Genomic DNA, 72089 nt, shown 5'->3' with positions numbered 1-72089 from the left:
CTGTTTGCAGAATGAAAACAAACAAACCTACTGATTGCATTCACTGGGCTGGTGTCTGTTCCAAGCACAGGATGACCAAATCAGCATTAACAATTTCCATCCCTATTTCTATATTCATAGGAATTATCCAACATCCATCCCCCATCTTGAGTGAAAATATGTCTGTAGTACAAATTTAACCCAAGCATGTTAACAAGCATGTTGAACTGTCATGGTTCACGATAAAGTATTGTAGGGGGTATGACTTTCTAAAGAGAAATAGTAGCTGCCATATGTAAGGTCATACTATTTGTCTCTGTAGACCAAGCTTCCTCAACCTCAGCCCTCCAGATGTTTTTGGCCTACAACTCCCATGATCCCTAGCTAGCAGAACCAGTGGTCAGGGATGATGGGAATTTTAGTCTCAAAACATCTGGAGAGCCGAGGTTGAGGAAGCCTGCTCTAGACTAAGATTGGGGAACCTCTGGCTCAAGAGTTATTAGTCCCAGTCCTGAGAGTGGGAAGGATCTCTCTCTCTCTCTCTCTCTCTCTCTCTCTCTCTCTCTCTCTCTCTCTCTCTGCACCTGGTGGAATAACTGTAGATGGAGGCAATTCTGTGTGTGACTAGCCCAAGGTCACCCAGCAGCTGCATGTGGAGGAGCAGGGATGCGAACCCGGTTTCCCAGATTATGAGACTACCGCTCTTAACCACTACACCACACTGGCGGAACATGTTGGCAGTTGGTCCCAGTTCAGCCACTGCAGGGGAACTTACTGTCTCGCCTCTCTTGGATGTAGCCAGGTGGAGATGCCAGAGAATTTTTTAAAAAACAGGGCTCACAATTGCCGACCTTTGCTCATTCATCCTATGTCTGTGATAGAAACCAATCCAGCAAATATGATCAGTATTCTCTGTTGTTGATTTTGGTCCACAAAGAATATGCAACTGATTGCATTCCCCTCTTCCCCATTTGCATTGTGTTTCCTGTGCATCGAAATGGATAGGGTAGAATAATGTAAAGGTGACATAAGTTACACCACAAGTAGACGCCAAGATGAATAACAGCAGAGGAATGGAAACAGTGCTGCATGCAACAACGGCAGGGTGGAATGTTAAAGCAGTGCCGCCTTCCATCACTAATGGATGCTGAGATAGATGTGGGGGGAGCATTAGCAAGTGACAGCAATAATTGCAGTCCAGTCCTTTCTGTTGATCAGTTCCTCTTCATACTTCTGGGAATCTCCACATATACAGGAATTCAGAAAAATATATTATTCCTAGTGTTGGCAGTGACAAAGATAAAAGGAGCATCTGCAGCCTATATTGAGATAAACTGCTAATAATAAATACCTGTTTTCATATCTCCTGTGGCTTTTAATATCATCAGGACTTTTAAAAACCAAGCAAATGATGCATTCGCTAAGACTGATGGCACATTCATATATGCAAGGAGTTATTCATTTTCATGAGGAATCGTGCACATAGGAACTTGATCATGCAAAGAGACATGAGAATGTAAAGCTTTCTAGGTTATTGGAATTTGCTCTCAAAGCAGCTCCAGCAGCTTTGTATAGAGTGCCATCAACATCTGTACACACAGTTTGGTTCAGCTGCACTCATTACTGTCAGGCTTCAGGAAGTGTCAGACTTCAGGAAAAGTTGAGTTCCAAGTAGGTATGGGGGGAACTTGCTTCAGTTCACATTTAAATGCAAACTTGCCTGTGTTGTACTTCCTGCAACAATAGGGAAATGCTCGTTCACAGTTATCTGAATTTTGCAATGCTCTTCTCATGCCAAGCAACATGGACAAAAATGCACACACCGGAGTCAACTGTACATAAGAATGCATATATTGGTGAGAATAAAATGAAAAAAAAATACATTATATTAGGGAACGTTGTTTTGCCAAAATGAATATATCAGGCAAAGTTGCATAGAAATGTTTACATATTAGTAGAATTTTGCACTCAAATGCTGATGAATGTTTGCGAGGACTTTTAAAAAACAAACCTTCTCAAATTCATGTGGAAATTGGAAGAAATGAACTTAAGATCAGAAAAATAAGGAACTGAGAGAAATTTAGATTGACATATTTAACCACCCCGAGTTCTTCGGCTCAGAAGCAGCTGGTTCTGATTCAAGGGGAGCAAAAAGAGCAGGTGTGTGGTCCAAAATAGGCAGAGTTGACTTTGAGGTTTGAGGAGATCCTGAGCACAGTGTCAAATCCAGGGCTGTCTTTAGCATATACGATGCTGGGGTGCAAAAAACTGCCCAGCGCCCCCATTTGGGAAGGGGCAGGCCAAAGTTGTTAAGCTTTTTTAGGGAGGGCAGCTCAGAGTTGTTGAGCTTTTGGGGGGCACACAATTCTCTCCCATGCTGCTGCGAGTAGAGGGAGGAGAGCAATCCATGCAGGGGTTTAGGAGAGAAACTGTGCACCTTGTGTGAGCAGCGTGTGTGTGCTGGGCAGGCGTCTCGATGGCCCGCCAATCCCAGGTGCGCAGGAAGGCAGAACCGGCTGGCTGCCTCAGCACTTGCAGCAGAAAAGCCGGCGGGATTCCGATGGGCTCTGCTCTGCTCAATAGCAGCTATTGGTTGGCCCAGCTCTTCAATCCCCGGACTCCAAATCTCAGCCCTGGACTCTCGGCCTGGCGTCCCTGAGAGCCCGGCACCCGGGTGCCCCGCACCCCTAGCATCTATGGGTAAGCCGGCCCTGGTTATTTTTGTTGATATCAAGCCATATCTTCAGAGGAATTTGGCCACTCTCCAGGTGCCCGGCTTGATTCCATGTTGACCCCCCCGTCAACGACTCCCGGCAAGACAAGGCGAGGTCTTTATCGGCCGATCCTTCTTCAAACGTGAAAGAAGAACTCAGCCACTCCTCCTCCCTCACTCCCTGCCATCCCCAGGGAGGGGAAAGAGACAGACAGAAATGTATTTACATGCCTTTATTTCTGTCTTTCCTCAGTGCAGAGAACAACATGTCTGTACCCTCTGATACCCAGCTGCAGAGTGAGAATAAACTCCACCCATGTACTTCCAGTACAGGGTCATGTGACACTCTGAGCTAACATCCGGTGCTCAGAGCACATAATAGACTGTCCCTGGTTCCCACGGTACAGTCCCATAACATAAACATCCTGTTTGGCTTTCCAGCCATCTGGAGCACTCAGCAGCATTGCTCCTTTTTCGTAACAACCTCCCCCAAAAGAATCAATGCATGTTGCGGCAAGCAAAGCGTGATCCAGAGAAGAAAACAAACAGTTGTTATACACATAACACTCCCCTGTTGTTTCAGTTCCACCCTTGGAACTACCCGCCACTGGTTTCCCCAGTGTACCTCTCTGGTTGTCTGGCTTCCAAGGAATGAGTGCATCTGCATTACCTTGGCTAGCAACTCTCTGTTGTGTCTTTGTCTCTGACTTAGACACAGCTCCAACCTGTCCTCGGTTGTGTACTACAGCAACACATGCAACAGCTAAATTAGCATACTCTTCTGAGTACCTTTTGGGTGGTTCACCCTTTGTGACTCTCACAGACCTGCGTATGAGGTGCTGATCCTCTCTGCTCACTGGTTCTGTCTCAGGACTCTTAGGAGAACCAGTTCCAACAGCAAACAGTGGTTCATCCTTCACCTGTGAAGGTCTATCCATTGTGTGAGATTTCCTCTCAACGACTGTGACAACTGAGCTCTCCGAGCTATCAGTGTCATCACTCTCAGTACCACTGTACTCTGTGAAATCATCATCATCATAATCGTCCTCTGTGGGAAATGTGTGTGCTATCACTCTCTCCTTTTCAGGAGCACTCTCTAGAAATTTTGTGAGAATCACCTGACCAGATTCAGACAAAATTACTCTGTAGAGACCCTTTTCATATCCCACAAAAATGCCTCTGGCATTCTTTACTCCACCTGGAGCTTCTGTCCTCACATGAGACCCAAAAACCTTGAAATGGGCAACAGAAGGTTTTCTCTGGAACAGTTTCTCAAAAGGAGAACTTCCCAACTCTCTTGAAACCTTTCTCACCCACGCATGACAAAACGACATGAGTGACTCCGCCCAGAACTCATGTGGCAGATGTGAACTAAGCAATTGCGCTTTCATCCCCTTTTGCAATTCTTTGTTCACTTTTACACAGACACCCCTGTTCCACGCTTCCGCTGAAACAGCAATCTTGTGTTTGATCCCCTTCTTCTGCAGGAACCTCTGGAAATCCTGTAAAAGAAAAATCTGCTTCTCATCTGTCAAAAGACAATCAATGTTAGCATCATGCATGTCTTTAACCTTGTCACAAAACTCTTGAAACCTTTCCAAGGCTTCCTGTGGTTTCTTTAACACATAAACCCAGACAAAGTTAGAGAAATGATCCACACACACAAGATAAAATCTTGCATTGCCTCTAGATGGTTCTAGAGGACCAATCACATCAGCATACACCCGCTGAAACGCTCTGTCGACCCTGGCCACCTTCTTGGCGCTCGTTTTGGTCACACCTGCAAGAGAAATCATGTTAGACTCAGAATTACATTCCATGTAATCACTTTGGTCAAAGTCCAACAAATACAGTCCACCTTTCTGTCTGGCAGAAAGATATAACTCTCCATCTTTGAAGATCTCGCAGCTCTTATCATCATAGGACAGTCTCAGTCCTTTCTTTGCAATCTGCGAAACACTCAGCAGATTGAACTTCAGTTCAGGAACCAAGTAAACATTGTGTATTGTCAAGTTCAGACTCTTAAGATACACAGATCCAACCCCAGTCGCCTCCAGCTTCTGACCGTTGGCTTGTTCCACAGCGAAGCTTTGCTTCTTAAACGTCGAAAAGAGTCCTCTGTGCGGGGACATATGAAAATTACATCCAGTGTCAATTACAAACGAGTTCCCAACATCTGGCGTGGTTCCTTTCGCCATCAGAGCCCTTGCAGGTTCCACCATAGGCTTGGTATGACCTTTGCCTGATGCCTCAGGCTTTGCTGAGCGGCCCTTCGCTCCTTTCGGCTGGCGTGGCTTCTTGCAGCTCCGCTGAAGATGCCCAGCCTGTCCGCAATTGTAACATCGGACAACGTTCAAAGCTACAGCATCCTCTCCAGTAGCAACATCTGCGGGGGAACTAGAACTCCGTTCTTCCCTCCCCCTGTCCTTCACTTTCAGTGCAGCATGCCGGCTGTGTTCATCCTGAACCACGGCACTCAGGGGCACTCCCCCCTTCTTGGCATCCATGCTGAACTCAAGTCTCAGCTCTGCACTCTCGAGCTAGTTAAAATCCAAAAGCTCCTTTTTGAGCTGTCTTTCTGCCTCTCTCCCAGGCAGGCAAGCCTCAAAGCTGTCTGAAAATCAAAACAACTTTCGCTTTCCCGGCTCTGACTGAGCCAGCCCCAGGTGTCAGTAGTTTTCCACTTACTGACTGTCGTTGCTTAGCAACTGTGCATACTTTTCATCCTTATCTCGCCGCAAGAATTTCTGGTATGCAAGCCTTTCTTTCAGAGCTGTTTTGCCAAACGCAGCTCTCTCGTGAACCAGAGAATAAATCATTCTGCATTCACACTTCTAGCCCGATATTCAGCATACCTTTTTGGGGCTCCGTTGCTTGGAAAACACCCCCTCTTGGGGCCAGCCGTCTGTTCAGCTTCTGGCTGCAATGCAGACGTTATCTTCTTTCCTTGGTGCAGAGGATGGCACACGATCCATCAACCTCTCACCTCTCATGCTGAATCCCATGGATCAGATAACCAGCAGCGTCTGCTACCATATGTTGATATCAAGCCATATCTTCAGAGGAATTTGGCCACTCTCCAGGTGCCCGGCTTGATTCCATGTTGACCCCCCCGTCAACGACTCCCGGCAAGACAAGGCGAGGTCTTTATCGGCCGATCCTTCTTCAAACGTGAAAGAAGAACACAGCCACTCCTCCTCCCTCACTCCCTGCCATCCCCAGGGAGGGGAAAGAGACAGACAGAAATGTATTTACATGCCTTTATTTCTGTCTTTCCTCAGTGCAGAGAACAACATGTCTGTACCCTCTGATACCCAGCTGCAGAGTGAGAATAAACTCCACCCATGTACTTCCAGTACAGGGTCATGTGACACTCTGAGCTAACATCCGGTGCTCAGAGCACATAATAGACTGTCCCTGGTTCCCACGGTACAGTCCCATAACATAAACATCCTGTTTGGCTTTCCAGCCATCTGGAGCACTCAGCAGCATTGCTCCTTTTTCGTAACAATTTTAAATAGAGACCTTTCCCAGTCTGCATCCTCATTGGAGTTGATGTTTTTGTGTGTTTTAGTTGTTTAATTGTTTGCGTGTTTGCTTCCCTGGGCATTCTTGTGAGGGAGAATGGGATATAAATGTAAAATATAAAATTAATAATAAAAAGGCTAAGAGTACTGTAAATTGGCCCAAATCAACATTGTGCCATGCTGACCAGGGACTGTTTGTCTAATATATAGAGCTGACAAAGACAGAAAGAGTGCAAGAGAGAGAGAGAGAGAAAGGAATTTCTGACATGGAACGACTTGTCATTTCTAGTGAGAACATCTTGTGACTATTTTTAAGAGTCAGTTTGAGAAACCTGGCAATTTCTGGCAATCTCAACAGGGACAGCCAAGCATGAAAAACAGGATGAGAGAACACGAGGAGGGGATGAGTCGAGATATTTTGGTGTATGTGGAACTATTGTGATAATAAAAATGCTTGGCATCATCATATATAGCAGTTTGGGGTTGGGCATATGGGTTTTGTAATGAAATAAAATACAGGATCCAAGCTTGGGAGGGGGGTCTTCTCTGATTTGAATGCTGCTGGATGGGAGCACACACTTGGGAGTCACATTCAGCTGAAATCGTATTTTGTTAGTATACTCTTATGCTTTAGCTCTTCAGTAGTAGGATGCCTTTAAATCTTAATAAAGTATAAATCCTGTCAGCACCATCCATGTTTCAGAATGAATTATTTATCAGAGCCACTCCATCTCCCTATACACTTAGAATACTTGCTTGGTGGTTAGAAGGAGTCACATACGGAACACTGAGTAGAAAGTATGAGGCCCTAACACGTTGTCCTCCAATTTGATCCCCTTGGATTCTCTGTGCCAAAAGTGAAAAGGGTGGCACTCAATTTTCAGAACCTTGAAACCAAAAAAAGGATTTGCTGGAAAATGTGCCATCGAATCAAATGCGCACCTTAATTTTCGCAACATTATTTGGTCAAAAAGAGAGAGGTGAGTATTATATTTGAATAAATATGGTAGTTCGTTATCTCCTTGATATCTGAAGGGAGGGTGTTCCACAGGGAGGATGCCCCTACCGAGAAGGCCTTCTTCATTCGTTCATTTGTTATAATGTGTCAACAGGAGAGAAGATTCGCAATGAGATGAAGCAGTGAGAATATATGCAAACTCATGGCTTTAAGAGTAGTCAGTCGTTCCCCCCCCCCCCGCGCCCTTGCTTTGCTTACCATCTAGCCTGTTGAAGAGTTTCGGAAAACCCAAAAGCTTGCACACTTATTTCGCAATAAGTTGGCCTAATAAAGGTTTATTCTTTATCCAGAATGAAACTCATTTTTGAATGCTCCCCACCTCAATGTAAAAATAAAAATAAAAAATCACACTCTGCTGAACATCTTCTGAACACCTTTCAGATCTGACATACACAGAAGCCCAGTCAAGCAGATCAGCTTTTTAAAAAAGGCAATTTGAGTTGCAGATCTGTTTCTCCACAATAGACTGTTTACTAAGCCCAATCAATCTGGGTTGCAGTAATTTGCACTTCAGTTAATTGCATGCTTTATTTAAAAGCAAGACCCATTGATTCCAGCAGCACTCTTCCAATAATTAAGGCGCTCACTGCAGAAGAACAGTTCACTCTGGCCAGTGGAAATCTGTTAGTTCCCACATGATCATGTAAAGCAGGGATGGGCATTCTGTGACCTTTCAGACATTTTTGAACTACAGTTCTCATCACCCAAGACTGGCTGGGGCTGACAGGAGATGAAAGTCCAACAACATCAGTCATGAGTCCCATGAAAGTGTGACAAAGGGAGTGGCGCCATCCTGAGGAAGAATGAGAGAAGCTCAGAGAGCTGGAGCAGGAGAAGATCCTAATAGGATGGAGGAAGTGTTGGTGGACCCTTAAGAAATGTCAGAGTCCTTGGAAGGTGCTGTCAGCTTGGAGGATGGGGAGCTAGAATCGAGATTCAAGAAAGGAACCATGCGTTTTCCACTGATGACACTGAGCAGCCCTAGTTATAGCCCTCCTCCCTTGCCGACAAAGGTCTGTATAGTTAAAGCTTTGGTTTTCCCAGTAGTGATTGTATGGAAGTGAGAGCTGGACCATAAAGAAGGCTGATCGCCGAAGAATTGATGCTTTTGAATTATGGTGCTGGAGGAGACTCTTGAGAGTCCCATGGACTGCAAGAAGATCAAACCGACCCATTCTGAAGGAAATCAGCCCTGAGTGCTCACTGGAAGGACAGATCGTGAAGCTTAGACTCCAATACTTTGGCCACCTCATGAGAAGAGAAGACTCCCTGGAAAAGACCCTGATGTTGGGAAAGATGGAGGGCACAAGGAGAAGGGGATGACAGAGGACGAGATGGCTGGACAGTGTTCTCGAAGCTAGCAACATGAGTTTGACCAAGCTGCGGGAGGCAGTGGAAGACAGGAGTGCCTGGCGTGCTCTGGTCCATGGAGTCACGAAGTGTTGGACACGACTAAACAACTAACAACAACAACAACCATGGAGCACCTCTCCCTGTCAGTGAAGGGCCTCCAGAGAAGGAGGCTATTCAGAGTAAACTGGATGCTGTGCTAGCACTGCCTCTACCTCCTAGCCTGACCTCCTTGAGTGGGGTACGTATGTTTTAACCCAGCTTTTTAAAAACAGAATTGTCTTTTAGATTTTTCCTTGTTTTCTTTTTTTCCAATGTTTGTGAAAATATTAAAAGTTTCACAAGGCAATTCAATTTATTGAATATAGCCAAAGGCCTTCACAAGGAACCACAGAGGGCAAAAGCAAGGCTTTCCTTTAAAATCACACAACCTAAGTCTATAAAAGTCTTCAGCATAAAATTTTAAAATTCCAATGCATTAACATTCCTGGAACAAAGCCGCCAGAGCAAATTTGACTACCAGATGTGTAATATTTATCAGCTAAGAGTTCAACTATCACTTCCTGGGGCGATCGATCTGAGAACCAATAAGGAATAGGAGTTGCAAAAAATTATTCGGGCACTGTATACAAAGGGCAAATCAACAATAGTGCATGATATCCTCAACCTGATTACATCCATAAATGCATGTCCATGCCATACGAGCTATTCCAAGGTATCTCCCTTCTGAGTATGCTGTTGAAACCTAAGTTCAACAAAGGCTCTACATAAATGTTGAAAAGTCAGTGTTTTAAAGTAGCGAGACCTTGAATTTCATGGTACCAAACAGAGTAACGGCCCGCAGTAATGGAAGCTCTGTCTTGGATGGTGTCATGGTCAAAGATCTAATTTCTAAGTTCACATGAATTAAGGGATAAATATTTTTTTCCATTTGGAGATTATAAACCACCCAGAGTAGTTGGGGATACCCAGCCAGATGGGTGGGGTATAAATAATAATAAAAAATTATTAAACAACCCTAAGTTTGTCTTGACATTTTTGTCCCCAATCTCTTGTCTTTAGTTGCTCCAACTAGCAGAGCTTGGTGGGAATATGGTCCTCCAAAGCATTTTGTCTACTCCAGTATCTAAGATAGTCTAGATCAGAGGTTTTCAACCTTTCTGAGCCCACAGCTCCCTTGACCAACTACATTTTTTCTGTGGCACCTCTGTGGGACTCAGGAGCCCAGTTATGTAATCCTTTCCCGCAGAGCTGGCAGCCTCTCACCCTTTTTTCAAACACCCTTCCTTGTGGAGTGTTCCCTCAGCCTCCTCTCCTCCCCTTGGGAGCCCTCTGGGCAGCCACAGCTGTCTCTGACTTGCCCCCCCCCTGCCCTCCAAAGAGGTGCCTCCTCACACTGCTCCACAGGGGCCTGGGAAGCACTCTCTGGCCAGCCAAAGAGGCACCATTCACCTGGGGAGCTTGTAGCCAGGGCCGCTGCAACAAACAGTTGTGCAAGCCTTTGGAAGGCAGAGACACAAGAGGACATCAGAGGTGGAAGGGAAGGAAAGAAGGACAGAGGCCAGGATTGCCTGCGGGATCCCTAACCGTCATTCAAAGCACCCCAGGTTGTCATGGCAGATTGGTTGAAAACCGCTGCCATAGGTAATTAAAACCCAAAGGCCTGGCAAAAAAAAATTATTATTATTTTCATCTGGTGTATAAGGATGTATAACGCTGAGGCAAGGTGAGCCTCCCACCACAGAAAAGGACCATCCTTGTGTTTCTTCCCTCCAGACCTCCCATCGAGGAGGCACATGAAGAAGGGGGCCACAGGTGATGACTGCAGGATACAATTCAGTTCATATGGGGAAAGATGGTCAATAAGGTTAAGGGGTCCTGAGCTTCCGGTGGTTCCCTCGCTGCGAGAAGCCACGTTACAGGGAACCAGGCAGAGGGCCTTCTCGGTAGTGGCACTTGCCTTGTGAAACGCCCTCCCACCAGATGTCAAAGAGAAAAACAACTACCAGACTTTCAGAAGACATTTGAAGGCAGCCCTGTTTAGGGAAGCTTTTAATGTTTGGTGGACAATCGTATTTTAATATTTTGTTGGAAGCCGCCCAGAGTGGCTGGGGAAACCCATTCAGATGGGCGGGGTATAAATAATAAATTCTTCTTCTTCTTCTTCTTCTTCTTCTTCTTCTTCTTCTTCTTCTTCTTCTTCTTCTTCTTCTTCTTCTCCTCCTCCTCCTCCTCCTCCTCCTCCTCCTCCTCCTCCTCCTCCTCCTCCTCAGTGTCCCTCCCCTATTTCTTTCTACACTGCTCAGTATTGATGTTGGGATCCACAAAGCTGTCTAGATTTGCAGTGCAATTCCATGCCCATTCACCTGCAAGCAAGTGCCATTGCATTTAATGGTGCTGAAGCCTGTGGCCTCCCATCATCATGGCTGATGATCAAGGATGATGGGAATTGTAGTTTAACAATGTCAGGCTCAGCACAAGGTAAATTATATCATGGAACACATTTTCTCCCAGCTTGAGAAACTCAAAACATCTCTCTCTATGTGCGTGTGCATCCCATAATGATATGGATTTAATTTCCCAGACTTAGAAACACTTTAGAAGCTCTTCAGCCTGTCAGGTGTGATTTTCAACAGAGGCATTGGCTGCGTTTTATTGAATAATGATGCCCTTATAAGCTTTCCGCTCACATACATTCGAATCAGCTAATTTTTAGCCATAGATGCTGCAAGATTTAAATGGCAAGGCACGGTTTTATCTTCTGGCCATAAATATGCAAGGTCCTTCTTACTCTTGCTCATTTGCTGTTCTTCCACATGTGCATCCCCATTGCTCGCCTCCCTTCATTTCGTAGCTCTTTGGCATTGTTCAAAGCACTTACCATTTTTATGGGACTTGTCTTAACTAGCACTGGAATCGGCCGAAGCCTGAAGCCTGCACTGAATTGGGTTAAGACAGCTCCTGATCTCCCCAGGTCAGTTAAGCCCACCAGAAGCAACCAGGACTGTACAATGGCAGGGAGGGGGACAGCAGGGAGAGTTAGCCTCTGCAAGGAGTAATGTGGTGCTGTTTGCAAGAGGACTTTCAAACAGCCCCACATTGTGATTTGGCTGTACGAGACTTTTCACAACAGGGGGGATGCATTTGTAGAACAGGACTGAACCATGTGGTGAGCAAACATTTTAATCTTGCTCTCTGAAGTGCAGTAGGGAGGGATGGGAGGAGAGGTAGCGTCACCTCCCCCCCTTCCAACTGCATGTTTAATGTTTAAATCAGATCAGAGCCCAGATCTAGATTAGGTCAACCTCAGATTGCTCTAGGTTTGAGCAAATCTGCAGTCCCAAATCAAGCCCTGAATTGGATGGTGGGGGATGGTTTCCCAGCCATACTGAACCATATTTGACACCTGGGTGCTCAGGAAAATGCCTAGAAGTGTCATTTCCTTCTAGGGTGCATGAGATCTGTAGAGTCCTATGCCTTCCAATTCAATGAATTGGGCCAGACGGCAGAGAAAACAACATCCCATGCACCATGGCAGGATGTTATGTCATTGAGCCTGCTTATTAGTGTTCAGTTCTTAAGCAAAGAACCTGAAATGCCTTCTCTGGGCTTTCAATATAAGGCTTACATTGTTAGTAAGGAGCAGGTTTCTCTCAGGCAAGTTTCCTTGAGAACGGGAGGGACTAGTAGAGACGGATGGCAGGGGGAAGTCAGGCATGATTTCTGTTGTTGTTGGGCATCAGTTGTGGTGGTTTTTTTGGTTTTTGGTTTTCAAGAGCAGAAAATACAGATTTTTTTTCTCTCTCTCTCTGCCTGAGAGATCTTGGGAAGCCCAAATTAGCTATGAATTGAGCCAGGGGGAATTTACTGATTGCTGTTCATTCGGAAAATGTCCTATCAATGGATCATATGTTTGTTTTTTGATTGGTTGGTTGGTTGATACATAAACAAGTCATTAGCTATGGGCTATCCAAGGCACCAACCTTTCCATATAAGGAAGTGTGTGTCTTCTCCCATGTCCCTGTGCTCTATAGGTGTTTGGAGAAGCTTTGGGTGATGCTAACATGACTTCTGTCCTTGTGAAAAGCTAGGACATATAGAGTGAATCCTGCGAATAGTGAATAAAATTTTCAACACACCAGTTCATAGAATTAGATCAGATCAGACCAAGTAAGGAACCACTATATTTTCAATCTTTAGCAAATTCCCCAACAGCCACCAACACATGAATTTCATATCCAAGATCTATTGGTCTGTTTGTATAAGACAATGGAGATTGTGTCTTGCTGCATCACATGGTGAAATCACTGAATTGCAGGTGGAAGCTTCTCAGTAAGTACCATCAGATTCCAGCTACTCAAATTGGCCATTGGCTTCCTCAGGAGCAAGAAAGGGTATAAGGCGATTCCTTTACCATCCGAGCCTGCTTGAGCTGTAAGGTCTACCTGAACTCAGGTGCATTCCTGCATCCTTGAATGGCTTTCATTCTTGACTTTTGGTTCGCTTCTTAACTTACTCTCCTTATTTGTTCTTTGGGTCTCACTTTCTCTCCTGACATCTGGCTTGGAGCTTGGCTCCTGGTTCACAGCCCTTGGCTCACCATGGACTACTATCCCAAGTTTGGTCCTGATAGTACCCTTTATTTGTACCCAGTATTTATGCTCGCAACAGTCTTCATCCCAGCAATATTTTCATATTTTCAAATGAACACAAAGCCCTTCCACTGGCTTCTTAGAGCAATTGCTGTTGAATTTGCCGAAATATTCAATTAGTTCCATCCCAAGAACTTCTAATCAATATGGCATTGTTGCTGTGGAGTAACATAATCACAGCAATTATTAGGATAATTCTATCCTCAAGTTGTTGACATTCACAGCTGGCAGCATATATTTAATTAATACTTGAAATATTATCCCAATACTTGTTATTCTGCTTTCCCATTTATTTTATCTCTGTGTTGTTTCCATGGCATACATAAAGAAATAAACAGGTCTGACCAGTATTGCTTTGGATTTCATCAAAGCACACACCTGCATTGGTCACTCACACTGGTATCAGGGCTACAAAAAAAGAGGCAAAGAAATGGAAGGAGGTGTAATCTGTTTCAGTCTACCTGTGCCTCAAATTCCAGACATTATCCTCGTTAAACTAGGAATTCAGGAGGAAAGGAAGACAGTGATAAAACCATGGAACGGGAAAGAAACAGAACTGGAAGAGTGAGCTCATATTTAATTGAAGCTCTGGAATTAAAACATTTTCTAGGTCTGAAATGCGTTGACTTCAGGCCCAGATTAAGACCTAAACACATCATTTTATGTGTGCCCTAGAATGCAACACCCTCTTCTTTCTCTTTCTTGTGAATTACATGCCCTTCCCTGTTTGTGGATGCATATTAATTTTGCACCCCCCCTTCCATACAAGTTCAATGCTTTGTTTTTCAGAGGGGCTGTGCTGTTCAGATCTACAGCCAGAAGCCCTTAGGCCCTAATTAACATTGGAAACCTAACAAGCGAGCAATTATTAACTTGCTGTCTTGATTCTGACGTTGTGTGTCTTTGTGGATAGAAAACAGAGGCACTAAATTGGCACATCAGGACTTTAGAATGAGGGGTATGCTTTTTCCTGGAATGGAGAACCTGAAGGTCTCCAATTGTTGTATGTTGCGGAGCTCTTACTGTCATCAACCTCAGACTGCATGGGCAATGGTCTAGGTTTGTGGGAGCTATAGGCAAATGAAAACTGGGTAGTCCTTGTTCCTCACCACTGACTTTTATATGATCCCAATAGCCACAAGTTTCTTGTAACTACATCTGGGGATATCAGAGAATTCTGACAAAAACAGAAACAGGAGTTCATTCATCTGTCTCCTGTCTGGAACGAAAATCAATCCAGCAAATGCAACTGGCATTCGCTGTTCTTGTTGATTTCAGTCCACAAACAATGTGTAAATGGTTACTTTCCCACACCTTTGTGCTGTGTTTCCTTTGCACTGAAATGAGTGGGGTGGAATTACGTTATGGCAATGCAGTTTACGTACTGAATTACGTAAAGGGCAGGACGGGGAGGTTAATAACATAGCTTTTTGGTGGAAGATTAGCCACAGAAGAATGGAAACATTTCCACATGCGGCGAACATAGGGCGGAATGGCAAGTAATTCCTGCTTGTATCCCATAATAATTATTTGGGTAATTGCATTGAAAATCCCTGAAAGGATATGGGGACAGAAACAGACCAGACACAGTTCTAGCAGGTCTGTAGAAAAATGCATTTTCCCCCACAGCTCCCTGTCCTTCTTTTCCCTTGCCCTTGTTCTCCCCTGAAGGGGCTCCCCTCTTTGCTGTCACCCTTGCTGGTAGCAGGCCTGCCCCCACAACAGCCCAAATTTAAATCCACCAACCCAGCTAGATGGTGCAATTCAGCTAGGGAGTGGAGTGGCAGGTGTTGCTGGGAGCACTGGCGGAGGAATGGGGGGGGAGCACACCGCCCCGGCACCATCGGGGAGGGGGTACCATTGCAGCCGCCCCCCTGGACATGCACCGCACACCTCCTCACTGCGCCAGGTACCACACCCCCGCAGGTGGCACACCACACCCCCAGGGCGCACGCTGGCCATGCCCCCACCTGCTCTCTGCACCCGGTGCCGGAGCATGCAGCTTCGCCACTGGCTGGAAGCTGCTGAATCCAGGCCTCAGGGCTTCTGTTCTGCGAGAATGCATGCAAGCTGAGGAGCCCCACTGGGAAGCCAGCAGCTGGTGGTCTTGGTCTGTTCCTGGGATCCCCCCTCTCTCACATAAGGGTACCATGCAATGAGACACCACCAGTCCTTTCCCATGCCAGCAACACTGTTTGTGATGGGATTCCAAAGAGGACCAAAGAGGAAGAGATGCTGGATTTTCAGACTCATGTGCAGGGCTTTTAGAGGCCCTAAGCACTTAAAATGTTTTAGTGCCCCCATATATATCTAATTCAAAATATAAACAATAAGAAACCATATATCATTCATCTCTATTATTACTATTTTTTTATTGCTGTGTTATTAGTATTGTATGCATATGAATGTGATTCCCCCCCCCCCATTTATTGTGGGAGCCTTTTTTGTGGAACCTGGTTCAGTTGCACCATATGGTCCATGGTAAATCCATCAGTGGGAAATTTCTGTTTTGTTCCCCTTCCTTTGATGCACATGCCTATTTTCTTAATCCAGCCCTGCTCATGTGCCATGAAAACTTGGCCTGGGGTACTGTGAACCTCAACTTGAGGAAAGGAGGGCATGATTTGCTTCTCTGCCTCAGACAACAAAAGAGGTGTTCCAGGGGGCTCTGAGCAGGTCTTTTTTTTGTTGTTGTTGAGAATGGCTAAACCTCCACCATTTATCAGTTTTTAAAATAAACATTGTTGCACATTATTCCTTTAATCGTCTACAGATGCACATGAACACTTCAATAGGGATATTCCCTTTACGCTTTTTGAATTTCTCTTTCAATAGCCCAATTAGCTCAAATGGGACTGAAGCTCATTCCAGCTGTGGCTCCTAGGAGGATGTTAGCAAATGCAGGCTAGATTTCAAGATGGAAATTGACAAATGCATCATGCGAAATGTTAACACAATCTTCTTGTAAACTCCTTGAGTAAGAAGATTATCTCCCGGAAACTCGGAAGGAGCCAGCCTCCCTGACGGCTGATGCTAAGACATGTATGCTGTTAAAAAAAAAAAAGAAAACGAGAAAAAAGACTGCCTAGCTGGCAGGAAAAAAGAATGTTGTTGCCATGGTGTTCAGCACTGTCGTCATTCCATAAGGTTTCCCAGCTGTGTATTTGGGAACGTGTGAAGAGGAACACATATTGAGAAAGCCACTTCCGACATAAGGAGGAGCTGGAGTTGTGGGCTCACGCCCCCAACAACTGTGCGGGGCTGCCTTCAGCCCTGCGCGACCTGGGGAATCCTCGGGCCGTGTCAGCCCCAGGGCCAGCCAATCGGCTGGCCCCGGGGGCGTGGCCTGGTTCACTTAAGGTCGGCGCGGCCCCGGAATCTCCCCTTTTTGTCCTCACTGCAGCTGCGGTTTCCCACCCACCCTCTAGGTTTTCCCTCTGACCTTGATATGGACCTCGGTTGGTTGTCGAAAGGGGCCTGGTAAGAATTTTTCCACTTGGCAAATTGGTACTGGCCATTTGGCTTTTTCCCCTACCTCGTAGCAAATCGTCACAACGTCCTTGGTTTGGTGGTTAGGCATTGGTAGGGGTATTATTATGCAGATGAGTTGGGGGGAGGAGCGCCATCACCTCCCCCAAATATTTAAGGGTAGTCTGGTAAAGGATTCCAGGGGGCGTTGCCTCGTCCGAAACCTATGGAGGCCAGGGCCTAAAGTGCGCCCCCGAGCGGTGACCCCTCGGGGAGTGCCTAGGGATGTGCATCTCAGGGGCTCCCCCTGCTGGTGTTAACCCTTTCCGGTTTCATGCCGGATAGTCTGATAGGACCAATGCCTAAAGCCAATACCGCTCTTACCTGTAACCAATAAAGTTGTGGCCATTTTTTGCCCATTAACCTAAAATAACGGTGTCCTGTGTCTTCATTTATTCCAACTGGTGGGAGGAGGGAATCACCACGCAAAGGGCCATAACTCAGAGGAAGAGCATGTGTCTTGCATACAGAAGGTCCCAAGTTCAATCCTTGGTCTCTCGAGGTAAGGCTAGGAAAATTTCCTGCCTCAAATCCCACAGAGCTGCTGCCACTCAGTGTAGACAATACTGAACTAGATGCACCAATTGTTTGGCTCAGTATAAGGTAGCTTCCAATAGTGAATAGGACAGGGCTGCTCACTCTGCCACACACTGCACACAGAGCCTGTGCAAATATTATTTCTATGTAGTGCCTTAACATCAGGGCTTTTTTTTCCAGCAAGAAGTCACTGAAACTCAGTTCTGGCACCTCTCAGAACTAGAGATATTTGACTGGATCTGAGACCTTCTTCATGCAAAGGCTATGCTCTACCACTAATCCACTGACCTTCCCTATGGAAAACCAACATGTACAGCCTTTACTGAGAGTGTGTTAACACACATTGTAAACTACTGTAAATGTTCAAAAGACTACTCATGATGCTGGACCTCTCACCTAGACGCCAACCACCTGAGCAATGGAACTCTTCAAAAGGAGGCATTTGAACTTGAGACCTACTTTTTCTTGCAATTGTTCCAAGCCTTCATATTTAAACCTAGGACCGTTCTGTACCGCTTTATTAATTTTCCATTAAATTCGTTTCCATCGGAATCTATTAGTCACTGTTAAGTCCGAGCTACTGCACTCCTATAGGCACATTAACCTCCACAAAATAATTAAGGGCTGGATTTTCAGCTGGAGACCTTCTGTGTCACCTCTCAGGAACCTAATATGTCTTTCAATGGCATGGAATATAATGAGATGTTCAAATATAGAAAATTGAGTTACTGCTTGTTTCAGTTATGACATTTATCCAGTCAGTGCCGTCCAACTTCTTGACTGCATTACTTATAATTTACTTTTGACCTTGGGTAGCCAAGATCAATCTTTAAGGGAGCTATCCTTTTAATCTGCTTTATTTTATTAGTCTTTAATGGCTGCAGCACATTTTCAGATGTGCAAATTATATATTAGGTTTGTAATCCCCCCAATTTTTTTTGTCCTTCTCTGTGAAGTTACAAAGGAGGAGAATATGTTTGAAACAGAGCTCAAATGAATTTGCTTCAAACGGACAAAGAAAACCTCTTGTACAACCTTTCAGGGAATATTCTCCAAACAAGTAGAGCCTCACCATTGGGCAAAAGTAGTGGTCTCAGACAGCAGATGCTGAAGGAACATAAGAGCGCAGCTGGATTAGTCTAGTGACCCAGCTAACCCAACATCCTGCTCTCACAGTGGACAATGAGATGCCTGTGGGAATAGGGGCTGGGCCCTTTTAGAGCCCTCCTATATTTTGGGGGGAATTGATGCTTTTGAATTATGGTGCTGGAGGAGACTCTTGAGAGTCCCATGGACTGCAAGAAGATCAAACGTATCCATTCTGAAGGAAATCAGCCCTGAGTGTTCACTGGAAGGACAGATCGTGAAGCTGAGGCTCCAATACTTTGGTCACCTAATGAGAAGAGAAGACTCCCTGGAAAAGACCCTGATGTTGGGAAGGATTGCGGGCACAAGGAGAAGGGGACGACAGAGGACGAGATGGTTGGATAGTGTTCTCAAAGCTACAAACATGAGTCTGACCAAACTGCGGGAGGCAGTGGAAGACAGGAGTGCCTGGCATGCTCTGGTCCATGGGGTCACAAAGAGTCGGACACGACTAAACGACTAAACAACAACAACATATTTTGGGGGGAGGCCCCCCAATGTCCCAAAAGCATGGAGCCAAAGCATGGACACTAGTGTGGCATGGCTCTGGTGGCTGGCTCCTTCTTCTCCTCCTGCTGCTGCAGAGGGGAAGGAATGCCAAAGCAGTCTCCTGCTGGTGGCAACTTCATATATATGTGTGTGTGTGTGTGTGTGTGTGTTTTAACACATCATTTTCAACAGTAATTAAACATACTTTTACATCTTATTCAAATTTTTGACTTCCATCAATCCTATTTGGAAATTTTTCAATCTAATCTCTCAGTATGCATTTCTTATCTTCCCTATTACATTTCAAACTCATAACCAATATCTCTATCTTTCTCTACTTTGTAACACTTCGTATATTTCTCCTTACAAAACTTCTTGTAGTCCTACTAGCGTAATTTGTTGATTCCAGTTGCGCTTCAAATAATTCATATACTTCTTCCCATCTTCTGTAAATCTCTGGTCCCGCAGGTTTCGAATCCTTCCTGACATTTTGTCCAATTCTGCATAGTCCATTAATTTCGTCTGCCATTCTTCTTTCATCGGAATTTCTTCTTGTTTCCATTTCTGGGCTAACAATACTCTTGCCGCAGTTGTTGCATATAAAAACAATTTAACATCTTGCCTATTAATGTCCTGACCTATAATACCAAGTAAAAATGCTTCTGGTTTTTTAAAAAATGTATATTTCAACATCTTTTTCATCTCATTATATATCATTTCCCAGAAGTTCTTTACTTTTTTACATTTCCACCACATATGATAAAATGTTCCTTCTTTTTCTTTACATTTCCAACATTTATTATTTGTCTTATACATTTTAGCTAATTTCACGGGTGTAATATACCATCTATACATCATTTTCATCATATTCTCTTTCAATGCATTACAGGCTGTAAATGCCTGCTGGTGCCAACTTCAAGAGGAGGAGGAGCTGCCAGCCATTGAGTCACATGGCCGCCACATTTGGCTCCACCCTGAGGCTCTTCCCAATGTCCTAACGTCATGTGCATCATATTGGGATGCTGTGTGCGGGACATCCTGACATCATGCGTTTGATGCCCTTGCAAGCTGGCGCCTCTTTGGGGGAATGCTACAAGCAGGACCTGAGTACAACAGCACTCACCCCTCCTGTGGTTTTCAGCAATGGGTATTGAGAAGCTTACTGCCTCTCTGACTGCGGAGGTAGAACATGGCCATCTGGGTTAGTAGCCTTATCCTCCATGAATTTAGGTAATGCTTTTCTGAGGAGAGTTGGTGGCCATCACTGCCTCTTGTGGAAGCAAATGTCATACTTTAACTATGCACTGTTCAAAGAAGTGCTTTCTTTGGAATCTTCCAACATTCAGCTTCCGACATTCAGTTCTAGTGTTATAAGAGGAGAAAAACTCCACCTCCACCTGCTTTCTCCACACCACACATAGGAAATGGGGTGGCAGGTCCCACTTCCTGGGTTGTTTCCTTCTGTATGCACCATGTGGCCTGTCCTGTGCCTTCTAAACTAGCCTGCTGTTGTCACATGCAACGATGCTGTCCAGTCATCACTGTTGAAGAAAGATTCAGCAACCAGACCAGCTGAATTCTCTACATGGAATGGGGCGTGCTGCCAACTTGCCCTTTGAGTTAGGTAACAAAATGGCCTGGGCCATTCCTTTCTCCAGCTGTGATTGAAATTCAAGAATATTTGTTGGATATAACATATATTATTTCATTTTCCCAATGTAGGCCCCAAAGCAGCTCACTGCATAAATTGAAACAAATACAACTAATGGCACACAATAAATATGAATCTTTTAAAAATGGCACTGAAATATCACTGAAAACACTTAAAAGGACATACAAAAAGCCTTACCACGTCAGTCAGTTAGTGTTCAAAGACCTGTTGGAATAAAATTATTTGCCTGCTGGTGAGAGGAAAGCCAGAAGGGGACCACTCTGACCACCCATGGAAGGGAGTTCCACAATCTAGGAGCAGCCACCAGGAAGGTCTTCTGTCATGACCTCACCCAATGTCCCTGTGAAGGTCCAAGAGAAAGGCTCCTCAGAAGATTTCAAAGCCCAGTCCAGCTCACGTAAGGAGATACAGTTCTTCCGATAGCCTGGACCCAAGCTGTATAGGCCTTTGTAGGTCATAACCAATGCTTTGAATTGTGCCCTGTAATTTCCCTGTTACATATATATGGTGGATATGCAAGGAGGTGGTCATTTTTCCTTCCCTTCCCATTTTGGAGGGCTACAATTAGTACTTAAGTCTGAGGTTGCCCACTACTTTTCTAAGGGTTATGTCCAAACACTTCTGTTTAAGATTAGATAACCTTTTTACTGTCTGTACTTGTTTGCAGATGTGATGATTCCACCGTAACTGAGATGAAGTTTGGTGCTAATGTAAATCTGATCCCATTTTGCTAATCAAGCAGATTTCGCTATACATCTGTTGGAAAGCAAGAGAATCACATTAGGAATTATTTCATTTCCAGTCATGCTTCTTAATGGGTGCTTAGTTTTGGCCAAGTCCTATTACATCTATCCTAATGAGAGGGAGAGCTAAACTCCTTCACATAAATGATGTCAAGCGATCACTGTAACAATATATACAATGGAAGTGCATTATTAAAATGAAATGTTTTATGCAACACGTAAAGGCTCTGTTACAGATCCAAGATGTTTAGGTTTTGTGGGGCTGGTTTTTTTTTATAGCATACATTCAGCACCTCTGGGTACTGCTATGAGTTTGTGTGGGCCAGACCTTTTTAACCCCTGGACACAGCAAATGTTAAAATATAAGCCAGGCTAGCTCTCTGATAAGGTAACTGCCTGGGGTGATGGACCATTAAGAGATGGGACTCTATGCCAGACAGCAAATGGGTGGGGCCCCTCATCCAATTCTCAAATACAGTCATACCTTGGATTGCGAACGACTTAGTTGTCAAACAAATCAGCTCTTGAATGCTGAAAACCCAGAAGTAAGTGTTCCAATTTCCAAATGTTTTTCAGAAGCCAAACATCCGACATGGCTTCTGTTTGAGTGCAGGAAGCTCCTGCAGCCAATCAGAAGCCGTGCCTTGGTTTTCGAATGTTTCGGGAGTCAAACGGACTCTCGGAATGAATTAAGTTCGATAACCAAGGTACCACTGTACGTAGAAAGATAAAGCCTGAGTTCAAAGTGTGGAATTTTGTGAGCTAAAAGCAAAACAGCAAGCAGAGGGCCAGAGAGCAATGTTTGATATTTGTTTGAATTCAGGGCCGGGCTATTGGAGAAGCAAGACCCCTCCATCATAGGCTCAGGTTGTATATATGTGTAAAGAAACCATATATCATAAAGATACCACACAAACACAGACACTGGGTACCGGTAAGTGCCTGGAACCCCTGTAATCTCACACTACTCAAAGATTGGATCATGAATAACATGGATCATAAATAAAATGGATTTACGTGGTTTGACATGTCAACTGCCAGGTTAGCAAAGAGTGAGATGGTGAGTTGCTACAAATTAATGTACAGGCCACCCACACTTACACTGACTGGACCAATAGCTTAAAGCCTTCCGATGGTAGTGCCAGGAAGAGATGGAGGGTGGAGTGTTTACTGTATGTGGAGTGTGGGGGTGCTAGGGAAGCAAAAGGGCTACAATGGAAACCTAGATGTACTAGGGAGAAGCTTGAATAGAAATGGCATTGTGAGGATACAAAGATAGTGAGATTGGGGAAATAGAAAAGGTAGACATTGTGATGAGAGATCAGACAGTAGCTGCCTGTCATGAGGAAAGCAGAATAGAAGGAAATGGTTCTCTGAGTTTCCCTATGAATTTGAAATACTTTGTACAACTTGTATACAGTGAGATTACACGAGCACCCCCACTCAGCTCTCTTAGTTTTAATTCCCCCTTGTTTATTGATGCACACCCACCAAACCCGAAAGTCAGTTGCCCTGTTGTTATCTTTATTCAGCAGCCTAACAGCCCACGGATAGAAGCTGTTCTTTACCCTGTTGGTGCAATTAATCATGCTTCTATATCTTCTGCCTGAGGGCAGGAGATCAAGAAAGTGCCGGCCAGGGTGTGAATCATCCCTGAGAATTTTCCTCACTCTCCTGAGGCAACGTTCTTCCGCTATTTCATCCAGCGGATTCACGGGACAGCCCATAATATCTTGTGCTGTATTCACCACCCTCTGTAGGCACTTCCTATCAGTTGATGTCAAACCAGCATACCACACTGTGATGCAGTATGAAAGTATGAACTGCAAGGGCAAGGTAGCAGGTGTTTGGTGGGACTTTGATGACTGGTCTGTTCCATGGCAGAGAGGCATCCAACAAGCTTGCATTCTGTTAGCCAATCTGTTTCCTTAAAAAAGAAAAAAAATGCTCCCTTGTGGCTTCCTACAAGGGCCATGACTTCCTACAAGGGCCATGACTAGCCGAAAACAAAATAACAAGCATGGCTGAGAGACAGGGAGATGAGACAAGAAGTAGAGATCTAGGGAAGAGTAGAGGAGATGCGTTGAATTTTTCAGCTTTCAAAAATGAGGGGTTCTAAAACGTTGCAACATGACTTGGGAATTCAAAATACTTCACCCCCTAAAATGACATGCCCTGATGTAGCAGCCTCCTGGGGTATCCATAAAAGCTGGAATTTTTTTGAGTCTGAGGGATGTCCATTTGCAGCGGTTCTCAACCTGTGGGTCCCCAGATGTTGTTGGACTACACCTCCCATCATCCCTGACCAGTGGTCATGGTGTCTAGGAATGATGGGAGTTGTAGTCCAACAACATCTGGGAACCCACAGGTTGAGAAACACTGATTTATAGGAAAGAGAGTTCACAATGTGTGGTGTGCCATAAGCAAAAGGTGATTATATTTAGGAGTTTATTGGACAGAGAGGAGATTAAATAGTAATTAACTCAAGTACTGGATCAAGACTATGCAGAACAATATAGGTTTCCCACTGTAGAGTTTACAGGATAGTCATGACAGGTCTTTGGCCAATCAAAGGCAACAACCAATTCACAAAGGTGTCCCTCTTGGGGAAAGGCAATGGTCCTTTCCTAGGAAATGCAAATTAAGATTCCATCTAATTACTTTGCTTGCTGAAAGGAAACCTTCAGGATATATTAATGGCAAAAAATGGAGATGTGCCTTCATTAGATATGGAGAAGTTTCTGGGAACAAATTAGGTTTCTGCATATTTTGTCACCAAAGCTATTGCTCAAACTAGTCTAGAGACATCAGCCAGCTTAAGCCAGGGTTTGCTGTCTCTGTTCCTTTGCAATGGCACCACACTCCTTGCACAGAGAAAAGCCAAATCGCCTGCTGATCTGAGCTTCCCAGTAATAAATAGGCTTTTGGTCTAATCCAACAGGGCTCTTCTCACATTCTTAGTCTTAGTCATATGTCTCACAGTTTATCAGGTGTATAACTGGTTCCATCCATCATATCTGAATAGCATTTGGTATAATCCAATCCTTCCTTCCTTCAAAATATTTGCAGCCTATAATCCTAAAAGTTCACAGCACATTCCTTCTTTCTCAGAGCATTATTCCTCTCCTAGAAATCACCTGTTTCTCACCTTGCTTGTCTCGTTGGTTCTTTGCAGCAAATTGCAAAAGCTATCTTAATTGGTGCTGCCAATTAAAGCAGAACCATAAGATGTTTTCCAGAAACTTCATCTGAGTCTCTGTTGTGTCTGAAATGCAGCTCAGCTTCCTCGTTACATTGGCTGTTCTGTCACCTATCTCTAATTTTACACAAATGTATGAATTTGTTGGTTTTCGTTTAATCACTTGACAAGAATTATCAGTAATCAACTAAACTCTGCATCAGAAATAAATATGGGTGAACATAACATTGAAATGTATGGCTTTACAAACCCCTATCCGGGACTGCAAAGAGAACGCACTTGAGGAAATGTGCAACCTAGCAGTCAGTTTCTTAATGGAATCGATGTGTACATACCTGTTCATATTTTGGGTTAATTAATGATGCTCTTCTCAACATTCTTCAGTAAAGTGGGGAAGGACTAATTCTGTGCCAACCTTTTCAAAACAATGCTTATAGTTCCACCACACCACCAATCAGTAAAATGAATAAAGCATACGTTTAGGATCTAAGGTTGCTTTCAAAGTCAGAACCTGGATGTAAAACATGACAGAAATGACAGGCGAAGCTGTTCCTCTCTACTGTTCTCTCTGGGTTGCAGAAAATGATTTCAGATGTTATGTGCTATTGATATTTCTTTTCAAAATCCAGAACTTAATTTAGTAGAGATAGGAATGAAAAAGAACCATAAAACAGGCACAGTGGAACCCATTTAAATGAATGGGAAGAGAAGGAAATGTCTAAGGAAACAAATGCTCTCCACAGCAGAGTGTTAAGGCAGCGGGGACTTAACTGTCTCTAAAATGTAAGTGACATTATCATTTATTCCGATCTTTATAGAACAAAGAATTCTGAAGAATAGACTTGCACAATATTCCAGCTAGAGTGGAAAGAATTGTACTTTACAAAGGAACACACCAGTTGTAATCCTATCAAATCATTCACCGGTTTGATTGTACAGTTTTACTGTAGTGTCATTGTGATGAAGACCTGTGAGTCTACTGTGTTACTGTTACATTAATGGGTGAAAAGGAGAAGGAGGTTTTATTGTACAGTGCAGGTTTGCAAGGATTCTAGCATTATAAACACAATGTAGCTGAAATCCAGAAGTCTCCCTCATTATCAGAGCATAGAGACCTTCTGTACTTGTTGACTCCCCAGTAAAGGTGTCAGAGAATGAAAACAAAAAACAGGAGGAGAAATTGCCAGTGCTTATTCATTCATATCCGAAACTGAAATCAGTTCCATGAATGTGATTGGTTTCAGTCTGCAAATGATAGCTAATTGATTATGCCCCTCCCCACACACATCACATTGCAACAAACAGCGTGGAATAATATAATGGCAATATCATTACACAACTTATGTAATTTCACCACAGTGTTACAAATAATGTAGCTTTGGGGACAGGCAGACTGCAGCAGCATGGAAACAGTGCTGCGTGTGATGGATAGAAAACAGTGCCTTCTTGCATCCCTGCTCTCCAAGCATCTTTGAAGGATTGTGCTAATACAAAGTTATGCTGGCCAAAGACACCTCATACCTTTCATTGCGAGGAATGCATGCTATCATGAGCCAACAACTGTAGCCTGTAACCAATTGTATGACAAAGTAAGCTTACCTAAGCCATTTTCTAACTGGGGTATGTTCTGATTAGGATGTTAGGAGAATATGGTGAGCACGTGTTAAGTGTCGGTTTCTCCAGGATTATGAGGACTTTGATACTGCAGCCATTTGCTCAAGTTCCGAAGACCTTGTTCATTATCTCACTGGGCATAGGCAGCTATGTGCAAATTCTCTCTATGTCCACATCCACACCAGTCTACTTCTTGTTACACCTTTGCCTTCTGTCTCTCTCAGAAGATCGCTGCCAGGACCATACATTTAAACCACTCATACCGCTTGGACAGTCATGGCTTTCCCCAAAACATAATGGGAACTGTAGTGCTGAGAGTTGTTAGGGGACCCAATATTCCCTTCACAGAGCTGAAATTTCCAGAGTTCCCTGGAAAGAGGGATTACTTGTTAAACAGCTCCGGGAATTGTAGGTCTGAGAGGGAAATAAGGGGCTCCCAACAACTCCCTGCCTCTTCAAATCTTTGGGGTGATGGTGGAATTGAGTGTGGAAGTGCCTCAAAGAAAGGCCTGTTTGGATGTAGTATTCTCATTGACCATGGGAAATGGGTTACAAAGGGGAATAGATAGGCAATCCTGGCTAGGACCCTGTACAGGAGCACTCCACATTGCAATTTTCTTTGCACGCTGTAGGTCCCACTTATAACATTCTGCTATGCAACATCTCCTGGCATCCTTGCTGTGGCATGCCTACTAGCAATGATGGTCGTTTAATGGGAAACTTCAGAACTGAAAATCACTTGAGACTAATTTGGATTATTTGTCATCCAGAATAAGTCGTGCCCACCCAAGTGTGTTTGTGTATATATGTCTGTGTACAAAGTGAAAATGGTGTGCTTATTTGGACAGAGGTCAAGCCAAGCTTCTAGCCTTCCTGGGGGGGGGGGCTTCCTGGAGGCATCTGGGCAACAGGATTTCCAACTTGATGGACCCTTGAAAGTCTGCTGACATGAGAGATGTGTCCCTGGGTGACAAACCTGCCAAATTACAGACTAGTAGGATCAGATGAATTTTCAGTAATGCTCTTATTAATTGGATGTGGGTGAGACAAAAAGGCATCCATATTCCTCCATGTGGTTTTTGCTTATATTTATTTATCCCTCCTCCAAACCACTGTGGTTGAAAGTTAGACATGTCAGTCTCCCACTCACCCCCACATTACCCTTATGTATTTTATGTTTCACTTGTGATGCTGGCATTTCCCTCTTGGTTAGCAAGTAAGACAATATTGTATGCACTTTAAGCAGTGTCACAAGGCACACTGTGTGGTCCCTGATCTGCCCTGTCATAGGAGCTCCATTTCACTCTTTTGATGCCCCCACTACCACTGGATGTACAGTGGCATAACAATATTGTTGTTGCTGCAATCATAGTGTGGGAAGGAACCTCAAAGAGAATGCAATCTAAACTCTCTGCCAATCCAGGGAATCCATTGCACTAGTTACCTAGATGGGCAGCCACCCAATCTCTGCTTTAAAACCTTTGGTTGAATGAGAGTCCACCCTTTTCTGATTGCATAGTTGCCTCTCGTTTCATGCCAGAGCTCATCAAAGGCATGCTGGTAAGAGATTGTCAGGGCTGGAGCAAGCTGGAGCTATAGTAAAGATTTTCACAAATCTGACAAAACTGAATTCAATTTTGGATTTTCCCATGTCTCTTTAGAAATTAAAATTTGAGAGGCACTCCGCCCAAGTTAAAAAATTAATGCAACATCACCACTGCCAAATTCTAGAATTCTACGCCTTTCCCCTCTAAAATCCTTAACCCGACAAGATGCATAATTTGAAATTCAAATGAATCCTAGTTTAAAGAATATGGGTTGCATCCAATGACTGAGTCTTATTCCAAGTAGACCAATTGATTATTATTTTTTAATGACTTAGGCCCATTAACATCAATGGGTTTCCTCTGAGTAGAATTTTGTTGGAGATAGTGCTGAGAGTTGTTAGGGGAGTTCAGCCATCTCCAGTGGGAAAGCAAGAGGAATAATTGCTCCCAATTTAATTTCATTGGAAATCTTCATTAGAAATCTTGAGGAGGGAATGTCCTCATTTGAGACTGCCTAGATTACAACCTTCTAGACATGACCTTTTCATGGAGGATAAAGACCCAGTTTTTAAAATTCATAAATAAAGGAAGAAGGCAGAGAAAACAACTCTCCCCCCCCCCCGAACTACTTAGCTAAAAATATTTATCAGGGTGAGTTTAAAACATAGAAAGCAAGGTGGTAACCTGCACATTTGAATTGCCAAAATTGTTATAAAAGTTATAGTTACTCTTGAGAAATACTGATAGTAGGCAGTTAGGGGGGGTACAAAGGAACTGTCTGCCTCCCCCACCCCACCCCACCTCACACACATTTCCCATAATTAGCAGTGCACACAAGTGTTAAAATTTGTAGCCATTTATAGAGAAAAGGACACACAGAGGCAGAGACGCTAATGTCTTTTGCCTTGGTTTATAACCCAATTTCCATCCTTCATTGCTCGCCTTTCGTAGCACTTAGTACCCCTGAAGAGCGTCCAAGTCTCAAGAATTTGCATTCATCAGCAGACCCTGTGCAAATCTTGCCTTTTTACTGCTATAAAATTCTGGCCTTTTTAAAAAATTCATTATTAGGATCTCTCTCTCTCTCTTTTTTAATGTAGCTAGCTGGTCATATGACATCATCTGGGCAAATACTCTTTTGGAAGCCCGATAAAGTTTCTCTCTCTCAGGGCTTTGTCCACCATCATAATGTATTTATTGATCATGTTTTTCATCTCCTCTGTGAATGGGTCAAATCCCTTCTGCCTGGCTCCTGACCGCTTGAAGTTCCCATCTCGGTTGTTCTCAACACAGAGCAAGCGGTCCTCCGTCACTGTGATGTTCAGGAATCTGACCATTTCTTTCAGATTAGGGAGCAGGGCCTGTTTCAAGTCTTCGTAGTGGATGACGAGGAGACGCTTGCCATATTTGAGCCAGTCTAATACATGGGAAGCCCACCAGGAAGCATAGCTGTTTACAAAATCGGGCCACTCTGCAAAGTGAAAGACAAAATAAAGGATATTGACTTATCTGTTTTCAAACCCAGCTGTTGCCAAATAGAAAAAGGATGGCAAAGGAAGGCTGCTTTAAAATGATATCAGAAGCAGATACCCCCTTTCTGTTAGTGCTATTTGTGTGTGGCAAAATTGAGGGGAAGGTTGCTTTAAAATTATTGAGGGAGAGGAGGCGAAGAGTCTTTTTTTCTTGGAAAGCTCTCTTCTGAAAAGTATTAGTTCACTTAGGCCTAATCTGCACATTTAATGCTTAATACATTATACCACTGGGACATGGGTGGCACTGTGGGTTGAACCACAGAGCCTAGGGCTTGCCAATCAGAAGGTCAGCAGTTCGAATCCCTGTGATGGGGTGAGCTCCCGTTGCTCGGTCCCTGCTCCTGCCCACCTAGCAGTTCAAAAGCATGTCAAAGTGCAAGTAGATAAATAGGTACCGCTCCGGCGGGAAGGTAAACGGCGTTTCCGTGCGCTGCTCTGGTTTTCCAGAAGTGGCTTCGTCATGCTGGCCACATGAGCCGGAAGCTGTACGCCGGCTCCCTCAGCCAATAAAGTGAGATGAGCGCTGCAACCCCAGAGTCGGTCACGACTGGACCTAATGGTCAGGGGTCCCTTTACCTTTATCTTTACATTATACCACTATCACACCACTTTAAACAGTCATGGCTTCCCCCAAAGAATGTTGGGAACTGTAGTTCATTAAGCTCTGCCCTTCACAGAACTACTATTCCTAGTGTTTCCTGGCAAGAAGGATTGGTTAAACCATTTGGGGAATTGCAGCTCTGTCTCCTAACAACTCTCAGCAGTTCCAAAGGATTCTTTGGGGGGAAGCCATGACTCTTAGAGGGATATTGTAACACTTTAGGTGTATGGCATAGCTGTCAACTTTTCCCTTTTCTTGCGAGGAATCCTATTCGGAATAAGGGAATTTCCCTTTAAAAAAGGGAAATATTGACAGCTATGGTGTATGGTGCAGATGTAGCCCTGATCCTTACAAGTGGTGATGCCAGAGACAGAACAAGAAACTTTTCTGCTTGAAAAAAAACGGTGGTAGATGTTCCTCCAACATGAATAAATGTTCATTTGGGACCAGGGTATCTAAAGAACCACTTCACCCCATGTATCATTGCTCAGCAACTATACCTCTCACTACTGAGCATCCCACATGTGCTGAGCTTGTACTAGAAACTGAGCTTTTAGTGCAGCAGCTCCAACTCTATGGAATCAATTGCTAGCTGAAATGAAACACGCACCTGAAATCATGGTGTTTAGATACCTACTGAAGATGCTTTGGTTTAAGAATTCTTTCCCTGAGAAACCTAGTCATTTATGGAGTATCAGTTATATACCTACCTAAACTGTTTTATTGTTTTTTTTAGAATTAGCGTCCTTGAAATGATGTTCCTTCCAACTGTACAATTCAGTGACTATCTTACTGTTTGTTTGTTTTAGAACTGGGTGTTTTTTTCTCTTATATGCTACTTTGATGGCTTTATGCTTTGAAACAGTCTATTATTTTGACAAATAAAGAAAACAGGAGTGCAGCATGTTTCCTTAAATCTCTCTCTGACATGAAGTCAGAAAGTAATGGCTTAGAGTTCACTTACCTTTGCTTTTCCAGTTGCGATCTGTGGCATACCCAAGATGGCCTGCACACTTCCGGTTGAATTCTGCCACCAGCGACTTGTATGGATTCCGTATCAATAAGATGGCCGAATCAAACATTTCAATTTCTTTTTGGCCACTCTCGTGAGTTTTGACACAAATAGTTCTCCTGCTTCTCCAGTGATCCTTTTCCCCTTTAAAACCTGTGTGTATGTATATAAAGTGTGTGTTTGTGTGGATAGATAAATAGATAGATAGAAACATATAGATAGATATGATCTAAACACAATAATATATATCTTAAACACTGTAAGCAGGCCAACCATTACAGTTTTGTCATGGCCCTATCAGCGATTCCCTCTTTGGTACACTTCCACTATTTCCTTGTTTGGGACCCTTCTCTCCCCAACTTGCCCATGAGCTCCTGTCTGTCTTTTTGTATCCTTGGTACACTCCCCTTTTCCCTCCCCCCCCCTTCTCCCTCACCTTCTGGTAACCTCTACACACAGAGCCAGTGTGGTGTAGTGGTTAAGAGCAGTAGACTCATAATCTGGTGAACTGAGTTCGCTTCCCCACTCCTCCACATGCAGCTGCTGGGTGACCTTGGGCTAGTCACACTTCTCTGAAGTCTCTCAGCCCCACTCACCTCACAGAGTGTTTGTTGTGGGGGAGGAAGGGAAAGGAGAACATTAGCTGCTTTGAGACTCCTTCGGGTAGTGATAAAGCGGGATACCAAATCCAAACTCCTCCTCCTCCTCTTCTTCTTCTTCCTACCCACCCCTATCATGAATCCTACTACATTGCTCTGATCTAATGTGGCGCACACCCCTTTCCTCCCCCTGTTCAGTGAACCCACTTTTAGACAAAAACACTCAGGGCCCAAAGCTGGCAGTGTGCTTGTTCTTAAAAACAAACAAACAAGACAGGCACAGCTCAATAGCCTACCTTTATTATATAGGGTTCCATCAAAATAGTAGCTCCCAGTGTAGAATCCTGTAGCGTGTTCTATCAAATGACGAGCCCAGGTGTTGCCAGCTCCAGGGAAGCTTGACAATGCCACAAAAGCTTTGGATTTGGTGGGGAGAAACATCCGGTCAGTGCAGCGGGTGTCTACAACCAGATACAGATGGCATTTCATTGTTAGCAAAGTAATCTCCCCCCCAACAAATACACACACAAAATGACAACAATTTACAACAATTATTTTTCACATGGTTTCACTTTGATAAATTCAAGATTTAAATTCTAAAAAAGCAAGCTATATATTCTAAGATCAACTCTTGTGTGGCCATTAATATCTCATACCTGACCCCTCTTTTGTTTGATTCTTGCAGATGCAGATGCCAATTTAAGTATGCATATCAGCAACAATAACTTACCCTGAAGAAGCCACAATTCCCCCCCCCCCGTGGGTGGAAAATCAATTAATTGCCCCATAAATTGAGCATAATAGCAATACCCAAGCACACCCACATACTTTACTTCCCTAAACACACACACACACACACACACACACACAGAAGGCTAGATAATATTTCAGTTTTTACATTCTACTGCTACATCCTTGAAATTTTAGAGTAAAGCTGGCAAAAATAAAAATGAACACCTGTAAATTAGAGACACCTTCCAAGAAACATGGACCCCTTTCTTTAACTATGTTGATGGCCCAAATCAGGACCTTGTTACATCAACAACTCAATATTCTCAGTGGAGGGGTTACGTCAAGTAATATGTTTGAATGTCGAAAGTATGTGTATGTCTAGCGACAGTACACTTATCTGTACTGTTGGATAAGTGTTTTATAGTTGCATTTGTATTTGTTTAAAAAACAATAAAAATTGTGGGGGGGTGCATGCATGTGTGTGTGTGTAATGCAAGACTCATAGTCAAAGAGAAGTGATGAGTCACTAAGGAAAAACACACAGAGAGACATAAGGCCAGGAAGGTAGGCATATCACTCCCTCCATGCTTTGATAGCTGCATTCAACTCCTGGTATTTTACAGCAAAACACAAATAAAAACCAGTTAAGCTTGATAAACAACAGACACACTAAGCCATGGGTAGGCAAACTAAGGCCCAGGGGCCGGATCTCGTCCAATTGCCTTCTAAATCTGGCCCATGGACAGTCTGGGAATCAGCGTGTTTTTACATGAGTAGTATGTGTCCTTTTATTTAAAATGCATCTCTGGGTTATTTGTGGGGCATATGAATTTGTTCATTTCCCCCTTGAAAAAATATAGTCCGGCCCCCCACAAGGTCTGAGGGAAAGTGGACCAGCCCCCTGCTGAAAATGTTTCCTGCCCCCTGCCCCAAACAAATGCAGTTTCACAGAAGCAGGAATAGAAGTTGCACTAAAGGAGAGGGGAGAACAGCAGCTATTTAGGACCAAAAGGATTCTTATCACCCAGCATCCAAAGAAATCATTTTTTAATTACAGTTCTGACTTCACTCATTGGCTAAAGACAATGAAAGGTTGGAGTAGCAGGTTGGTTTCATCTCTGAAAGTTGCATGGGACATTTGGCTTCATATCTTTTCTTCTAGGAAGACTAGAAACTTGCTCGTTTGTGAAAGAGAGAAAGAGAAAGAAAGAGAGAGAGAGAGAGAGAGAGAGAGATTTCAGAGTACCTTTTGTACTCATCTCTTGACATTCCTGGTCAGATTGGCTTGTCACTTTTTTAGTTTTACCTTCCACTACAGTAGATAACTATTGAATTAACATATTTGCCCTGCAAGCCTTTTTAAAAAAAACAACCACAACAATATATGTGGCTTGGCTCTTTTGCATTAAGTCTTTTCTCTGTGAGTTTATTTTATTTTATTTAACAAAGGATCAACTATCTGCTTGGGGTGCGTTGTGGTTAAGACTGCACAGCTTGATCTATTGAGGCTGGTGGTCTTGCTTTTGGAACAGGGGGTTGGATGGCATAATAATTTCATCCCCTCCAGCCCTAGAATTCCAGCTAAGCTTTTCTATCACCATAAAACAAAGGATTTTCTGCCTACCAGCAAGATAGATTTGGACACGCTTAATGTTTGTCTCTTAATTATCTACTTAAGACTTGTCTGTGCTAGCGGTTTCTCCAGGAAAAGATCCAAATCAGACATGTTTGAATATATACTCCCTGACTCTTATTTCTCAATGCTGGTCTTGCCTATCTGTATTGCAATTTTTTTCTCCCTTAAGGGCAGATCAATATTGCAAGTGCAGTGGATATATTCTGCATTACCACAAGATGAGAGAGAAAGAGAGAGATGGATTTCCCTGTGCCATATCATCCCAGTCAAAATCAATGTCAGTTCATTGTGAATAGTTAAGGGAAGTGTAGAACAGCTTTAATACATTTCAGTAGTCTTATTGACTCTCTTTTGGTCTCCCTTGAAATTTTTCCAATATTTCTCCTCAGGATGAGCCCCTAAGGTTCATCTACACATATGTCTCCTGATTTCTGGTCATGGTTTAAAAGTACAGGCCTCCTCAGAGGATGATCCATGGATTTTGAGCTCCTGGCTCCCGAACCAGCCCCCAGAACACCTCACTGCTCCAGAACCTCTGGAACAGCAACAGCCAGCACTTTCTGGCCTGAGGAGGTTGCCTCCAGCTCTAAGGACTCCAGCCCAGAAGATCTAGTAGAACCAGTCTCCCCCATGCTGTTGTTGAAGCAGACAATGAGCCCAGGTTGTATGCAATGCTAGTCCTCCTCAGGGTAGAACCATTGAAATGAATACACATGACTCACTTAGATCCATGACTTTAATGGGTCTAAGCTCAACACAACCCCCTGTAAAGAGGCTTCTCCTCTCTTGAAGGTAGACTGCTAAGGTCCAGTCTGGGCTTATAGTTGTTTAATGCACACTTTACATCAGTTTGTGCATTTTTTAAAGAGTCATTTTTATTGGTTTTGTATATATAGAAAAACAGATACAAACAAAAAGACCACTAGTCAGAAAACACACACAAACACAAAGGGACGTTGGTGATTTTGGTGTGCAGAAGAGGAAATGTAATAATACAGATGAGCCTGTGTGTGTGTGTGTGTGTGTGTGTGCGTGTTTGTGTGTGTGTGTGTGGTTTCATTCACAAGTTCCATACAGAAAGAGAGGCAGTAAGTGCTGCTACAAGTAGTTTTAATTAATACAGGATATAAGATCCTACCATATTGCCTCGGATTTGTCTGTCTTTGATACACCATGGATGACTGTGGCCTTCCCTGTAAATTTCTCTAATATAACAATGTTCCAGATGTCAGTCCAGCATGAGGCAAGCTGAACTTTTGGTAATAATTTTGAATTTGGTCTCTGCATTTTTGTATACATTACTTAGTTGTAGAACGACATTGAAAAATCTGGAGAAGAGTAAATTTCAAAAGATGAGTGCATTTCAGAGAGTTTGCCATTTCAGAAAATAAGAATCGGGTAGGTTTACCTTTAAATGCAAATTGAATTGAATTTCTTCCCCATTCTTAAAAGCTAGGTGGAATCTACACACATATAAAAAAACGCTGTGAAAATGATTTTTTTTAAAAAAAAAAAGCTTTGAAAAATACATCGAATTTTGCATAGCTCACTGTCGCCATCTAGTGTCCTATTTCCATATTGCACTTTACAACACATTTAAAACGTTTTATTTGCAGCTGCTTAGCTGAGTCTGTAGACTCAGGGCACTGCCAGACACACCATCCTAGGCAACGGTGGATGGTTGCCAGGCTGCTCTCCCTTATTCAATGTCCTGGAACAGCTTGCAGCATTCACTGCAGATTTCTCCTGTTATGCATTAATAAAATTATGGCACTACTTAACCCAACAGCAAGTGTCTTGCCTCATTGCTTGGGGTATAAGATGCATAGCACCTCCCTGCACATAGTTATTGATATTCTATATAGTCAACCTCTCTCTTACCTTGGACAGGAGTTTGATAGACAAAGAGATAGTCCCCCCTCTTTGGCTCTTCAGCCGTGCTGCTGCCATTTTGCAACCTGCTACAGAATAAGCTGTCTGAGCTGTTGCGTAACGGGAAATGAATTGTTGGGAAGCCACAGCGGCACTGGGGTCCTCTGATGGCTGCCAAAGGGAATTCCTAGAAAATAAAATAAAAGGCTGGAATTTAAAAAAGGCTAGCAAACATTAGAAAGCATCACATGGAACCGAAACGAATGTGAAGGGAAATCCTAAAGTTCAGTTTTCCTCTTCTGAATTGCCCTGTCTCAGATAAATATTTTCCTTTTCCAAACCATTTTTTCTTCACATTTCCTATTGTGGATGCTGTCAGAATTTAGAGGGTTGATCAGGCTGACTACTTAGCCAATGAATTGTGTGAGTTAGACTGGATTGATCAATGCATACATTGCACAGTAAGAAAACAGTGAGTTGTGTTCAAGTAGGTTCTACTCCAAATAGACCCACTGAAGGTAAGGAATCTAAGTGTGTCAGGTCTATTAAATTCAGTGGGTCTACTCTGAGTAGAACTAGCACTGGAGTTCCCAACACAAATCAATTCTGGCCAGATATGGTTTGGGTTGGCATGGGTTGGCACAGGTCAGCCCAGGAGTGGGGGCCCAGAGCAGATTTAGGGAGAGGCTTTCGACAGCCCTTTTAAATAGCCTCAGATTCCACCCCTCCTCATAGCATCATCATAGTCTCCATTTTCTGCACGGTCACAAAAGTGCTGCATCCTAGCCACTTTGTGCAATGTGACAGAGTAGGCAATACAGTCAATGAAATGAAATAAACAATGCTTTTCAACATGAATCCCAGCTCTGTCTGATTCTGCAAAAGGTGACAAAATGCCTTCTCTCAAATTCTGATCATGCTCAAAGGCCACACCAATCAGGACCATGTGCCTGTTCAAGCCTAGGTAAAGGAAACTCCACCAGCAAAAGAGATGCAAACTCTGCACATGGAACAATGAGGCCCAATTAAACCATGTTACATAACTCTTGATAAAACTAAAGATGTTCATGGGCACGCACACACACCTCCATTAAACCTGCTCATCTTTACAGTGGGGGTGGGATAATTGTGGTAGGTCTTTCCCCAAGCAATGCATAAAAAGTGTCTGATCAAAGCAGCAGGACACCTAGATGTGTCCTATGCAAAATTTCCCTGTGTTGTTCTCATGCAGCGAACACAGGCTCTGTTGGACAAATGTAATGATCCACTCCTAATGAGGTAATTTATGGAGAGTCCCTAAGGCTCTCTTCCAGTGTTCTGGCGGCATGACGAGGCATTAAATAGTTGTCAACATAATTGGGTTCAAACCATCCCATTCTGACTTCCCCTTTAGGTTAAATGTGGCAGGGAGACAAAATGGTCGTTCTTTTAAACTATTTTTGTGAATTCTACAAGGAGATTCAGTTTGTTGGGATTTAAAACTCTCTTTTCAAAAAAAAAAAGAAAAAGAAAAAGCAAGGAACAGGTGGTGATCGGAATTGTAGACACATTTACCAGGGAGAAAGACCCATTTCTCTCAGTGGGGCTTCCTTCCTAGTAAATTTGTAGGGGATAGACTGTGAGTCATTCTCTAAAAAATAGAACTTGCTACATGTGTGTGGTGTAGAGGGAGACTTTGTGTCATGTCCCTATATACGGTACGAACTGGTAGGGGACTATGAACCTTGGGGTCATGGTGGATAGCTTGATAAAGGTGCTGACTCAGTGTGTGGCAGCTCTGGTTGAGGAAAAAGACAAATTCTGTTTCAGGGTTCATTAGAACACGGATTGAAAAGAAAACTGCCAATATCCTAATGCAGCTTTACAAATCTATGTTGACACAGCTCTTGAAATATTGTGATAGATTCTGGTCACCTCACCTCAAAAATAATGCAGCAGAGCTGTGAAAGCTTCAGAAAAGGGCAGCCAAAATGATCAAGGGGTGTGGGAGCTCCTGTCTGAAGAAAGTTTCACCATTTGGAGCTTTTTTTAGTTTAGAAAAGAAAAGGCAAATAAGAATGGACAGGATATAGGTTGGAACAGATAAACCTCAGGTCCCTTCCAACTCTATGATTCTATGGTTCTATGAGGAAGGGGATAGAGAGAGGTGTGGTTTTTTTTCTCGCTTTCACATAACACTAGAAGTTGGGATCATCCAAAGAAGGAGAGTGTTGGAAGATTCAGGACAGACAGAAGAAAGCCTTCTTCATGCAACACAGAGTTAAACTTGGGGATTTCGTCCTGCAAGAGGGAATGATGACCATTTGCTTGGATATGCCGCCTTGAGTCCTTGTCAGGGGAAAAGGTGGGGTAGAAGTAATGGTGGTGGTGGTAGTAGCTTTTTTTTCAGTAGGAACTTACTGGAACTCAGTCCCAGCACCTCTCAGGTGTGTGTCATTGCCATTATAAGAGAGCAAGGGAGGCGTTCATTTTCTTAGAAAATTAGCACTGAGTATGGAGCTTGTTCCCTGGTTCTCCGGGGACATTGGCAGTCCAGTATCCAATGTGTAGGGCAGGAACCTCTTCAGGCAGCTATTGCCTGTTGTTGTTGTTGTTTTTAAAAAAGGGGAGCACCTTAAATAATTTGTTGTGGGTGTGTATTCTGAAGACAACCATATTTCAATTTGCATATGAATCCAGGAGGTGTAGTTCAAGCATGTTCAAGCATTCCTAGCTGTGGCTGGTCCACAATGAGGCACTGCTACAGAAAAGGCCCTGATCCCTAGAAGGCAATATCACCAAGAGAAGAGCTTCTGGTGATGCAAAAAGACTAGGCAGGTCCATAGGGCATTAGGGCATTTATTAGATAGGTGCTTTATACTTATAGCCCAGGTCATAAGCGTAAAAAGTTGTAGTGGTCAACAGAGCACCTTGAATGGTGGAAGTCAAGCGTCATGCCCCCTGTATCCTAGTATGCTCCTGAGGAGGATTCAGTTTAGGGTGAATCACAGGACACTTCACTCAGGCAGAAACCCACAGCAATCCCTTCTACCCCTTGGCAGCCTGGGGATGCAACTCATACATGAGAGCTTAACCTGCTCCACAGCCACAGAGAAACATGCGACTACAGAACCAGATGCAGGTCATTTAAGGATTGTAGACAGGGATGCAGGCCACCTTTTGAAGATTCAGGTGAGACTTCCTTTGCTGAGACAACATATTTCTGTAGCTCAGCTAGCAGAGCCCACTTGGAGCTAACCATGGTCCTGATTACTGCTCACCAGCACTGCCGTGAACTGAACTGAATTCCCTTAACAATAATTGTCCTGTCTGGACTTATTTTGAGTGGCTCTGACTTACTTCCACCTGAATTAGGCAGTTAGGCCGTCACGGCATTTAAATGCAAGGAAAAATAAATCCAAATGAGTATACAGATTGAGATTTCAGTCACCAAATTAGAGAATAAAACATCTCAGACACCAATTTAGAGAATGAAACATAACAAAAGCATACTTTCTCTGCCTGGAATGTCGTTGACTTTAATTTGTTGGCATTTGCAATAATCAAAAGAAGCTTGCTCACTCAACTTACTGTAATGTTTTCTTTCTTTAAGCATATTAAACTGTCACATCTCTGCACATTTTACCCAGTGATTTGAGAATTTTTGATGATAATGCTGCTTTATTTACAATATTATGATTTGAGCAGCCTGGCTTTGCTTTGGAAAATGCAGAGCAATTTTCAGCTCCGGAGAGGATTTCTAACAGCTCATTTCCACAAAACAAATAACACCAAGCATCTTCTTCTGATTTATAAGTAAAGGCATTGAAGGAGAATGTTGGAGAAATTATGATCAAATGGGAACATTTGTGGGAACTAGGATAACATCTTAAGCATACCATGTTGGCTATCTTTGCTCTATTTTATTGGCTGTCAGAATACAGCCCTCTGTTCAAAGGAGTCCTCTAGTTGAAGGGCTCTCCTGCCCACATCTGAATTAAATAGGAGTCCCAAGAAAGGAGAAAAGGGGGGCAGGTCTTGAAAACTAAAACTCTGGATGACCCCACTCATTGGTTTCATCAACATGAGGGATGAAACTGTGCAGGCTCCATGGGGCTGAAGAAGACTCCCCAAGCATCCCCCTTTGGAAACGGCCATCTAAGTAGGACCAGAACTAATGCAAATTGGTATCACCCACCCCTAATTCAGAGAGCCACTCCAGAAGTATTCCAGTTGATGATACTGAAAGCCACTGAGAGGTCAGGGAAAATTAACAAGGACACTTTTCCCCTTCTCTCTTCCAACAGAAGTCATCAGACAGGGGAACCAAAACATTTTCAGTGCCAGGCCTAAACCTTGATTTAAATGGATCTACAAAATCAGTTTCCTCCAAAAGTGCCTGGCTCTGGTTCTGCAACCACCTGCTCAAGAAACTTGCCCAAGAAGGGAAGATTAGCAACTGGCTGGTAGTTGCATAGATTTTCCAAATATTGGGAGGGTTTCTTGAGGAGTGGTTTCAACACTGCCTCCTTCAAGCGGGCAGCGACCACTGTCTCTCGCACCTCCCTGGCCCAGCCAGCTGTCCCCTCCCTGTTAGTTTTTATCAGCCAAGGGGAGCAAGGGTCCAGAGCACAAGTGGTCACTCTGACCAATCTAAGAACCTTGTCCACTTCCTCGAGCCTTACTAACTGAAACACATCAAACACAACAGGACTAGGCAGCACTCTGGAAACCTCTCAAGATTCATCTGCTGTAACCATGGAGTCAATGTCCCGGCAGATGCAAGTGATTTCTTTCCCTCAAAATGCTTTGAAAACTAGTGGCTAGCCATGTCAAAGATTGAAAACTGTGTTTCCAAAATGGGTAAACACTCAACAGAGTTTCATCTATAGCAGCGTTTTCCATTTTTACCCATGGTGCGCACTCATTTTCTACAATGAGAGAAACCATCTGCCCAAGCTGGCAAGCATCATAATAGTATTCAAGGCTTGGGATTCCCCCGCTCCCACATTCTCCAATAAGCATCTATACAATACCCCCCCTAAGCACTGGACAGGTTGATATAAAAATGGAACAGCTCAGCTTCCATTGCCAAAGAGCTAGGTGGCCTGCGGGAATGCTATGATTGGGAAAGATTCACCACTTTCAACCCCTTCTCTGCACTCACAAGGTCTAGAAACTTGTACTGGAAATATAAGCTGAAATTACCTCTGTATGCTGAAACTTATGAAAGCTGCCTGAATTCAAAGTTGTTAGGTGTCACTGAGGAAAAGCAGCACAGAAATCTGATTTGCTTTGAAATGTGGATCATCAGCTATGGTTCTAAAATGCAATTATACACACATTTCCCACCCCAGAACCTCAGAGCGCTCTCTCTCCCTCTCTCTCTGCCTAGTATCAGGCTCCAGAGGCCCTAGGAAACTGATCAAAATCAGATGGAGGGATATGGAGAAGAAAAGAAAGGGAACTGTCCTTACTTTCTTGGAGCAAAATTCGGAGCACATCTCCACTGTTAAATTGGCGTGTATCAAAGAGACCGGCAAGGTGTTTGTTAAATTCTCTGGTGCTCTGAAACACCCTCGATAGATAATATTCTGCCCTGCAGGGATAAGAAATAGTTATCTCTCAAGAAACAACAACCGTAGCAGCCTCTTCCTATCACAGGGAAGAATATTAGTTTCAGAATATATATTCTCATTCACTATTTGGATGCAATAATTGGCATTGAGATGGAAAGTGAGAAAATTTGCTCTGCTGAAATGAACACACAGCTTCTAGTGGAGTCCTGGCTGTTAAAGTGTGCCTTAGCACAGAAGAGTTGAAATTAAATCCCCCCTCCCCCAAGGAGGCCTCTGCTATTGTTTTCATGCCTTGGTTTTCTTTTGAAGATTCCCTCCCACCCCTCCTGACTTTCCCCTACAAGGCTTTGAAAGCTCTGATAAAAATCTACAAAGCTTTTCATGAACTGCACCAGGAACAAAATGGAATTTCAATGAGTTGTTGAAACACCTTCAGGGAGCCCCATTCCAGGGCTGTGCGGGTGTGTTTGGTTACTACTCCATCCACAGCACCTTCTCATATTCATTCTTTTCCAAGCCAGAGAGATTATACACAACCTTCAGGAGCTAAAATAGATTTCTGCTGCGGCAGCCAAAGAGACAGGAACATGTGGGCTGAATCGTGGATTCATGGGGTTGTAAAGAACTGGAAGCAACTCAGAGGTCATCTGACCAAACCAACCCTGCCTTTTAAATTTAAATGCCACATTCATATGGTTTGCATGGTTACGTTATGTTAATTTTTCTATTCATGAACGGCAGCCTCAGAGCCCTGGATGTGCCAAAATAAACTCAGAAATAACATAAATAATAATGAGGTCCCTCACAGAGCAACTGCATATTCCTGTAAGGGATGTAAGAAGGCATAACTTTGCATGCATAGATCATAGAATTGTAGAGCTGGAAGGGACCACAAGGGTCATCTAGTCCAGCCCCCTGCGTTGAAGAATCTTTTGCCCAACATGGGGCTCAAACCCATGACCCTGAGATTAAGAGTCTCATACTCTACTGACAGAGGTATCAGATGACCATAATCCCACACTGTGTTTGTCACATGCAGCATTGCTTCCAGTCTGCTACAGTTCCTATTCTGCCCAAAACTATGTTATTTACCTGGCTGCCCACTGTAGCAAATTTATGTAATTGATGCAGTTTGCAAAAGTAATTATGTAACTTACATAAATTGCATGGTCAATACATCATTCGACCCCATTCATTTCAATGCAAAGGAAACACAGTGATAATCAGTCACATATTGTATGAAGACCGAAAGCAACAGCAACCAAGAATACTGATCATATTTGTTAGATGGACTATGCACAGCACATAGTTTAACTATGGGACTCTCTCCCACAGGAGGCAGTGATGGTCACTGACATGGGTGGCTTTAAAAGAGGATTAAAGAAACTCATGGATGAGAGAGATATCAATGGCTACTAGCCAAAAATGGATATGTTCTGCCTCCACAGCAATGCTTCTGAATACAAGTTGCTGGAAACCACAGGAGGGGGAGAGTGTTCTTGTGCTTGAATCCTGCTTGCTGGTTTCCCACAGGCAATTGTTCAGCTACTGTGATGACAAGATGGGCCACTGATCTGATCCAGAGGGCAGTGGTGTAGCGTGGGTTGCTAGCACCTGGGGCCACACAGAGAGGGAGGGAGGGAGGGAGGGAGGGAGGGAGGAAAGAAAATGGACAGAGAATGCATGAGCATTCAACTGCCTAATGGTGTCCAGGTGACCCAGGAGATGCAGGGATAAAAAAGAAGAAGAGTCGTTCCATTGTCTGGAGAGGTCACTTCCTGGTTTGCATGGAGAAATCGTTTTCAATGGAGCCCAGTGACAGAAGCACACAGCTGTACTAAGACAGCACCAGGTGTTCAAATTTTGCACCCCCTAAACAATTTTGCATCCGGGGCAACCTCGCCTGTGCCCCCCCATGCTACACCACTGCCAGAGGGCTCTTCTTGTGTTCTTATGGATACATTTGTGTTTCTGACATGGTCCCAACCAGGTCCCAAGATATTTAGGGCTTTATATGCAGTGCTTTCAGGACCTTTCAGGACACATACTCCCATCAGCCTGCCCCATTTACCAGCCTATCAGTTGCATTCTGGAACATCTTCAAGGGCAGCCCCATATTACAGTAGTCCAAAGGAGAAGTTGCCAGAACAGGGACAACTTAGGCTTGGGCAATTAAAATGGATTAAGCAGTGCTGTTACCCTAGCACAACAAATTAGCTTTTTTAAAAAGAAAAAAAAAGAAATTTTATTTTGTGGTTAGGAAAGTAATGGGGCAATGCATTGGGATTAACAAACGAGTAACAGGGAAATGTGGAAACACCCTGCAAGCAAATAGGGATGACTACTGGACACATAACAAATCACACAAACAAAGCAGAATGAATGCTCCATAAAGGCTGGATGCAATTTTATCTCCCATGTCAGCTTTGGGCAAATAAACAAGGATGAATACTCAATAAACGAGTCATATGGAGGGGCCTCTAGTCTCACAGATGTGATGTCTGAGGCCCTGACCACATTCTGAACCATGCCTTGACCCCCCCAATTCTCCACCCTTGTCCCTGGACCTCAAGAACAAAGGTGGTTGCTGACCACCCACAAACTGATATGCATTGGGTCGCCAGCAAGCTTTATTTCTGGGGGTTTTCTTGGGAGAAAAGGTACAGCCTTCCTTCTACCTCTCCTCCCTCAGGAGGAGAAAAGGGGTTCCCTGCTGTACAAGAGAGAAAGAATAATAGAATCAAAGAATTGTAGAGCTGGAAGGGACCTGGAGGGTCATCTAGTCCAACCCCTGTAATGTAGGAATCTCAATTAAAGCATCTATGACAGATGGCAATCCAACCTCTGCTTAAAAGCTTCCAATGAAGGAGAGTCTACCATCTTCCAAGTAAGTCCATTCCACGGCCAAACAGCTCTTATCACCAGAAAGCTCTTCTTGATGTTTAGTCGGAATCTCCTTGATTGTAACCTGAATCAGGTCCTACCATCCAGAGCAGCAGAATACAAGCTTGCTCCATCTTCCATGTGACAGTCCTTGAGATATATGAAGATGGCTATCATATCTCCTCCCAATCTCCTCTTTTCCAGGCTAAATATACCCAACTTCCTCAACCATTTCTCATAAGGCTTGGTTTCCAGACCCTTCATCATACTGATCACCCTCCTCTCAACACATTCTAGCTTCTCAACATCCTTCTTAAATTGTGGCATGCAGAACTGGACACAGTTCTGGTCTTACCAAGGCAGAACAGAATGAGACTATGACTTCCCTTGACATGTACACTGTACTTCTGTTACAGTCTAGAATTGCATGAGCTATTTGCCTGGGTGGGGGGCTGCTGCATCACACCATTGATTCATGTTAAGCTTGTGGCCTACTAAGACCCCTAGATCCCTTTTCACATGTACTACTGGCAGGCCAGCTATGCCCCATTTTAAATTCGTTCCAAAGGGAGGGGAGGGGCTTATCAAGGGTGGGCATTCAGAGGTGGTATTGTCATCTTCCAATGTGAGAAGAAAAGAGAGTTTTGAGTTATGGTTTCACTCTGAGTGAGAATTCCGAGGGATAATATGCCAGCCTCTGAAGCGCGGTGAATTTTGATATGTTGATATTTTGTTATTTATCTTCTATTGTCATCACTTGCGCCTGATGCTTCTGCTGTCTGGTGGAATATATGGTTATATTAAGCACTTGCTGAATGAACATTATACATTGCAGTAGAAATATTGATTGGGTGGTTTAGCTGGCTAGGGTATTACAATATGTATCATTGCTGCTCCTTGAGCTGGTGGATTTACTGGGTTTTGCCAGCCAGGTATTGGGCCTCCTTTTCCTTGCCTGCAGAAGGGGAGTGGAATACAGACACCCCTATAATAGGGATAATGGAGAGAGAAGTCTATGATGGTAAAGGTAGGGTGAGCTAGGTAAGAGGAAGGGGTGAGATTTCTTATATCTCTTCCATCTTCTCATCTCAACAATTTCTAGATAGTGCTTGTCACCAGCCACCCAGCATGGTGGCATTTATTTTTAAATCCATCTTGGTCCATAAGAAGACAACACTCATTCATAGAACAATACTCCCCCCCCCAAATATATATATATATATATATATATATATATATATATATATATACTTGAAATGGTTTATTTAAATATCTAACCAGATAGCACTGAGTTCAGCAATGATGCAAATTCCAAGATTTGTGTGAGTCTCTGCAGAGTGCATAATAGTATTTTTTTTAAAAAAATAAATTAATAAACAACCTGTTTTTTAAAAGCAATGAAACACCATCTTTGGTGGTAGGAGTTAAAATTCTAATGTTCCTTTCCCACAGATAGCATCCATGGGGAGTTGTAAGTTTGAGAAGAGTCTATATGACTCAGTGGCTGAGATGTGCTGTATAAATCGAAGGCGTTTTTATTCCCAATTGCATCTCACATGAAGTCTGAAGGAATGTAAGAAAAGAGATGAAAGGAACCTTTCAAAAATTGGTTGAATTCTAAGTTCTCATCCAAGAAGCAATGTCCGTGCTGGGTGGCAGCTGGGACAGGAGAACCAGTCATAGTCAGGATGAGATCCATTCTAGTCTGGAAGCTTCTCAGGATGTGCCAATGACCAATTCGAGCTGGAAGACTTACTTGGAACGCTTAACCACCCAGACAAAACGATCCCATACGGATTGTGAAGCTAGGGTTGGGGAAGAGGTTAAATTCAGTTCACATTTAAAGGTGAGTTTATCTAATTTGCACTTTCCAATGTAGCTCAATTGGCAGAGCATGTGGCATTTAAGCCCATGGTTGTGGGTTTAAGCCCCAAGCTGAGCTGCAGAGCTGCATTGCCAAATTTGGAGGAGTGCAGATTATGAAGGACGGGATGTGTGGGGTGTGGGATGATTTGAGAAGTGCAAATCAGGTGGTTTCACATTAAAATGCAAGCAAGATTGATTTTCTCCCCAAATCCTTTGGAATTCCTTTGTCCTGTTTGGTGATGGTATCCATATAATCAAAGGCAAAGGACATGTAAAAAGATAATAGTATTGGGAAATGATTTATAATGAATTGGGGAAAAAATGTTTAAAACTACTTTCCCCCCAAAAAACCCAGAGTCGTTTTTTGTTGGGAATAACACAGACTGAGATGCCTAGGTGTCAGAAAAGGTTATTTATGTATGCAACAACTGCAGCCCCTGTTTTGTTAGCCCCCAAATGGAAAGTGAGCGAGGTCCCAACTAAAGAGGATTGGCAACTTAAATTGACAGAATATGCAGAACTTGCAGATTTAACAAAAAGAATAAGAGAGCAAGAAGAACATACATTGAAAGAAGATTGGAAAACATTTATTGAATATATGGAAAATAACTGTATACACAGCTGAAAAGGCTGGCAGCACTAAGATAAATTGAACAAATAATTTTTGATGGATGTAAAAATGGAAAACTGATTTGAACAGTTATAGCAAAATATGGTGTATGATATGTACAATGAACCATGGAAGGAGAGGAAGAGAAGTCATTGGATATATTTAAGTTTGTAAAATGTTTATTTGGAAATGTAAAATTCAAAAATTAAAAAAATTATTGTTTAAAAAAGAAGAAGATGGAGAGTGTCATGAGAACTAGGAATGGCTTCTGACCCCCTCAATGTGAATCAGACCCCCGTTATGGTCTTTCCATTCAGCTCCGCTGATTTCTTTGCTTCACTCTTGCTGCTTATAAAGAGTCCCTGTAACCATGGGAACCAAAGAAATGAAGCGCTGGATTACTGACACTCCAGCAAGATTTCGATCTACAAACAAAGTCCACCTCTCGCATTTGAGGCAGAGGCAGGAATACGAGAATGAATGCTCACAAGAAGGCATGCCAGCAAAACGGCCCACTCCTGCTTTCATCTTAAGCTGAGAACCAATTCCTTCACCAGTGGGAAGAGGTGGAAAAATACAGAGGTGCCCAAAAAAATCACCATGAACTTATCATGAACCGGTTTTGCAAGGGCAGTGACACTTTGCAAATGAGCGGTCAGACAGATTGCAGTTCGACATCTCCTGGAATTCCTTTCAAATGCATATGAGCTGGGGCCTCTACATTCAGAAAGAATGTCCCTTTTGTTACCAAACGCAAAGGACTGGGGCCAGCAGCAGAGAGTGCCTGTTTGTATCTCAGCATCCAACTGTGATTTTGAGGATGCTCATTTCTGCCCATCGTATCATCGCACTTTAAGGGCAAGTCATAGACTATGGACACAGGCCTAGTTCTCAGACAGAACTGCATAGGTTTTGACTGTTGCTTTTGAACCAGAGACTAGAAATGTTTTCTGGTCTGTCCCAGGTAGATTGTTGTCCTGATTCACTATCCTGACATTGTCCCTGTTTTTGTTTTTCCATGGTGTCATCTTAAAAAGATAGTTTGAAATCTTAATACTATTCATAGATGTCATAAGAACCAGCTGGATCAAGCCAATGGTGCATCGTCCAGCACTGGGTTCTCATGATGGCCAACCTGGTTCCTGTTGGAAACCCACAAGCAGGACCTGAGCACAAGAGCACTCTCTGCTCTGCAGGTAGAACATAGCCATCATGGATGGTAGCCAATGATAGCCTTATTTTCCTCCCTGATTTTGTCTAATCCTCTTTTAAAGCCACCCAAACACCAAGTCCCTCTGAACTTGGGGCATTCTACCACAGTTAAAGCAAAGGGGATTCTCTGCAGAGCAACTATCTGGCCCCACCTGGCTCTGCCAGTGGAGAATTTGCTCATATAGGTACACGGCACACAGATAGCAAAACAACCCTGGGGAAGAAAACGGCTGTATCTCCCCTTTCATATCACTGCTTGTGTGCTCAGAGAGGGTAGGGAAATGAGCAGTGATGGTAGGAGATGGAAACACAGGGCCAGGGGTTTCCAGAGACTGGCTGTGGATGTGTAAGAGTGTGGATCTTGAACCGCGCTGAATTCTTCCTTCCTCTGATGCTGGACCTGCCACCAGACTCATGAAAATTGTCAGCTTTCTGGTGGAAGGAGGCCCGTGGAACATGGAACAAATATAATGGGAATCTTTCCAATCAGTGGAGGCTGATTCATTATGGCAAGTGGGGCACTGCCTTAGCCACCCTCCACCTGCCTGCCTTTTTACTTGCAGCCAGACCAGCGGGTGGCAGTGGCTGTCACCCTCCTCCTCCTCCTTGTAGGACTTGGCAGGGAGGAAGATGGAGCTAAACTAGGATTACTCAGCTCTGCCTGTCATTGGCTTTGTCTCCCCCTGCTGTTGGTCTCCCTGCCTTCTGGGCACCAGACCCTACTGCCTGCGACGGAAGGAGAATCCCCATGTCATCCCTGATCCATGCTGTCATTGTAATGGAAGACACGAGGGGAGCAGGCATTCTGCTGCCCACCCCTTCTGGTAGCAAATACTCACTTAAGAGCCTTACATCACTTACGTCGTTTTGGTCCAGCCCATGGCTGCTCCTCCACACGATAAACAGATAGCCTGTTGATGCCTCCACAGATGGTGCCTTTCTCTCCTTTGCATTCATTGTTGCACTCCTCCTGCTTTGCCAAAGTCGTGGGCAACTTGTTTCCACAATAGCATTCGGCTCCATACTCCAAGCCAGCATAGGTGTAAGCCCTAGATGGGACAAAACGAACCCCCTCACTGTAAAATCCAGCAGTTTTGTAGCAAACTTCGACTCAGCACATCATGGCATTAAATTTATATCAGAGCTGTACATAGTGTATGCAGTGCTGTCCTTGAAGATGAGATGCTCTGGATAGCTCAGTTGGTTAGAACTTGGTGCTGATAACACCAAGGGTGCAGGTTTGATCCCTGTGTGGGACAGCTGCATATTCCTGAATTCCAGGGAGGGGATTGGACTAGATGTTCCTCGGGGCGCTTTCCAACTCTACAATTCTATGATTTTAAGGTTTGGAAGCTTCAACTGGCACAGAATGTGGCTGAAAATGTCCTGATTGGTTCAGGCAGCTGGAACTTTGTAGCATTTGTTTCGAAGAGTCTGCGTGCTATGGAGGATAGTTCAGTGTTATAGTGATGACCTCTAAAGCCCTACAAGACTTAAGACCCAGTTATCTGAATGAATACCTCTACCAGGATTGTCCTGCTGAGTCTTGAAGACATTCTTGTTGCTCCATAAGAACAAAATATGAGCTCTGCTCATCAGACCAGTGGGCCCATCTAGTGCAGCATTCTGTACTCAGTCACCAACCAGAGAAGTCCTTGAGCACAACAATGCTCTCCCCCCCTGCTTTTCAGAGGCACATTGGCTAGCACCCATCTCTGAGTGATGCTCATGGCCAAAAGACTCAAGAAAGAGTCTTGGTCGTGGCGGCACCACCACCATCCCTTCCACCTCCCAGTTGCAGAAATGCCTTTCTCTTTGGGACATGGCACTGCTTAGTTTTGGTGCCAGCTAAAAACTTGCCATTTCCTCCAGGTTACTGGCAGAGAGGGGTGTTGATTTTGGAGGCCAGGGGTGTCAATACTGAGAAGGAGCATGTACAGTATTTTTATCCTCTTTTAATGTTTTGTTGATCTATTCTTGTGTTTTGATGTTTGATTTTGTGGCACTTGCATAACCTGCCCTGGGATCACTTGTCCATGAAAGGTGGGAGGAACAACAATGAAACAAACCAACAGATGAATAAACGAAATGAAATAATATATGTAAGTTCCTTTCTTAAGCGAATGGAATTTGAAGTTCCCTTGAATTCTGGTAAAGAGATGTAAACGCACGAAGGACACAAATATATTTATATAGAGAAAGATGTACATATATTTTACCTCTCGGAGCATGCTTCCTGGCAGTGAGAAATAGTCATTTTTCTCAAGTCATAAAACACAGCACCTTTCAGAGTCCTCTCCCTGGAATCATCACCGAAGCATCCAATGTAAGTGCCTTGAGTAGATGAAAATAGCACAGTGTTTGAAATAATATTGTAGACTGGAACATTTGATTGCAAATGCAAGGGTTTCCCCCACCCTCACTGCCAGATATGTATATCCTGTCCCAGCTCCTGTGATCTTAGTTCCCTGAGAAGATGGAATGACTTTTAAACCACTCTATGGTGCTGGAATCTAGTCCACCGCTCTGTTTTCACAGATGTTGACCAGATGCCCAAATGGGACATCTACAAGCAGAACCTGAGTATGACCGGGACCTGTGAATCCCACTAACTAGGATTCAAGGGCATATGGCGTTCTGACAGTGGTGGTAGAACATAGCAGTCATGGCTACTGGCCATTTAATTGGACTAATTCAGCGGTTCTCAACCTGTGGGTCCCCAGATGTTGTTGGGCTACAACTTCCATCATCCCCAAGCTCTGGCCTTGCTAGCTAGGGGTGATGGGAGTTGTAGTACAACATCATCTGGGGGCCCACAGGTTGAGAAAGGCTGGTCTAATCCCTTTTAAAATTGGTCTAATCCCCTTTAAATGCCATCCAAATTGGTGGCCATCATCACATCTTGTTGTCGCGAATTACATAGTGCTTTGTGAAGTCTTTTTGTCTGTGCTGAATTGGATGTCCACTAGTATTATGAGAGAGGGGGAAAGAACTCTTTCTATCCACTTTCTCCACATCTTGCCTAATTTTTATGCACCTTTGTCTCTTTGTCTCCTCTTGCTCACCTTTGTCTTAATTTTTTTTTTTTTAAGGGGGGTGCGTCCTGAAGCCATGAAGCTAAGAGTAATTGTAGGGTTAGGTTGGGTTGAGTAGTAGTGACTTTTGTCCTGTTTAGACAACAGGTTCCTGATCATTGAATGTGTTATTTGGGATGGTGTAAACCATTCAATTTTTTTGCTCCCTAGCCAAATGTGCTCATTCAAATTCTAAGCAGGATCTACTCACTAAGAAATAACACAAAGATAGGCTCTCTCCTTATGGTTGGGGAACCAGATTTGCACAGGTGTCCCAAGTATACAATTCAGTCAATATATTGAATGATGGTGTTCCACAGATTGATTCAGAATAAGCAGATAATTGTATGGTTCCAGGTTTGTGCTCACACATGTGCGAACATGCACGCACACACACATTATATATATACGAGGAAAAAGCAGAACTCTGGAAATAAGATGTTGAGACAAGGAGCAATTTGCAAATGTGCAATTAGGAAGTTCGTACAGCGCGAACAGACGCCCACAATAACCCAGTTAGAAGGTGCAGGCAGGAGGAAGCTATAGACAGCTTCTGTATGTTTCTTTGGGTTGTGTTTCACAGGACTAATTTTTCCCCTTTGCAGATAAACTGAGCCTCCCCCAGTATCCCCCTCAAGGAGCTACAATTCCCAGAGTTCTCTGGGATGAGGGATTGCAGCCCTGTAAAGGAAACAGGGACGCGGGTGGCGCTGTGGGTAAAACCTCAGCGCCTAGGACTTGCCGATTGCATGGTCGGCAGTTCGAATCCCCACAGCGGGGTGCGCTCCCGCCGCTGGGTCCCAGCGCCTGCCAACCTAGCAGTTCGAAAGCACCCCCGGGTGCAAGTAGATAAATAGGGACCGCTTACCAGTGGGAAGGTAAACAGCATTCCGTGTGCAGCTTGTCACGCTGGCCACGTGACCCGGAAGTGTCTGTGGACAGCGCTGGCTCCCGGCCTATAGAGTGAGATGAGCGCACAAGCCTAGAGTCTGGCAAGACTGGCCCGAACGGGCAGGGGTACCTTTACCTTTACTTTAAAGGAAACAAAGGTCACCTGACAACTTTCAGCACCTTTAACAAGCTACGCTTCCTAGAATGATCTCAGGGGGAGCCATGACTGTTCCAAGTGGTACAGTACTGCTTTAAATGTATACTGCTGTTGGGGCCTGAGACTGTGGAGAAGAGGCACCAACTTGCACCAAAGATTGAGGGGCCTGGTCATGTATGTGATTTCACACCTGTTACACAGGCCGGGCATGCTTTGTAATGTCATACACGCATCATACGATGTTACATGTTGTTTTGGGAGGAGCCAGGGGACAGAGTCATAATCACAGGGCACAGCGGCTCCTTCTCCTCTCTCTCTCTCGGCAGCCTTTAATGACAGGAAGAGGAGGAGCCTGCCACGGAAGCCACACTCAGCTCTGTGCTTGGCCTCCTCCGCCCCCTGATGGTAGGAAACATTGTGGGGGTTTGCCCCCAAAAAAACATTATTGGAGGGGCAAAAACGCTCAGCCCCACTGGATTTGACACCTCTGCAGCAGTCTCATCTGATACGAAGAGAGGCTAGTCCATTAGGGTGATTGAGGCATTGCCCACCAATCTCAGTCTGCCCTCAGCCAACCCTCACCTGCCTGGCAATTTTAGTAGCAACCAGTCGCAAGGTGGCGCTGCTTGGCGATTGACCATGCTGGCTAGGGCTGATGGGAGTTGGAGTTCTAGCAGAGCAAAAGGATCACCACCAATGATTTAGATCAGGCATAGGCAAACTCGGCCCTCCAGATGTTTTGGGACTACAACTCCCATCACCCCTAGCTAATAGGACAAGTGGTCAGGGATGATGGGAATTGTAGTCTCAAAACATCTGGAGGGCCGAATTTGCCTATGCCTGATTTAGATAATGCATTTCTCAATTTCCACTTCTCTATTATTCACTGGTGGTTAGTCAGTTACTTCACTCACTAACCTCTGCTTGTCCTAAGCCAATCTCCACCTTCCTACCTTCTTACTTGCAAACATGACAAGGGGTAGCACTGCCTTCCAGCTTCCTCTTCCTCAATCCCAGTGTTGCCTTCATAGAACTCAGCAGGGAGGAGGCTGGGGGCAAAACTGGAGTTAGAGGTCTCTGCCTGTCATTGGCTTTTGCTTCACCTCTTATTAGTGGCATAGCAAAGGTTGCCAGTGGCTGGGGCCATGCGGAGGCGGGGTTGGAGGGAAAGAAACAGACAGAGTACACATGCACATTCAACTGCCTAACATTGTCTGTGTTAATCAGGAGATCGCAGCCGCAGAAATAAGAAGAGCCATTCAGCTGTCTGGAGAGGTCACTTGCTGGTTTGCATGGAGAAACCATTTTCAATAGAGCCCAGCAACAGAAGCACACAGCTGTACTAAGGCAGCACCAGGTGTGGAAATTTTGTACCCCCTAACAACCACCCTTCTATCTCCTATTTGGGTGCCCTGACTTTTGCCCCACCAGTCCAAATGAGCATCAGCCACCACTGACATCTTTAGAAAGCCACTTACCTTTGCTTTCAGATGTGTGTTTCAGCCTCTTCGTTCCCACAGACTGCATTGGTTCTTGCTCATTTACAAACCGGAGAAACCATCTCCTTCGTAATTGCCTCAGTTCAGAGTTTCTAGACATCAGCCACCGCGGCCCATACTTCTGGTCCGGTGTTGGTCCATGGAATGTATCCATGTTCACTAGAAGTTTAGGAGTCAAATGAGTGTTTTGCACAGGTCTTGTATCTGCGCTCCCAGCACCTACCAAAGAGTCCACAACTGGCAGGGCCTGGTTCCCAGAGGCCCCACGGAAACCTTGCTGGAGGACAAAGCGGGATCGCTGCAGTAGCAAGAGGCTACCAGCCATCAGATAAGCTGCAGTGAGGAAGAAAAGCAGAAACTGGGTCCTCCGAAGAAACTTCTGTGGTCTGAAAAAAGGTTTGGCCATACCCTTGCTGTGAACCTGGGCTCCTCACGCCTTTAGCACACTGCTAGGCTTCTCATTCATTCCTCCCACAGGTCCATCTCATTATCTTGGAACCTTTCCTCTCTCAAAAATGTTTTCTTCCACTATCACGGTTGGATGGAGATCCATATTCCTCTGTATTCAGGATGCTTTGGTGCTTTAAGGATCCTTGAACTATTGCTGGTGACCATCACAAGCAACACGTCACATTTCACAGCCCTTGTTGCAGCGCTTCACATTTCAGAGTCCCCCAGATCTGCAATATTAAAGCAAAATCTGTTCAGTTCCAAAGCGCAGTGATTTGTTCTCATGGCGTGCGCCCTTCCTTTGAGTGAAACACTCCCCCATCTGTTGTTTATCATTCTACACTTTAAAGACAATAATCCCACAAGAATGGCTGATTGGGGGTTGCAAAGCAGCAGAACACACATCTTCAGCTGCATCAACACACTGCTTCTCTTTTGCTTCAAATTAAAAGGGAGGTTCTAATTTGGAAAGTTTGGGGAATAGACGAAATGTACACTCCTAGAAACACACCTGGGACTCTTTAATTGCAGTTGCCAGGGATCAACCCAAGGCCCTGAAGCAGATGTTTTCAATGGGGTGCCCTCCAGGTGTTGAACTTCAACTCCTACCAGTCCCAGACAGCATGTCTAATGGCCAGGAATGAGGGGAACAGCTACTTCTCAAGGGCACCATATTGGCTATCCCTGCTGTAAACATGTGAAAGCATGTTCTCTACCATTGGCAAACTAGTCCAATTCCCTGTGCGTTGCAGGATGCAACAACAAACTGTGCTTAAATACGTCTAGCAAAGGAGAACCCACTGCCTTCTGAGGCTGTCAGCTCCACTGTCACTCAGGTTTTACCACTGGAGGCTTCTCCTAATACTTAGCCAAAATCTGCTTACCTGCTATTTCTATCCAAAGTTCTGAGGTCCTACATTGGTAAGGCCACAAAGGGTGTATGCTGGTAGTGGTTTGAGGCTGGACCAGGGAAGGCTTGGATCTGAAGGATGCAATGTCTTCCCGAGACCTCAGACATGCCTGCAAACCAGGCAGGGAAACATGCCAGCTCCAGAGCTGGCATAGTTCCATCCCATTAATTTCTCTCCCACTGGGAATAATGGGAAGAAACTATAAAAGTAAAAAAAAAAAAAAAAGGAGGGAGGAAGGCTCACTTCCACCCTGTTGGTGCAAGCAGATTGGAGGAGGCAGTTTAATCATCATTAATCCCCTCACACACACACAAATGCGCATCCTCAGGGCTGCATCCTAAATCTTCCTTCCAAAATAGCTGGGAAGACAGCATTGAAGTGAATTAATGTAAATGGCAGACCAAGCACTACATGGTACCTTAGTGGTCATGTGCATGCATTTCTATTAGGGATGGCATAGAATTCCAGTAAAAATGCAAAAAGGAGTAGAAATTGAAGCAGTTTGTGTGCTCAGGAACGGAAACCAGTCAAGCGAATATGATTACTATTCACTGGCAACGTTGCTTTGAAGTCTGCAAACAATGCATGATTACTGACTGTTTTTTACATTGTTTTGACATTTCCTTTACATTGAATTGTATGCAAGTTACATAAGTTGCGTGAGTAGCTACATTAAGTTGGGAGACTTAGCTTAAATAGTGGGCAGCAAAATTAATAACGTAGCATTTGGCAGAAACTGAACTCCAGTGAAACAGAAAACAGGACTGGTTGCGATGAATACAGGTAGGAATGGAAATTATGGGCTTCTTACACCCCCAATTTCTATGCATGCACATTGGAGGGAAGATGAACTTGCTGCTACCTGTAAGTTGCCTGATGTGTCAGGGATGAGTTCACTGACATTGCGGAGACGAGAGAAAACTGAACCCTGAAAAATGACAGTGCTAGCATCTTACTCTAGCAGGAGTTGAATGTGTCTTTCTCAAATAGCAAGGGGGAAAAGGGGGAGGGGTCAAAATCTGGACAGTAATTTCCCGAAGACGGGAAATCAGGATGGCCTTTAATCAATGAAAACAGCTGGAGAATATGTAAACATAACAAGCACCTTTTAGAGCAGGTGGGGGGAATCTGGAGGGCCAAGCGTTCCCCACATCTTATCTTTTACAGTGGTACCTCAGGTTAAGTACTTAATTTGTTCCAGAGGTCCGTACTTAACCTGAAACTGTTCTTAACCTGAAGCACCACTTTAGCTAATGGGGCCCCCTGCTGCCGCCGCGCCGCCACAGCACAATTTCTGTTCTCATCCTGAAGCAAAATTCTTAACCTGAAGCACTATTTCTGGGTTAGCGGAGTCTGTAACCTGAAGCGTATGTAATCTGAGGTACCACTGTATCTTTTTTAGGAGGGATTGTGTAATGTTTTGTCCTTAAGCCTAAGAGCAGCTCTGCTTGGTCAGTTGATGATGGAAAAGTGGGTGTTAAGAGGAAAACATCACCACTTAAACCAGGGGTGGCTAATCCATTGCCCCCCTGATGTTGGTGATCTTTGATTCCCATCAGTCCTAGGCAGCATGGCCAATGGTCAGGGATGAGGGGACCTGCAATCCAACAACATCAGGAGGTCAGAGGTCAGCCCCTAAAGGAAAGGGGAATGCTTGCTAATCTAGGATACTGCTTGAGGTTTGAGCAAACAGCTCTCTGCATATATTTGAGCAGGTGGAAATTTTTTAACAGGCATCCATGCAGTGCAATTAGAAACACCCACCGCCACCCCTCAAGCCTGAGGTTTGTCAGACATCTCTAGTCAGCACTAAGACCTCACTGGGCTCTTTGTTATTGTGAGTCACACAGTGGCAGGATTGTTCTTGAAAGACAAAAAACACTTTTTGTGCTCCTGGTAACCTTTAACCTCTTTTATAACAAACGAAAGCTGTCTCCTGGCCAAGCGTCTGCTCTGGTGTTTCCAAGGAGCACTGCTCGTGCAAAAGCAGAGCAAAGCAAAGAGAAAACCAGACCGTTCATGTTTCATTTGCATGATGGTCATTTCCTTGGCTGGACAAGTTGCTTTAGACTGAGTTTTTTCAGTTGCTGTCCAGCCTTGACCATGCCAGCAATTGCTGTCTCTAAGTATTTTGCCTGAAGACATGGGGCAAGGGGGTCCTTGCTGCTGGAATCATAGAGGTGTAGAGTTGGAAGGGACCCCAAGGTTCATCTAGTCCGACCCCCTGTAATGCAGAAATGGAGTTTCCACTTCTCTTGGTGTGGGCTGATCCTTGACACACCAGGCTGAAGTTCAGCAACATCTGGAGGGTCAAAAGTTCCCCATATCTGCCTTACAACACCCTCGAAAAGGGTGTAGGAATGCACTTCTGAATATACTGGAACATTTTGTTGCAGATCCCCCTAGCAGAGGATCTATTGCACGGACCCAGAATATCTCCTGAAATGGTCATTAAAATAAATGAAAACCTTTAGGCTAATATATTAAAACATTATCAACAATTTATTTGGGAGAGAGGGGTGTAACAACCCTATGGATCCATTTAATTTTGCTTTTCTACTTTGTCAGCTCTCTTTGAGAACAAATGTATTCAAGCTTGGAAATAATTTCAGGACCTAACCAAAATAGATTTTGGCTTCCAGCCTGCCTTCTGGATATAGACATCCATTTTTCCCCTGCAGCTTTATTAGGGGAGGAAAGTCAGTATTAATATAATAACTTGTACATGCAGATCACTCAGCGTGAAGCCAAAGCAAACTGGGGAAAACATGCTCACATACAAATCCGAGCATTTTGTTTGTTTTTCTAGATGCTTTGGCTTACCCTTTCTTCAGAAGGATGTGTAGCCGTCACAACATGATAAAGCTATGATTGCTTAGCTGTGGCTCCTGCACTGCCATAGGTGTGATCCCTCCCATCATTACAATTCTATGATTATCACCATAATTGTGAAGGACCACCAGGGCCAGTCCCACTTCCCTCTGTACATCCCTCCATATGGATGCAGGATTAGAGCCCTGGCTAGCAGGTCTTCCTGGTGGATAAATGCTGAGAGGGGAGCTTGCAGCCAGACAAGACCTGCCATTTCTCCTTCCTGCAGTGAGGCCTGGTAAAGCAGATGAGAAACTGCAGGGCAGAGACACAGCAGTTGGCAGTGAAGCTTCAGAGTTTCTTATACCTGAGGACGAAGGGAAGCAAAGCAAAGAGGCATCGAGAGCCTGGCTGGAGTTCTAGCTGAGATGAAGCCCAGAAGGTGGCAGGGAATGGGAAGGCCTCACCCTTCCTCACCCAATGGAGAGCCACTAGCAGCCAGAGTAGACGGTGCTTGACTTGATGGACAACTGCCAATGTTGATATCAGGTGGAAAGACAGGAAATTACAAGGGTGCAATAACCCTGAGTCAAATCAAGATGCCTCGGGGTTTGTGTTGTAGAGGTAACGCGCCGCTTTGCGAAGGCAAACCTCACACCAGAAGTGCAACAATATGTCACAGAGCATTATGCCTGCTTTCCCTGACCTTTTGCCTTCTTGGCTAGAAAACAGGGTTTTCCCCCTGACCTTTTGTCCTTTCGCAATTTGTTTGCTAGACATATTGCTTGGCTGGAGCATGGCTGGGAACACAGACGTAATCAAGTATTGGGGGGAACATTCGAGGGAAGCACCTGCTGACACATGTATTTGCTAATGCTGGAAATGTGCTTAGATGGAAATAGGTTAAGTTCAGGGTGGTTTCACTACTGTTTCCAATTGTTGACTTCTGCTAATAAAAGGAGCCTCTGTAGAGCTAGCCGGCAGCTTGCTTGGAGCATGCTTGCCAGCTTGCTCCTGCACAGCTCACCTGCATTACCAACTCCTGTCTCATGCCCTTACTTCAGTGTGTGTGTGTTTACATTTCTGAGTTGAAGCACTATAGGAACAAGGCACCCTGAGTCAGAGAGGCAATGCTGTATCCCAAAAGTCTCAGATCCCAGGCCTATTGCCTAGGGGCCCCCAAAAAAGAGGTAGGAGAAAAACTGCTGCAGACATCCTTTGTTCTAAAAGTGAAACCAAACTGACTACAGTGGTACTTCGGTTTACGAACTTAATTCGTTCTTGAGGTCCGTTCTTAAACCGAAGCCGTTCTTAAACCGAAGCGCTTTCCCAAAGAGGCCTCCTGCTGCCGGTGCTCTTCCACCATTTGGCCTCTGTTCAAAGACAGAGATAAAGTTAGCTAACTGGAACACTACTTCCGGTTTTGCAGAGTTCTTATGCCAAATAGTTCGTAAACAGGGCTGTTCTTAAACCGAGGTACCACTGTATAAGGGGAACACTCTGGAGTAGCTTATGGGAAATGTGAGGAAGGCAGAGTTTGCTTTGAAGAACAGGCCTAGCTTTTAAGAATTTACCTGGGCTTCCCAATCACAGTGCTTTGGGTGAGGACTGTTGAGTGAAATAGTTTTTGTCTCATGCAATTGTTGCTCCATTGCAAATTCTGTCTCTCTGGAACAGGGTGGTTCCTTCCTCCTACCTCTCACCCTTTCCAATAATTTCCTGTTTATATTAAGCACCCAATCCTATTTCAAACAACAAGAAGAAAATAATAGAATTAAAGACTCTCTATTTGTCTGTGCTTTGGCAGATTTCTGACCCAGGGGCACCTCTCTCATGTCAGCAGTTTTCATACTGACTGCCCACCAAACAATGGGAGAGGCCAAGTGATCTGCCCTGGAAGGGTCAAGTCTATGGCCTTGTTGAAGAAAGCATTGCAATTGTCACTCTGGAAGTTGGCAGGCTTCATCCCTCAGAAGCGTCAACCATGCATGCAAATTGCATCCAGTTCCGATAGAAAATGGAAAAGTTTAGACTTTTTAAAAAATGTATAAAAATAAAAGTTCAAGGTGCCTGCACACTCACACAAAACCCTGAAAGCTATCTGCCAGTAATTTTGGCATGTTCCATCCATTCTGGAGGAGCTCCTGTGCCTGCAAATTTCACCCACTTCTGTCAAGAGGAAACCAAGGTAGATGTTTTTAGATTCCCCCTCATAATGAACGGTGGGATACAGATATTTGTTTTTCGCTAAGGTGATTTTGGACCTGACTCATGAGTCAAGTCAGACAGATCACAGATTTGGAACAAATCAGTCTGCTTCACAAAAGCTATGGCTACAGATCTAAACCAAATCTTGAGGGTGGTGTTTACTGCTGCTTTAACAAAAAAAAAAAAAACCCCTCTGCCTGACTGTGGAGATTTTCTGCTAGTTGGAATAAGATCAAGGGTAGCCAAAAGTTTGACCATAATCCACTAATAGATTTCTGGGGGATTTGTAGTAGATCATCAATATTTCCTGGCTCTCAATTGTCTAATAATAGGAATATCTAAAAACACAGGGTTGTAGCCAATGTTCTTAGGCCTAATTTCATGTGGGTGACAAGGAGGGCACATGTTCACACAAAGTGTCATTGTTATTGCCATGCTGCAAAGAGGTATTGTAGGGTACTTGAACATCATGAGGACAATCTGAGAAAAAGACATGCTTGTACTTAGGTGTTAGATATGCTAGTATATGTCCATGTGTGTCCATGTGCATCTCTGCAAACAATAAGAAGAACATAAGAAGAGCCCTGCTGGATCAGACCAAAGGCCCACCTAGCACAGCGTCCTGTTCTCACCATGGCCAACCAGAAACCCCAATGGGAAGCTCACAAGTAGGACCTATGTGCAACAGCAATTCTCCCCACTTGTGATTCCCAGCAACTAGAACATAGAACATAGCCGTTGTGCTAGTAACCACTGATAGCCTCCTCCTCTTCCATTAATTAGTCTATCACTCTTTTAATGCCATGAATTATTCTAATGCTCTTCTAATGCCATCAGAGTTGGTGGGCATTACTATATTGTGTGGGCGTTACTAACCCTTTGTTCTCCTGGTGGAAACACTTCACATAACCCTATCAGGGTTTCTCATCAAGTCTGTTTGGGTCTTCAAATCTACAGCAGCAAAGAGATGTCTTCCAACATTTCAGATACTCCTAAAATCCATGTGTGGCTGTATGCATGCATTTATTAAAGTCTAATTATATATTTATCTTGCCTGTTCACAATGAAGGCACTTAAGGCACTCAACATACGTTAAAAAGAGAGGAAGAGAGTGCAGTGTTATCACATAAGGAGCCGCTGCCTGATCCTGATGGCAAGCTGTGCGCAAGTTGATGCCTTGGTTCCCATTTTTGTGGATGCACACTAGTCTACTGACAAGCTGCATTCACCACCCACCTAGAGATGGAACATGAATATGGCAATGTTTACATTCCTTTGAGTCCATTTGTAGGCAGAACATCCACTTTGCACACAGAAGGTCTTGGGTCCAATTCATGGCATCTCCAGGAGAGACTCCCTATCCGAAACCTTGGGAAGTCACTGCCAGTCAATGTGGACAGTATTGAGACAGATGAACCAATGGTCTAGCTCAGTATAAGGAAGCTTCCTGTGTATCTCAAATAAACTATTGTAGCCCTGGAGAAGGTGCAGAAAGGGCAACCAAAGCAAGTGTCCCAAAAATAAATTGTACATTTCTTGCCCCGCCCAATTTTTCCTGCAGCCCCACCCACCAATGGCAAAAGGGAATGTGGCCCTTGGACAAATAGGGAGGTTCTCCACCTCTGTCCTATTCCATTCCCCCAACCTAAATTCCTCGCCACTCCAGCAAAAAGTGTTATTAGACCTACATAGGAGAAAAAGACAAGAGTCTTGATTTTGGGTTGTTTTTTTCCCCCTTTTCCAGGTCTAATAACAGAGTGGGAGGAAAGATCCCAGAGTAATATACTTTTCCTCACTGCTCTGATCAAAACTGGAGCCTCCTGTGGTGCCTTCAAAGTTGAAAGAAAGGACCAGAGTTCTCATCATAGCATTGGAAGAGATCTTAGAGAACATGTAGTCAAACCCCTTTCCTCAGTGCAAGTTCCATAATGCAGGTTGCATCTATGACATCCCTGATAGGTTGCATCTATGACATCCCTGATAGGTTGCATCTATGACATCCCTGATAGGTTACCTTGCATCCAGTGAAGGGAAGCCCACTACCCCTTAGGGCATTCTGTTCCAGTGTTGAGCTGAAAAAGAAAGCTACTTTGAAGAATTTCCTTTGACTATTCCCCACTATTTCTTTTCTCTGTGGCAGTTGTCAGTTGCCCCCAACCATGACTTGGAGCAAGGCTAAAAGTCTCAGACACTACAGACAATACAAAATATTGGCCAGCTTGCTGGTACAGTATTTGCTGCTGCTTGGAGTGGTCACCAAAGGAGTGGGGAGACTTCGGGTACTCAAAAGAACCTGTGCTACTTCTGCCTTTGGTACTGGTGACCCCTTCCCCTCAGCCCCAAACAAACTGTCAGAAAATTTTCTCCTCCACCTGGAGAAATTTGGGACACATTGTCCTTCAGTTCCTCTGTCCACAGTTCAGGTGGAGAATATCAAAAGGCCAGCTGTATATGGCTTAGGTCTGTTCTATTGTTCTTGTTCTGGGAAACTTTTATTCTGTTTCAACTTTTAAATGCATGCTGAAAACTTTCCTGTTTCACTAGGGCTTATGCAGGCAATTAAAAACTCATCTTTCTGCAATAGTCTGTTTCAAGTTTTTAAATATGATTTTTACAGTATGGTTTTATGTCTTTTTTGTTGTAAACAGCTTTGATTTTTTTAATGAAATAGCAGTCTATAAATAAATAGCATTTGCAATTTCCACAAATTATCGTCTTATTCATTTTGTTTGTTGCTTACTACATGAAATACCTCAATGTGACTTACAGCTGTAAAAATATATCCATGCAAATGCTCAAAGAAAACACCAGTAAGAATAAAACAATGCTACTTCTTAAAAGTTATTATCCTGCCATATTATAAGAAGGATAAATCCCAAACCCATCAAGATTTTCCCCCCCACATGATGTTTATCTACCAACATGCAAAAACAGTACTTGGATTACGTTAAAAAGAAACACCATTCAAAAGTAATATAGAGAATATCCTAAGCGCAGTGAAATCAAAATGATTTGTTGTTGTTTTAAGCAGTGTTTTATCCATGAGTAGGGATGGGGGATAAATTCAATTCAGTTTGCTTTTTAAAGCCAAATCTATCAAATTTCCACCTTCTGAAACAGTATGAAAACCGAAACATAGCCATCCTTTGAGATTCACACTTTTCTGAATGCTGTGATGCAGTTTTCCAATCTAACAATGTTTACAAAAATGCATATCTTAGGGGGGAAGGATACTAGTAAAAATAGCATACATGAATTCATATTAAGGAAAACTGCTTGCAAAAATGTGTACATTAATCAAAACTGCACACCCAAAAAAGTGTGTGTTAGAAGAAATTCACACTATAATGCTAAAAAAAAAAATAACCATGAGGATTTAAACAAGCAAAAAGATCACAAATTGCTGCAGAAATGTGGGGAACTGACTTTCAGATTGGAAAAATGATAGAAGTGAAACTGACGGATCCTTTTATCCCTTACAGATCAACAGTGTAGAGCATGGAATTGGAGAGCCAGTGAAAGACACAAAAGCGAATCTGAACACACTGTTGCCAACATTCCACATTAGCGCTGCTCAGATAGACTGCTCCTATGAAAGCTTGCATGTAAAAGTTGCTTGCCGCTGCCCAGTGTCATATTACCAATAGGAACATGGGGAGCTGCCTTCTACCACATCAGACCATTGGTCCACCTAGCTGTGAGTTGTCTACACTGACTGACAGTGGCTCTCTAGAGTTTCAGGTAGGGCCTGCTGGATTAGATGAAAGGCCTGTTGTTATGTACTGAGGACTCTGAGTATATTTCACCTGTCTAGCCCAGCAACTTATTTCCCTCTGTGGTCAATCACATGCTTCTGGGAAGGCCTTGAACAGGGCATAAAGGAAAAGGACTCTCCTTTTTATTTGTTCCTCAGAATCTGGTGCTCTTAAGGTACACAGCCCCTGAATATGGGAGTTCTATTTTTAACTGTCAGGGTTAATCAGAACTGAGCTCTGTTAGGTGATGTAAACAGTTCGTCTAGTCCACCTTGAGGTCCATGGTGGTCTACCAAATGCTTTCCGGAAGCCCTCCTGTTCTGTTGCCTATTAGTTGCGAAGGCTATGCGGAATGTCTATATCCTGAAGTGATATGCCACTGAGTACCATTTGATGGTGGGTATCAGCACTGCTCTGAATTTGCTCCTTGTGGCATCCAGTGCTGAAGTTGGTAATTGTAGCTACCAACTTCCTCCCTGATCTCGGACAGGGTTTCACAAGCTTCTCAGTTCACTGACTCCCTTTATGAGCTTGTAAAGTGGTAATTGACCACAGCGCAAATTCTTAGGAATGTAAATTGAATAAAGCCAAGAAATATCACCAGTCACCACCACCAGGAAGGAAAATAAGGAATGCTGTTGTATTTTGGAATCACCTTATTAAATACAGAAGTTCCTCATGGGCAAGGGAGAGACACTCTGTACATCCCCGTGCCTTTTATATCCTATTTCTAGTTCCTACATTTTTCACACCATATCTCATAAGCTTCATTTCCACTCTGGGCCCTTTTCCAACCTCTTTCAGCACTTAGGACTTTTATTCACACAAACCTCTGAACAATCTTGTCAGCCCCCAAGAGGTCAGTACCAACCACTTTCAGAAACCCTGATTTAAGAACATAAATAAGAGCCTTCTGGATCAGTCCAGTGGCCCATCTAGTCCAGCATCCTGTACTCACAGTGGCCAACCACATGTCTCTACTGGGAAGCCCCCAAGCAAGACCCAGCTGCAAGGACACTCTTGTCTCCTGTGGTTTCGAGCAACTAATATTCAGAAGCACACAACCTCCCACTGTGGAGGCACATCATAGTCTTTATGGCTAGTAGATCTAGAGAACCTGTTTCGCTGCGCTCCAGAACAGGTGTTTCTTCCACTCTGCCCTATTCAAAGCAGATCTGGCCATTTCTGGTAACTGTTGTGCTAAGTCCTGGCCTGGAGGGATTGCAACTGCAGCAAGGCCCACAACAGATAACAAAGTAGCAAAGGGCTATCAGGTCTTAGTCATTCTGAGCAAGATGCTTGAAGCAGCAGTGCAGGAGAAATGGAAGGAACACTGGGGGTGAGGGAGAGTGCCTGGGTGCCTATGGAGGTGGCAGAGGGCAGGAGATGGATCATGGTGCCTTCAGAGGCTAGAATGTTCATAGGAGGCTGTAGACAGCTGCAGGGAGAGAAAAGAAATAGGGCAACAAGTTCTTTTTCCACCCAGATACTTAAGCCTTTTAAAAGCTCCATGTTCAAGGACCTGCCAAACCATCTTTCCCAGCAGGGAGAGCAGTACTAATGACAGGAGAGCACTTCGGCTCAGGTATCAAAACGAACCAGGGGTGTCCATTGTCTGCTCACTAAATCTGAGGTTAAACATCCGTTTCCTAGGCTCTTCTGGGAAAGCCAAAGTTTAATTGCAAAGATCATTTTGAGGAAGGAAACACAATCCTCTTTCAGGACCAATGTTGCTACTCAGGGGAAATAAGGATGTCTGAAATTGAGAGGGGGGAGCGAATCCCTTTGAGTTGAAGAAACTGGAGACTTAAAAACTGCTTCCTTCCTTCTTTAGCGGAATGAACTGAGATGAAATAAAATGCCTGTTTTCATGAACCTTGCCATCAACACTTTTTTTTTCTAGGTCAGTGGTAAAACTGCCAAATTATAGGGTAAAATGAAAACACTGTTATGAGAAAGAGAGATAGCCACAGAGGAGGGGAGTTGTGCTATGGCAAATGTATACATACAGTGCAAAAGGATTAAGACTTCTGTCTTTATTTTATTTTTAAAGGAGGTTAAGGGAAGGCTGAGAAAGAGGAAATCTGATAAAACTTAAGATCTTGAAAAAATCAAGGGGAAGAAATCCTATTTGCAAATGTGTTCCTTACTTTGATCTCCCAGAACTGTAGGTCAAGCTGCTTTCTTTGTCATCATTTCTGCAAACCAATATGGTTCTGGCATGACAGCCAGAAGTAAGTTTTTCTCTAAGGGGCAACGTGTGAGATGACGCTCTGCATAATGGTAGTTTCAGAAAGGCTTCTTCTTTCAGCAAGGAATAATATCATCCCAAATGTATATTTCGAGAGGCCCTATGGCTGAGGGTTTGAGAGACACTACAGAGCTGCAATAGCAACCAAGCAAAAATGGAGATAGATGTTATTTATAAAGTGCTGCAAAAATGTATGTGCTTGCATTTGAGGTAGGGGGGTTTCAGAGAAACACTGGGCTCTACTTGTGCTCTTCAGAACACAGTCTCTCTTGCACACACACACATATATGGTCTCCCTTTTCAAGTATACCAAATCCAGGCTTCACAGTGCCTCAGCCTCCTAGCACAATCTTCACAACACAATCCTGCTACACACACACACCACATGCTTGAGATAGCACGGATCATTTTCATCAACCCCACAGATACCTGCCTCCGTAATGCATGCATTTGCTAATGGCTCAGGAACAACGGTGGAAGAAGGAAAAGAAAGAAAGAAAGTTGTTCTGTTCTTACTTAGGCAGTGATGGATGGACATTTGCAAACACTTTTCAACGTGCCAATAAGAAGGGAAGGAACACTCACCTCACATACATAGTTGCGCATGTAATCAGAACTCCAATTTGAGAGAGGCAAAGTCCTCTGCAAATCCAGCGAAATATTACCAGAAAACTGTATTGCAGCTCTATGAAGCAGATCAATCCGTCTCCCAGCGCCCTGCTCCGTTAATCCTCCTTCTACCACCCAGATTTCAGTATACAGAAGCTGTAATCCTCCTGCATCCTCCTTCTCGCAGCTCTGCTCGTCTCTAAGCTCAGCACTTGAATACCTCCAGCTGTTTATATCAGTAACTAACCGAGCCCTAAGAGAGCAGACCCACTTCGCACATGCTCACTACGGACCGGGCTTCGCCACTGCACAAGCCGGAGCTCTCCAGGGTCCTAAGTGACTCACCCAGCCACTGTTCAGTACAGCAGCACAGGATGCAAAATATCACTTGTGTTGACTTTGGTACTCGGGGAAATGAGAGCACTGCCTTGTCTGTTTTCATTGCAAGCTACAGGAAAGAGAAGGACACACACACACTGTAGGAAATGGCATCCATATCAGCAGCTTGGATCTGTGTGATGGCATATAAAGGTTTCCCCCCTGCCCAAACATCCCCAGGAAGCTGTTAACATTTCTACCGCTTATGACCGCAATTTCTCCACAATTGTTCTGCCTCTCTTCGTGGGTTTTTGCAAAGCTGCTGAAGATGACAGTTGCATAAGCAATCCCTTAATGCTATTACTATGCTGAATGTAAATCAAATCATACAAATCTGCATGAATTTTATTTGTTGTTGTTATTTTATTTTTTTTATCATTGTAATACAGCTTCATCTGGTTCAACAGCTACAGCCATATCTCGATTGGAATGAGTTGGCCACTATATTCCATACTTTGGTAACCTTCAGACTGGATTGCTGCAATGTGCTCTGTGAGGGGCTGCCCTTGGTCCAGGTCTTGAAGTTTGAGCTGGTGCTGAATGCTGCTGAGGAGGGCAGTGGCTGGCAGAATGTGACAACTCTGCTAAAAACTCTGCAATGACTGTCCATAGGCTACTGGGTTCAGGTTCAAAGGCTGGAATGACTTGTGCCCAGGATCACCTGAACTCTTATATCCCAGCTTGATCATTTAGACCATCCGGAGGAGCACTGCTTGGTGTCCCCTGTGTTACCAAGGCCCTAAAGACCTCAACTAGAAGTCAAGCATTTAGTGGTCCCACTGGTCCCACTGGTCACTGTGGAAAACCCTTCCAGCAGTTCAGCAGGCAACCTCCTCTTTGACATCCAGGTGTCTCTTGAAGACCTTTTCTGCAGACATTTGTCGCAGTTTAACTTTTGATCAACTAGTCATCTTAATGATTATCTTCTTTTCAAAATGATTTGGGGGGGAGGGTAGTCATTGTATAACACCATGATATTTTAGTGATAGAGCAGTATGGAAATGCATTTTTAATAAATAAAATAAAAAAATATACATTGTGTAATGAATAAATGCATATATATATATATATATATATATATATATATATATATATATGCACACATATATGTGTGCATAAATAAATATACATAGTTTATATTTACCACTTATAAAATAGTTATGTACATAAAAACTGTTAAAACAATTGCACACATAAAAACAATTTCAAAAAACCAATTATATAAATAAATATATACAATTTTTTAGACTGTTTTTATATATGTTGTTGTTTGGTATATGGTAATATTGTAGATCACCTCAGCATGCCTCATGGGAAATGAGTCATAAATGAAATAAAAGCTAATAATTTAGTCTTAGCTATCTGTGTGTTCTTGCAAACACCTGCTTCCACCATTTGGTCTAAGATTGTAAACAACCGCTTAGAAAATTTACCAAGAGACATGGAGAGATTTTTGGATGTGAAGGCAAGTCTCACTCAATAGAGATGCAGTATAATGATGCAACTGGGATGTTGTTTTCTTTTTAAAAAATAAAATAAAATGGTGCTGATTTCTCTTTAATTAGTTTCTTTTAATTGACTATATAAAATTTTAAAAGAACAGTTAAAAATGTGACAGTCCATTCATGATGTCTATACTCTGCCTCCAAGGTTGAAGGCAGTGATGCTTTAGAAAACTACTTACTGGAAATTGCAGTAGGAGAGAGTGTTCTCTTCTGCTCATGTTCTGCTTTGGGGCTTCTCATACGGTCATCTTGTTGGCCTTCACCAGAACAGTCTGCTGGACTGTATGAGCCAGTGACTTGATCCAGAGGACTCTTCTTATGTTCTTATATACTCAGCCTGGTGGAGATGGAAAATATACCTGAAGGTGAGTCGCAGTCAGGAGGGTGGATCTGCCTGATAACTTGGGGACCGAATGTGATGGACATCCACCCCAGTTTTATTCTATTCCTAGCAGAAATATTGCATCCACATCCTTCATCATAGAACTCAGGGCAGTATTTACAGCAGGGGTTGCAAATATGGTGCCTCTGGACACCAGTGTACCTAGCAGAACCTCCTATCATGCCCACAAAAGGTCTCAGGGAATAACTCCTCAAAACCCCACAAGACCCGAGAGACTTTCTTCTCCTCACTCAGTTCCTCTTTGCACTGTCTCGACCTCTCCTATGTTAAACATGTCCTGTTTAAAACATGTCCACATTGCATTGGATGCCAGAATTGAACATCCACCCTCCCACCCATTTTGGACAGCTCTGTGAGCAAGTGTGGTGTCTCCCTCACACCCCTTTCATAGGGTGGACTGATGATGGGCACGCTCATACTATTCCGTGGCCCTATATCTTATTCTGCTCTTTTGGATGTGGAAACCATTTGCATCATGCCACACACAGATACACCACGGCAGCCATTTTGTATTGTACCACACCCCTACAGCAGCCATTTTAAGTTATGCCGCACAGCCACATTTCATGACTGGCACCCATGGTGCTTTCTCAAATCTCCAGATGTGTCTATTTGCCACAAAAGTTTGGTGACCTCTAGTTTAACAGGGTCCCAGGCAGTTTTCCATCCAGGTTAAGAATCAAATCCAGCCCTGCTTAGCTTCAACATGGTGGGTGTACCATGCACCCTCAGACTTTGCCCTATTATCTTTAAGGTGCATGTAGAAAGTTTATACCGAGCCAGACCAATGGGCCATTTTTCTCAAGAGCTCAGTACTGTTTACATTGATTGGTAACAGCTCTTCGGAGTTTCAGACATGGGCCATTCGCAGCCCACATGGAAATACAAAGGGTTGTGCTTTCTCTCTCTCTCGATATTTTAAAACATCCTGCTCATATTCTATCCCTAACAGCATCTAATGTAGGTGTGGTAGTAACTTGAGAGAGAACCTCCACAGTGGCTGCACCCAGATTTTGGCACTCCCTGTGTTGAAAGGCAGGAGGATAAAATGACGGTGACTTTTAAAATCCACTAATCCCTGCCAAAATGACCTGGCTTCTCTGTTTCAGAGCAGCTGTTCCAACCATGTCTCTCAAGCATCTCTCAGATGAATAAGCAGCTAAGATATCCCATGACGGATTCTTGTCTACCAGGGTTAGAGACTTCTGCCAGTTTACACCTTTTCCTTCTACAGATGGGGTGTGTGTGTTAATAGTCAATCTCCACAGGAGTGCCTTGCCTACATGTTGAGTACATCAAACCTACCACAGTCACACTAGATCAGTGTATTCTCTTACATTCCCACAGCACCCCTTTTTATTTTATTTTGCAGGGATAAAAAAGACGCCTTACGAATTTTGACATCAATTTATCAGCAGCTAAGGAGCATGTTTCAGTGCGATTTTTCTAGAAAAAGTGGTGCCGGAACTCACTATGAACATCTCCCTCATTCTCTTTATAATGGCAATGGCTGTTGGCTTAAAAAATATATATATCTGACAGATCAGAGGGAGCCAAGAGTAGAAAAAGAGAGAGAGGAAACCCCACCAACATTAGAATATACAGTCGTACTTTGAAGTTGAATGGAATCTGTTCCGGAAGTCTGTTTGACTTCCAAAATGTTTGGAAACTGAAGCTCCTGCAGTCAATAGGAAGCTGCAGAAGCCCCATTGGACATTTGGCTTCCAAAAATAGTCAGAAACCGGAACACTCACTTCCGGGTTTGCGGAGTTCAGGAGCCAAAAGGTTCAAGAACCAAGCTGTTTGAAAACCTAGGTACAACTGTATATAATAAAAGAAGGACAATTTTGTTCAACAACTTAAGTGGGTTGCAAAGATGAAGGTGCTATTAGGTAGCCTTGGTGGCTAGCAGAGGCACCAAGTCATTCCGAAGATTGAGGGGGGGTCCGGTGCAATCCGTGTGTGTGTCATCATGCACATTAAGGTGGGCTTTATAATTACCAAATGGCTATAGCCGACAGAAGAAACAACAGCACTAGCATCTAAGAAAAGCCTTTGCCCATCTCCCTTTAGGCAGAGCATAGTTAAGATGGTTACAGCATTAAATCAGGGTTGGGTTCCCTGCCCTCCTCCCCCCCCCCATGCTGTGCTGACTCAGTCATTCATTATTGGGAACTGACAGCAGCAATTAGCAAGCGGCCGACATGGAGAGCAACGGCGATCACACCGATCCAGACTCCAAATTAGAGCAATGACAGTGTGCTTTGTTCCTTCATGGGTCAGCTCTTGTCGTTAGCATTCCCCACCTCCCTGGCATCAGAAGGAGAAATAGTAAAGACACTGCAATTAGTCTATCTCGGTCAATTTCAACTCCATTAGCATAATGTTTCAGGGCAGAAGACAGTCAAGCCAATTAAGAGTGACCACCACCACTCCAGTGGGGGGGGGAGTTTTCCTCTAAAGGACGCAACCAACAAAATTAAGAGAACTGTCAGGCTGCCTCATCCAAAGACGAGAGGAGTGGAACTGTAGATTATTCACAACAGAAACATGAAAGATTTGGAAACCATGTGGCGGTCCATTGCTTCATTGCGACAAAAAGCTGAAAGAGCTGATTGAGTACAGTGGTACCTCGGGTTAAGAACTTAATTCGTTCTGGAGGTCTGTTCTTAACCTGAAACTGTTCTAGACCTGAGACACCTCTTTAGCTAATGGGGCCTCCTGCTGCTGCCGCGTCACTGCTGCACGATTTCTGTTCTTATCCTGAGGCAAAGTTCTTAACCTGAGGTACTATTTCTGGGTTAGCGGAGTCTGTAACCTGAAGCATCTGTAACCTGAAGCATCTGTAACCCGAGGTACCACTGTAATTGTGTGCCAAGACCCAATCACTCTCTATATGGTGAAATAACCATACAAGACAACAGAATATAGGTTTTGGGCTCAAATAGGCCATGACTTTATTAGATAAAGATGTGAACCATTTGGCATAGGCACTGGGTGAAGCCATCTAATTAACTCCAACATGTCTGCTGGGAGTGAAAGGTAAAGGGACCCCAATCATTAGGTCCAGTCGTGGACGACTCAGGGGTTGCAGTGCTCATCTCGCTTTACTGGCCAAGGGAGCCAGCGTACAGCTTCCGGGTCATGTGGCCAGCATGACTAAGCCACTTCTGGCAAACCAGAGCAGCATACGGAAACGCCGTTTACCTTCCCGCCAGAGCGGTACCTATTTATCTACTTGCACTTTGATGTTCTTTTGAACTGCTAGGTTGGCAGGAGCAGGGAGCGAGCAACGGAAGCTCACCCCATCATGGGGATTCGAAATCCCCGGGAGTGTATCTAAGGGTAAACCACAACATG

At 43.9% G+C, this 72089-nt stretch overlaps 1 protein-coding gene across 1 annotated transcript; it reads right to left on the bottom strand.

Moving 5' to 3' along the window:
- Positions 1-27240: 27240 nt before the first annotated feature.
- On the bottom strand, positions 27241-66679 carry WSCD1 (WSC domain containing 1). Its single transcript, XM_083587702.1, has 9 exons — positions 66420-66679; positions 53428-54128; positions 50047-50161; positions 48689-48876; positions 41155-41276; positions 35708-35885; positions 31755-31919; positions 30812-31012; positions 27241-29185 (listed from the first exon to the last, which is right to left on the bottom strand). The coding sequence occupies exons 2-9, from the start codon at positions 53852-53854 to the stop codon at positions 28833-28835; spliced, it is 1749 nt and encodes a 582-aa protein (XP_083443828.1). The 5' UTR covers positions 53855-54128; positions 66420-66679; the 3' UTR covers positions 27241-28832.
- Between the last annotated feature and the right edge of the window lie 5410 nt (positions 66680-72089).

This window comes from Podarcis filfolensis (genome assembly GCF_964270895.1).
Source record: "Podarcis filfolensis genome assembly, chromosome: 15".
In the NCBI taxonomy this organism is placed as follows: Eukaryota; Metazoa; Chordata; class Lepidosauria; order Squamata; family Lacertidae; genus Podarcis; species Podarcis filfolensis.
Note: the sequence above shows the minus strand (reverse complement) of the source record. Positions and strands in the feature narration are given on the sequence as shown.

What these genes read in the sequence shown, in the direction of transcription:
- WSCD1 (XM_083587702.1), bottom strand. Translation starts at nt 53,854, where the DNA reads ATGGCCAAACCTTTTTTCAGACCACAGAAGTTTCTTCGGAGGACCCAG. An exon ending in CTATCAAACTCCTGTCCAAG is followed by an intron (nt 31,920 to 35,707) that starts GTAAGAGAGAGG and finishes ATCTGGTTGTAG; the next exon opens with ACACCCGCTGCACTGACCGG. An exon ending in TGGAACCCTATATAATAAAG is followed by an intron (nt 31,013 to 31,754) that starts GTAGGCTATTGA and finishes ACATACACACAG; the next exon opens with GTTTTAAAGGGGAAAAGGAT.